Source organism: Boleophthalmus pectinirostris, unplaced genomic scaffold, assembly GCF_026225935.1.
Source record: "Boleophthalmus pectinirostris isolate CB_2022bp ecotype Guang Dong unplaced genomic scaffold, ASM2622593v1 HiC_scaffold_6, whole genome shotgun sequence".
Lineage (NCBI taxonomy): Eukaryota > Metazoa > Chordata > Actinopteri > Gobiiformes > Gobiidae > Boleophthalmus > Boleophthalmus pectinirostris.
In genome coordinates this window covers 29,626,046-29,698,134 of record NW_026571447.1, presented here as the reverse complement: position 1 = coordinate 29,698,134, position 72,089 = coordinate 29,626,046, and the positions used below count along the sequence as shown (strand labels likewise).

General features: G+C 38.8%; 1 protein-coding gene across 1 annotated transcript; it reads left to right on the top strand.

Annotated features, from left to right (window-relative positions):
* The first annotated feature begins 16,541 nt into the window (after positions 1 to 16,541).
* On the top strand, positions 16,542 to 47,800 carry pitpnc1b (phosphatidylinositol transfer protein cytoplasmic 1b). Its single transcript, XM_055164119.1, has 10 exons — positions 16,542 to 16,992; positions 21,684 to 21,832; positions 23,372 to 23,460; positions 24,048 to 24,055; positions 24,156 to 24,227; positions 29,320 to 29,412; positions 38,800 to 38,955; positions 42,594 to 42,657; positions 42,795 to 42,872; positions 47,034 to 47,800. Exons 1-10 carry the CDS (start codon positions 16,945 to 16,947, stop codon positions 47,186 to 47,188), a joined length of 912 nt encoding a protein of 303 aa, XP_055020094.1. The 5' UTR covers positions 16,542 to 16,944; the 3' UTR covers positions 47,189 to 47,800.
* Positions 47,801 to 72,089: the final 24,289 nt, after the last annotated feature.

Below are 72,089 nucleotides of genomic sequence, written 5' to 3'. Positions count from 1 at the left end.
TCATTCAGTAGTTGCCGATATGACACATACCTCGATAGATAGACCACGATACAATACATATCACAATACAGTGAGCTTTCATTTTGATATGACATATTTCAAATCGATTTGATACGGTTCAATAAAAAACAAAAGCTAAATCTTGGCTGTGACACAAAAAATCTTTGTTAAACCAGTTCTTGTGCAAAGTTCATATAAAACACAAACATTTTAATCATCAAAACAGTGAAAATGTCAAATGTGTTGCATAAACGAGTTTAATTCCACTGAACAAGCAACAAAGTTGTAGCGCTGTAACAAAATAATTTAGTAAAATATACCAAAAAATAATCTTGGCGATATGTTGATACAGCAGCCCACGATATCGATACTATATCATCACATTAAAAGAAACGATATATTGATGTTTCAATATTTTTGCACACGCCTAAACTTGACATGGTGGCATCACTTGCATGTCTCCAATAAGGACAGATACATTTAATGCCATACTGCGGAACAATTCTGAGAAAACTAACATCTTCATACAAACAAGCTGGTGGCAGGCCCTCTATCAGAAAAGTTACATAGTACACCTTTAAGATTTTCAGTTTTGTCAACATTGCCCATCCCTAGTCTCAGTATTTCAGATACAACATCCAGCCCTGTATTTAGATGAGCTTAATGCCATACTGCGGTAGCCTGATTCATCAGCCGGTTTCATTTCATGGAAACTGTCTTACCTCGCAGCATTAGAATTCGTTCGCTCGACAGTAGAGGGGTACTTTTTAATTTAACCAATCGCTGCTATTTGGTTGAGATGTATGTAATGTGCCAAATTCTGTATGAAGAAGGGCAATGACATCTTTCCCCTTGATAAAATTCACCAAACATTCTCTTTGTTCCCGCTTTAAATCCTCGATCTCAGGAATCGTTGGCAACACAGAATGCATGGCTTTGTCTAAATCCATCTCGACCGCTCGACCATCCCTAGTCTCACTACTTCACATACAACATCCAACCCTGCATTTAACAATTTCTTGCAGAAAACTGCTGACCAAACAATAAAATCTCAGTACAAACAAGCAAGTGGCAGACCTTCCACTTGAAAAGTTACATAGTACACCATTAAGATTTTCAGTTTTGTCAACATCATCTCTAGTCTTAAGATGATGGACCTTAGTACAACAACACAACCCACCATCCGTCCCTGTACTGGTGACATGGGATGCGTTTCTGATTGGCGTGGCCTGCCTCCAGTCTGCAGCCCCTAACGACGCCGCGTAAGACCCCCTCTGCCTCAGTGGTGCGCATGCGGAGGCTCCCAGCGGGACCTGTCTTGACAACACAAAGATTGGGATTGGATAAGGATAAGTGAGCACTCTGGTTTCATACAGTTCACGGGGGAAAACTTCCAACACAAGCAAAAGTAGCACACACATACACATACACACACATACACACACACACACGGGTCTACAGTACAGCATTTTTCTTCCTCGGTGGGCGGTCCTACTGTTGTATCAATTAAGCAGCTAATCAATGTCCTAGCACCAGCCTGATACGACGACTACAAGGAGATTAGGAGCAGGCTTACAACTTTACACAATCACACAATGTAGGAACCCACAACACGCCTCAGACTACAGAGGATCCTGGGTAAAGATCATTGGACATCAGCTCTAGTCGGCTGTAGTTACATGTGGCAGGGTGTGTGATTTAGACAGACTTTGAACACACAACAATGGTGCAATGTGTACTTTCTTCTCTCACTGATTGTTCCCTCCTCTTTACTGAGCTAAAGTCTGACCTAAATACTTCAGGGTTTCTATTATTGGCCAAAACAAAGATTAGAGGCGTCTTGTAACAATAGAAAAGCAGTCGTACATCAATGAAATACACTATTAGAGGAAGGCAGTTTATTTTTAGCGGTTTTATTCAAAGGAGGTTCTTATCAGTATTGTGCATGCAAAGTTAAATGTTGGTGAGTCTAATTGTTATGTTCTTAATATTTATCATGCATGGATTTTAGGGTGTCAAAAGTACTGAAAATCAGATACAAATAAATACTAAAAAGTAGAATCGAAACTGGATACTCATTTGAGAAAGTATCGATACTATAAAAGTCACACTGCTTTGCTTTTAAGCTTCCCTGAATGGCTATAGAATGATCTTGAACTGTATCAAAACAAGTATAAGACCACATAGACTAGTATACACCCGTGGATCATATGGAACCAACTCTGTGACTGAGGGATAACACAGATATGACCACATGGTAATATATAATAAAAGTACTATGTTGAAATTCTTTTTAATTATCAATGTGATAACAAGACCCTTTAATGCCTCATTCAATTAGTGGTTGACCACCACTGAAACCTTGTCTATATATCAGTGTGGTATTGGAATCGGTATCGAGTATCCAGACCAGTGTTTCCCAAACTTTTTTTCTGCGGACCCATATTTTAAAATTCACAAACCTCCGCGACCCAAGTCTATAGACATTATTCATAAATCACAAAATAAAGGTGGATTTGACCATTATTGAACATTAATGAGGATATTTTATTGTTGACTGAATGATCTTGTCTCTCTCAACAATTAGTATTAATCAAGTTTTAAACAACGAAAAACAGTAATTGAACCAGTAATAAAAGGATCCATAAGAAGCGTATTTTGACATTAAATGTAGCCCGTTTCTTTTTCGTTTCAACATTCAATGGAACCAGCAATACTGGAACAAAACCTACATGCAGATAGTGACAAGGTGACCCACAAAAAATCTCTTGCAACCCACCAGAGGGTCGCGACCCAGTCTTTGGGAAACAGTGATCCAGACTATTCCTTAGTATCAATATCAAGTCTGAAATTTTACAATTTTAACACGTGTCCCACATGTGTTAAAATAAAGCAGTATAAGAGCAGGTCTATGCAGTCTGATATCGTATCAGTGTTTTGCCCCTTGTGAATTCATGATTCATTATTTATTTATTTATAAAGGGATAGCACATACTAATGAACATTTTAAATGTAAATATGTAAAAATTATAGCCAATGTGGCTAATTTCCATTTTCAGTCCCTCAGTGGTTGATGTGAAATCATCTACATGACTGGAAAAGTACAGCAACATACATACAATTTATTTCAAACTTTTCATTTGGAGTTTGAAGTTGTAAGTTAAAGAGTTAAACAAACAACTCCTCAATATAAATAAATAAATACAATTTTAAAATGTAATTTGGTTAAAGATGACATATTTGACCATTGAATAACCATTGTTTTGAAGCTTTAGAAAATGCTGTCAGTGTTGAACGTTCTCGTATATATGAGCTGCACTGTGTTCCATGTTTGACCTGCTCGATAAGCAAGAGAGTTGTCCAAAAGCACTTTTTCCTAAACGGCACAGAGCAGTCACCTCTAGAGCTGCTCTTGTTGTCCGATTTGAGTTTCTTTTCACAAACTCTTAGAGGAAGTGGAACAAGATTATTAAAAACTTTGTATACAAAAACTAAATCTGAATATTTTATTGTGTTGTCACAATTAAGAAATGTGTTTTTGTCAAGAATTCTGCAATAGTTATAATTTCATACTATTTTTATAGATAGATAAATAGGGATTTTATAGATTAACATTTTGGTTTCATGTAACAACAACACTATTACTCAAAATGGAAATAAAGCTTTTTCTGATTTTCTGATTCTTATCCTCTTGAGACCCTGCGTCCTCACATGAGGACATTACATTTTTGCCTCTTAGCATCATGATACTCCATTTTTTTAAACTTTGACCTGTTAGCCACATGGTGTGGGCAGTGATATCTGGTGATATCACAACATTACACCAATTTCAGTGAAAGAAAAATGGCAGGAATATCAACAAAAATCTCCTACAGCAGCTCCCAAAACAAAAAACAGCAAGTTAAAGTTTATCCAGATTTTATGAATGAAACCAATGTATTTATGTACAATAATGTCTCTATCTTCATATGGTCTTAATATTTGACACACTTTAGAAATCGTAGCAGACTTGAGCATTGGTAAATGTCATGTCCTTGTTTGAGGACATTGGGACTATAATGTTGACCAGTCAGAGACCACAGAGTCCCGAGACCAGGACAAGACCAAGACCTCTGAGGGTCGAGACATAGACAAGACCGAGACAAGACCGAGACTTTTAAAGGCCAAAACCGAGACAAGACTGAGACCAAACACCATTAAGACAGAGACAAGACCGAGTCCAAATGTGCTCAAGTCCGAGACGAGACCAAGAGTGTAAAAAAGTGATCTTGAGGCTGGTCTCGAGACCAAGACCGGTTTATGACACTAGAGTTTGCAGTTGTAAATAGTTCATTTAAGTGGTACATTTGCTTGTGTCATACAGTAAGATCAACCCATTGTCCTCATATGAGGACATCATTTTTTGCAAAAACTACTTCCTGTATAAAACAAAGTTTAGATAAGATACTTATTAGATCTTACTTATCCCAGATATCAAGGAGAAATACAAAATGCACACCAGACAAAAGCTCAGGTCTCAAGAGGTTAAAGTAAACTGAAATCTTTACGGGAAATGTAAGTTGCATGTCTATTGTGTTCAATAATTACTGCTGGCAAATAAATAATAACCGGTTTCCAAAACACTTGAGCTTGTTGTAGTCAGGTTGTGTTCGGATAAAATATGTTCACATGAAGCCAAATCACTTGAGTGTGCTTAAATACATATTGGCATGGAGGATGTTTGAAACAGGTGTGTCCCACATGTGTCAAATAATAATTGCAGCAATCAAAATAAATCAGTGCATGAGTAGGCATATGCGGTCTGACATAGTTTCCCTTGTGAATTTAATATTTTAGTTTCATTTAGCTTGTTTTGTTTTTGACCTTATGGATGACCTTTCGAGATGATCTCATACTCCCAGATGGGGGGGGGGCGAGCGATTATATGATTATGGTTATGGTGATTATATGGCTTTCATTTTCATACCATATATGAAAATAGCTATGCCCCCTTAATAATAGTAATTTATATTAGTCAACAATATTTATCATCTTAAAGCCCCATCATGTAACTTTTTAGCCAAAAAATTAAAAGCATGTTTTCTCGTTTTAACTGTGGCAGCCTTAATAACATGACTCTTATTTGGCCCGAAGGAGGACCTCCTGCTGCTTGTTTCCATGGAAATGCTGTTCCTTTGGCTAATATTCCATAGTATGGTATTTAACTCGATGAAGAATGTTCTTAAGTATGGTTTCACTATCTATTTGGGCTAAGTCAGGGGTGTTAAACTCAAATTCACATAGGGCCAAAATTAAAACTAAGTTGTGGGCCAAACTAAATATTTATTGAAAAATTTCAGCAACATCTGCATGTTTTCTCTTCTTTCGACATATGTAATGTTAAACCTTTTCTTATTAAAATAAATGTTTAATAATAGTTTTGCTTAAACACTGAATCCAGAACAAGCAAAATATAAAATAATAACAAAATCTTAGTCTTTATAGCTCATTTCTACCCAGTGGACCAGCTCTAATACATATTTGACATGATTTCGCAGGCCAAATTTGGCCCCTGGGCCTGACTCTGATATGTTTGGGCTAAGTGAACATTTTACAACCAAATCCTGATCTCTGTAGACATGCAGTATGTTGTGAAATCCATCCGTTCAAACTCAGTGATGTTAAATTTGTAACTGTAGGCAAAAGAAAGATTTGATACAAGAATTGGATGAGTCTTTAACATAAGAGATCTTCAGCCAGAGAAATGAACGCCACAGCGGTCCCTTCTAAGCCTGTCCCATGCAGAAGGGTCCATCCGTCACCCCTCAGAGCAGATGCACCGGACCCTCTGACCTTGTCCATGTGACCGGACTCTGTGATTGGACGGGTACTAATGCAGCCATGGCAGCCCGCCCACCTGCTAATGATCCAAATGTATGTTTACTCAGACTAAAACAAACCAGGGGCTCACAAGGGACTGTAGGGTTGGGCAATGCAAGAATTTTTCATTTAACACTTTATTTTTTGCATTACTTTATTTTATCATAGTATATATAGTATAGTATATTTCACTATCACTATTCAGAGCATTTTGTGGCACCATATTGCCAAAGTAAGTTCCTAGGTTTGTGAATTTTGTTCACTGACAATAGCAATAAAATTTTCTGATTATGTTTTTTTCATCATGTAGAGCTTGGATGGAAAGTCTGAAAATCTTACCATGAATATCAGTCACGTTTCTGGCAGTACTGAATTAAGCAGGAAATCAAAAAATACATTTGATCTATGTTATCTAAAGTTGTTTCCTCATCAAAAACATAACTACAGTGTTTTGTTTGAACTTTAATTCACACGTTTGACACACAAACCCTGCATATCAAACAGAAACACTCCACTTTGCTATATCATGTGGTAATACAAGAAGTGCTCCATTGTGTTTTTAAATCCATACACCTTCAGTAGAATAATTTGGATAGTATCAGCCCAGGAATTTCATCTCTCCTGAGCTTCACGACATCACAAAGTAGAACAGAGTGGGTTTTTTTTGCGCTTTGGAGATGTAGACAGTAGGGATGGGCATGATTAGTCGATTAGTCGATAATTGTCATTAAGAATATCATCGATTACGTTAATTTTAATCGACAAACCGGTTGTTGTGCGTGTACATGTGTCTCTGCATCAGAAGGAGCGAGACACAAACAGTCGGTGAGCCTGCAACGTACTGAAGCATAAATGCGTATTTAACGATGACTTGTACAAGAAATTCCATGCTTTCCGTTGCGTCCGGGACAAGTGTGAGTCCATGTGCACAGTGTAAAAAGCAGCACATATGTTTCAGTGTCCAGAGGGAAAAAGTTTCGCCAGGTGAGAGTAGCTCAATGTCGATGACGAGTCCCCACCTCCCACCCCCCGTACGGTGTCCTGGTTTTGACCAACACAAATCTGGTCACACTAACCTGTATTCCACTGAGTCATGTATTAATTTAATTTAATTTTTAATTTAATTTAATCCAACAGAAATTGACCGCATCAGCGACACAAGAGCTGTAGTTTTATCTTCGCTTAGTTTATGCAAATTAGCGATGCGGTTTTAAGTTTCGTTTCTGTGAGAGTCACGCAAAACTGAATTAAACACATTATAATGTCAAACGGGCTGATGTGGCTCTAGAGTCGTTACAGTTTATATGTCATAAAGTTGAATTTATTTATGCAGATTAGTAGTGCAGATAGTAATAATAATGATGATCATTTTAATATAAAAACGTTAATGATTAATCGATAATGGATCGTTAATTCTTCCGACGATCGATTAAGTAAATTTCATCGAATGCCCATCCCTAGTAGACAGACTAATAGTAAAGGATTACTCAAACATGTGTGAAGGAAACAAAACATAACTCTGGGTATGTTTCTGATGAGACTGCAACATTATAACATGACTAAAACCTCACAAGAATCAATTTTGTGCCACATAGGACCTTTAACACAAAAAAATAGTTATCTGTCAATTAAAAAGATAATTAGAAATGACTGACAATGTTGATTAAGAGCACAGTCCAGGTGAAGCACAGTGCAGGCAGGAAACCCAGAGGTCACAAGTGAGGTAAGAGTATGTGCGCTCATTTTTCTTGTTATGATGTGAAACAATGTGAGAGGTGCACTCCAATCTGATTCACTCTGTATACACTGTCCAAGCCTTTGATAAGCAGGTCACGGGTTCAAGTTTGTCTCCACAATGTTATCATGGATTAGTGTTGTCATGATACTCATATTTCAGTCTTGGTTTCAGTGTCCCGATACAAGTTTCAGTTCAACAATCATTCCAAAAACATTACTTACAAAAGATATCAAAAAGAAAAGAAAAGGAAAGAAAAAACAATGTGGGAAAATAAGTATAAAATTGATTTGAAAAAAAAAAAAAAAAAAAGTGGTTGTGTATCAGACAATAAAAAAACACAATTTTCTGAACAAAATAAAAGAAATTTCAACACAAAATATAAGTCTCCTGTTAGATGTGACATTTTTTCACCATTAAGAAGATAATATTTTGTTTTAATTTGAAAATTACTAAAATAATGATGGACAAAATTTAATGAGAAAAGGTTCATACATAAAACTCCATTATCAATACTTGCTCAGAATGTAGTTACAGAGTCTAGTTTTAATATTAGTTAGTATCTAGGATTTAATACAGTTTCTCTGTCAATTAGGGGTGGGATGTGTTGACAAAAAACTCAATCTCAGTATAATAATCCAGTTTTATTATTTTGTGAACATCTGCTGGTAAATGTCTTTGTTGAGGTTGAAGTATCGTGCAAAACATGATTGTACAAATAACTATAAGTTCTGAAAACTTAGAGGAGATAAATATCACTTTATCTCCTTTAAGATTACACGGCACAGTGGTTTTATTTTTGTCCTGCTCTTTTTTGCAATATTTGCATATAGTTTTTATTATAGATGATACTTCTGACATTGTAATTTAGAATAACTCCAAAACAACAATTGCAATATAATCTATTCTTTGATATATCTCCCACCTCTTCCGTCTTATATGGAAGTTTTTCTTATTAGTTTATTAGGTTTTGTTTTTTTTTTGTTTTTTTGTTTTTTTATCATCTCTGCTCACTCTGCTCTCTATTATGCAAGACTTTTCAGAGCTTTTTACCATGTTATAGCAGTTTCCCCTTCTCATTTACCCTCTGGAATTTGTATTTGAAATGATTGATGCATGTTTGAACAATTTTGAATCGCTTATTTTGAAATATTGACGTTCAATTCCCATTTTCCCCGCCACCGGTACTCGCCCACTGCTCTGTACTTACCTCGTTCTCTAATTTTATTTTCTTAATCTGTGATATGCATACGCTTAAGGAGTGCTGTGTAGTAATTTTTGGAAGAATGAAAAAAACCCTGTTGCTGTGACCTGCAGCTATCCATAGGAGATGCTGACAACTTCACAGCTCTTTGTTGTGATGATGTTTACAGTGACGTTAACTCCTACTGGGCACCGGACTTTTTCTAATACATAAGTAAGCAGACTTTCTTTTATTTACTTTTCATAGATGAACACTGCAATTTAAAATGTACAAATTATAACAAAGATCCATTGATGTCAGAGATTTAACGTTATAGCAGACACAAGGACAATAGGTCTTATTTAAAATATTCAGTTCCTTCAAAACACCATCTTATCTTATTGCCCAGCTCTACAGCTATAAATACTATATATGTTAGGTAAAAAGGTGGATCAAAACTCTGTATGTAATGACAAACTGTCCATAGTCTAGGGTGTACCCACATTTACAGGGATCGGCTCGCAATAATGACCCATAGCTGTCACAGGAACAGTAAAACTAAATTACAAATGAGTAAATGATTGAAAACAACACTAAAACTTCTCCTTCGGTTATGGACCCAACAAGTCATAAAGGATCCATTGTCTCGGTGAGCACATTTCTGTCGCTTCATATATAGCAAGCGTACAGCACTCACAGCACTTTTTGCACCCTCCCACTAAATCCTAGCCACCTGTCAGCTCCCATTTTTATAGAACAAAATTTTTCACAAGAAAATACTTAAAGGGCAGATTTAAAGGTCCTATAATACACAAAATGTATGTGAGCTTTAAGTTAGTCTGTCTACATCTCCAAAGATCAAAATGCTTTTTTCCACCTTGTGATGTCATGACATGGTAGTTTTCAAGTTAACAGCTACTTTTTATGTTTAGTTTAGTAGAGATTTAGTAATTCTAGGGCTGAAATTATCCACAAGATTTGAGTGAAGGTGTATAGAGTTTAAAAACACAGAGGAGCACTTCTTGTATTACCATATGACATCACAAGGTGGAACAGTGTTTTCTGTTTGAGAGAAGAACTCGAAATATGCAGGATTTTTGTATTAAACATGTGTGAATGAAAAAAAAAACAACTCCAGGCATGTTTTTGATGAGGAAACAACATTGTAAAATAGATAAGAAAATAGTATAATATGGCCTCTTTAAGAGATCTGATTTTATTTTGCTTCTAGTTAAAGAAAACAACTTTTACTATATTATAATTAAAATAGGTTGACTCATATTACCTACACATTACAAAGACATTTTGTTGAATGAGAACTATCAGGGCCACTGCCAAGTACAGATAATGAATGAAAGACCTGGTCAGACAAAAACCATGTGGGAACAACAGCCCATCCCAGATAATTGTTTCTTTAATGCTCCATTGACAACACAAACTGCACTTGCACTTTGCACTATGTAACTTTTCTGGTTCTCTCAATGCAGATGTTATTGCTTTGCCTGGAGATTTCCACTGTATGGCATTAAAGTGACAGTCTAGAATTTTGGACATAGGACCTCATTTCCTAGTGAGCCAGAGTGTTGGAGACGTGTGGAGACACTTTTTTAAATATTCCATCCAGTCCTTGTATTTGCAGAGGTCGCTGGTGCTAGACTAGTGCATGTCAATGGCCATAGTTATCCTGCCACTAAAAACAGTCTTACCCACTCCACAAAACACCCGAAGCAAATCTATTATTACGCCAACCTGTTGTTGTAAATGTCTGTGTCGATAGAATAATCTTTGAAATAAAACTAACCTTGAATCGTCGCATGTTGAGGGATTATTTTCTCATATATCAATCCGCCACTGCCAAGCTTTCTATCAGGAAGTACAACTCCCTGCTGCTGCTCAGACATAAATCCTTCAAATGCAAGGATGGTTTTACTTCTAAAATTATTCTATCAACACAGACATTCACATCGACAGTCTGGCGTAATAATTGTTTTGTTTAGGGTGTTTTGTGGAGTGGGTAAGACTGTTTTTAGTGGCAGGATAACTATGGCCATTGACATGCACTAGTCTAGCACCAGTGACCTCTGCAAATACAAGGACTGGATGGAATATTTTAAAAAGTGTCTGCACACGTCTCCAACACTCTGGCTCACTAGGAAATGAGATCCTATGTCCAAAATTCCAGACTGTCCCTTTAACATTATCTGTGTTAAATTTATTCAGTTGGAAGTGTTTTTGTTCCTTAGTGGGCGGGGTTGCCTCTCCTCAGATCCGACCTGTAACTTGGCCTGTGGCGTTGCTTCAGTGTCTCCTGTAGAATAGTCCAGGCTTTGCAAATGGTGTCATCAACATTCCCTGGAGGTGTGACGCTAACTGTAGGCTCTGCTCTGTCTGAAGCTTTATTAGAATTTAATCTGTGCTTTATTTGAACACAATTTGACCATAAAGAACTGACTAACATTAGTAAAAGTTTTTCAGTTAGTCACTCTCACCATTTTTGTTGAAAATCAAACATTAAACAGGATCATGAACGCTCGTATTGATCATAGACTCCTGAAAATCCATTTTGTGTTTTTTCTTGAGTTTTCTTCCAACTTTTTTGACAATGTTTGCAAATGTGTGCATTGTGTCACCATGGCAACTCCTAAACATTCCACCATTAGCGATACATGTAGAACACCCCCAGCGTGGCGTCACTGCAAAGTATCAACAACACCTCAAAACACAGAGACAAGCAGATGGCGAACTCTCACCAGACAAAAGTACCATGGAGCACTTAACTTAGCAAATCGCCTTTTAAGTGAATTTCAACTTTCCTGAGCTACGAAGCAAAGCACCTGTCACGGCCCATCTTTCACCAAAGCAGAGAAATAAAGCCGTAAAGTAAACATCTGCTCCATCGATGAATCAATCCAGTGTGGGTGATTACAATCATCCACAAGTGCCCCATTCCTCAACGCCCATCGCCGGTATTCCCAAACAACATCCCAGCCACAATTAAATAATCAATCAAACTAATCAATGGCCCGATCAACAGCTGAGTAGACATCTTAAGTCATCCTTTACAGCGTGCATGTGTCCGTGTGCTGTAGCGTATACAGAGAGAGAGAGAGAGAGAGAGAGAGAGAGGAGGCAGAGTGGGCTTTGGCTCTGAAGTGGCTGGCTTCTCTAAACACTAATCGGATCAGATAGGAGGCGAGCCTTAGAGGGATGTGTTTTTCCAGACGGTTCTGTGCTGGTGTGCATGATGGAGGAGGAGCACCACTTGGCCTTGGTCTCCAGAGTGGATTCCACCAGAGAGTGTAGCATTCAAGGACAGAGAGGGAGTACGCCAGTCCACTTTATGGTCTCATTCTTGGGGCTTTTTCAGAATTGGAAACGCGTGACTGATGACCTGGGACTTGACTCAGACTAATGAGTGGCTGGGGGTACAGGAGGCATTTTATTCTATTATTTTTAAAGGGACAATGTAAATGTATTTAAAACTTTGAAACATATATTTAAATGTATACACCATGATGTCCCCATCTGCTTTAAGTTAGGCTACGTTTACACATAGCTGGGTATATTGAGAAACGAATATTTCCCTCCCTCCGTTTTCCAAAATAACATCGTACAGCATCGTTTTCAAAAAAGTTTTCGTTTACATCAACCCACATAAATACGCCACTGAGCACATTATAATAATTAGATTCAAACCTATAACATTTATTTCATTACAGTTGTAAGTATTACTCACAAATACCTTGAAAAACATGCATTACTGAGCGGGCTCGCCTCTCCACAGATCTGTTAAAGAAGTGGCAAAATCACTGACCTCCGAGACTCATTGTCATGGATATGATACATCAGCTGTGTGTGCAAATGCAAACACGTGAAAAGTGTTTGCACCAGAAGAAATGCAACTGCTGCTCTGAATGATTCATCATCATCATCACAGCAAAAGGGAAACATTGGTCGCACTTTTGTCGCGTCAGCTCCAAAAACTCCATTTATCTCACCGTAGTTTTCCAGAATCTCTACTCTAGCTGAAGTTTTTAGAAGCGAATTCGCCGTTTGCATGTAAAAGATGGGTACAAATGAAGGGAAATGTCTCCGTTTTAAAAAAATACCCATGTACATGTAAAAGGGGCCTTATCTGGATGACTATTAAACCATGAAAGGATAAAGTGGGTATTTAAAGGAACTGCATGTACAATTTTAATTTGAAATTTCATAAACTTGATCTGTGTCCTCAAATACAAGGTAAATATATTCAAATTATACAAATGTTCAAAATTCATCTTTTACTGAAGACAAGACAAATATCCAATCAGAAAACAGAATGAGCCTCATGAGACTCTTATTTGGGTTGCCAGTTTCGGTGCTGATATCCAGCTGGTTTAAACCTAAAAGAGCTCTCTGATCTGAATCCTCACTACCTAAACGCCAGTACCTGCAGCCAATCATTAATCAGTGAAACCTCTGGAGGTCCTGAGCTTCACATGAGCCACGGCTGGTCCATAAACTGAGAAAAACATGTACTATGTGTCCTCTACAAGCAGGTTTGAGCACTGGCAGCCTAGTTTATTTGTGATTGTAATACCTTTTTTAAAACAAAAACAAAAGCACATTACTTACTCCTCTAACTTGTACGCACAGTTCTCTCCCTTTGGCACATCGCTGCATTGGCATGCATTTTTTGGGGGGCACAGATAACACACACTCATCCCAAAATACAATTCTTTTTTCTTTTCAAGTGATATATAATGCTTTAGAGTTAGATGCAGATAGTCCATAGTGCTTTGATAACGTCACAAAGTGCTGCTTTTAGAGAAAAATATATATAGGGAAAATAAATGACTCATCTCTGACTAAGTCGGTATCCAGTTTTAAAACATGAGCTCTTAAATAATGTTTTTGGGTATAAAGCTGCCTTAAAACTATGAGTATTTCTGAGAGGCGTAATTGCGTGAGTAAGAGAATGGGAGGAGGGTTGGGGGGAGTGACGGAGACAGCACAATGAAAGTATCAGATAACCTGTAATCTGGTGTTTTGGTCCCTCCCAATTAAATAAACAAGAAGAAAGAAAACTCTTCTTAAATGAAACTCAGGAACAGATAATATATGATAATAACTGTATCATAGGCTACATTTATATGATGACGGTCTGAACAGAAGACGCAAAAGTAGCGTTGCATCTTCACTTTTTATTCCGTGTTTAGATGAGCATTTTTGGAAGGAAATCTGTGTCTGTACAGTGATGCAAAAGTGTGTGGAATTCGATTGGGTGTGCATGCCAGGCGGCTAAGTGGTGCTGTGATACACTATCACGTTACGTACGCTACGTGAGGAGATCTGACCAGAGTTTTGCATCTTGGGCAGTGTAGACGGAAAAGCCAGGGCAGAGCATATTCAACCTTTCCACTCTGGAGGGTGGTGTCAGATTTTTGTGTTTTTAAGCACTAAACAAAAGGCACTTCCAATAAAATATTTTAGTGTATCGTTTTATCGTTTGTCACCCATGAGCGTTTTTGTGTAAACAGGCCCAATAATTTTACTGCAGTATTGTCCGGTGTTTTTTTATACAGTGAGATGCTTTTATGTTACAGAGAAATGTATCCTATGAAAGACTAATAAAATAACTTAAATGAGGTGAAAATGTAACCTAGTATTTAATGCCTTGGACTACTAAGACACAAACAGACTAGTCTAACATGACTTGGAACTGGACTTTAACTTGTACAATGAAGGCTTAATTGGATTAAAGAAATAGTGACTTGACTTTTACACTGTCCCTCGTCTGTGATTAGTTTGACCCAGCACCCAAACAGCTGCTTCTCTTATGGGACACAGAGGCCACAATATGGTGAAGGCTGATCCTCTCTGCTTCCTCACACACACACACAAACACACACCATACACACACACACACACACACACACCATACACACATACACACACACACACACACTCACACACACACACTGACACAGGGGACAGCGCTGTGTAAACTCAAGGACAAACGCTGGAGTGAAATTATGACTTCGATTCTTCTGCTCATTGACTAAAGACGGATTCAATTAAAGTCCAGCGAAGGTCGTGAGCCAGTACAATGTAAGCAACACTGACACCTGGGCAAACACAACTTCTCTCAGCTTGGGCTTATTGTTTAAAGGTGAACTAACTAACTTTTATGATGCCTTTCTACATGGAAATATTGAGATATTACTTTGAGTACAGAATGTTACCCAGTATAGCATTAAAAATATATGATTTTCCATGGAGACATGCAGGTCAAGTTAGAGGTCGGATCTGTTGAGAGCTGACCCCGCTCACAGTGAAAATGCATGTTTGGAAAGATATTTTTGAGAAATAAAAATGTGGAATTGAATGAATAAAGATAGGTAAGTGTAAAGACATACTGTGGAACATTCTAACATCTATATCCTATTAGAAAAGTTACATAGTGCACAATTTATCTAAAGGTTAATTAATTTTTACACTGGTTTCCATGTGTTTTCTTTGATTGGGACAAAAAAAAGTAATATAGTTATATTATATTTATAAAGTTAATAAGTTATAGAGGTATATTACTATTTGACAAAACCACTGAACATTCATATTCAGTAAAAAACTAAAATATGTAAGTTAATGTCAAACTACCATGCATCTCATACATCTCAGATCATGTTTGTACAGGTCTCAACGCAGACGTGGAATGTACTCAGTTAAATTTTTTAAGACACTTTCAAAAAAACATTTCTGAGTAGTTTTCAGATACTATACTTCTACTTCTACTCGAGTACTCTTATTTAGGCTTCATATGTTTTTATTCACGTGTAAACAGATATAGATATGTCATCCAAACAACACATGTACACACACCTTTTTTTCATTTTTATGCAGCTAAAACAACTTATAAAGTTAACTAACAAAAACAAATCACTCAAGAAATACGAGTAGCATCATACAATATAATAAGAACAGAATTATAATAAATATACTACTATTATTAATAACAACAAATAATAAAATAATAATCATGAGTACTTCCCACAGATTAAGTCTTCAAGTGACAATAGATTTATGATTTAAACCTCAGATGCCTCAGATGATTTCTTTTTTCTAAATTTTCTAGTCTGTCCTTTGCAAATTCCAAATTTTCTCTGTGATTTACTGTTTTGTTATGACTTTTTGTTTACATTAGCATTATCAAAGTTACTCCAGTTGTGTAGTTTCCCCAAATACTACTTTCTCTTCCTCATTTCACAACATAATTATTTTGAACTACTTTCGGTATCCACTGGTTTCATAATGACAAAAATTTAACTGTTGCCAAAGCAATTAACATCTTAAAATAAAACATTATATTTCCTGAATTGTGAAAAGTCCTCGAAAGCTGAAACCCACATTACCCACCTGTTTTAACTATAGTGTTGACATTTTTGCACATACAAAAGGCATTCTTTCTTTTTATTGTTTGCCACAGACATTACATGACATAACAACGCAGGTGCTGTTGGACACCTTGTGAAATTTGCGTTGCATTTGCGAGTTAAAAATAGCTTTGTGTGGAAAACGGTGGGCAGATAAGGATCACAAGGAGGACATGAGGGGAGGGGAGGGGGGCGACGAAGGTGAGGAGGTAAAGAAGTACAGTGGGCGGGGTCAAAAGACTGATAAGGACGCAACTGTGGCCAAGGAATTTGTCGAAGGAACTGAAAGCAACAAGCGCACCGAGAGGGAGGAGCGATGGGTTCCACATGAGAAAACTCCACAGCCACGCTATAAAGCTCACAGCGCAAAGGGGCAAAGGAGCAGGTAGAGGGAGTAGGAAGAGGATATTTCAAGCGCGCCTTTTAGGAAGCAAAACAGAAAGTTGGAAAGAGCGTCTCAGGCAACCGAAAGTAGTCACGGTGCTTACAAGAGCTGCAGGAGATTAAATAAGGAAGAGAAAGTGGAAAGTTGGGAAACAAGTGAACAGTTAAGAGAAGGCGGAGTGTGTCTTATTTGTGTATCTGTGTGTGTATGTGTGTGTGTGGACGACTGACACAGGCAAAACAAAGAAAAAAGGAGGTCACAAGTCTAGCCTGTCTAAACCTGTCTCCATGCTATGCAACTAAAGCAGTGCTAGAGACACAAAGACACAGAGACACAGAGACAGAGCTGGCCACTTCACTTCAGCACCATGTTGATGAAAGAGTACAGAATATGCATGCCTCTCACAGTGGAGGAGGTGAGTACCACATGTTTACCTTTTTATCAAGGCTTGTCACAACTGTTTGCTGAGAAATTACTAGAAAACATGTGGTTTTAACTATTGAAAGTGCACAATTTGTAACAGAATCCACACTTCTGGCTTTAAGGATGTGTTAAAATGTAGTCTTTTAGGGTTAAAAATATATAATGAAAATGTAATTCAAACAATGTGGCTTGCAATTTTATTTCTAAATCAAGACTGCAAGTCCATACGGTTTTAAAGATGCATTATGTAAATTTCTGGTCTAGGGTACGGCTGCTCGATTATGGAAAAAATAATTATTCGTGATTTTTTTTTTATCAATACTGCAATCACGATTATTCAAACAATTTTTCTTTTAGTTACACGGTGCATTCATTCAGCATTTCTCTCTTAAAAAACACAAAGTTATTGATAATTTACGCAAACCTTTCAAACTGAAAATAATAAAGGCTACAAATATGTACCTTAAAAAACATAAAATTGATCAAATAAACTTGAGCATGAAATAAAGCATAGAAAAACATAAATGTATCTCTATATTTTAAGAAATGTAATAAATATACTTAAACTTATAAAATTTGTTAAGCTTTATAAATCGTTTCAACTAAATTTTATGATGTTGGAGATGATACACAAATCGAAATCGCAATCAAAATAGAATTAATTGCACAACCGTAGTCTAGGATCTGACACCCGCTTGTCTCCTTTGATGTTGTTGCTTTGCCAAGAATGTTCCACAGTACAGCATTAAACTTGTCTGCTTATTTTGAAAAGGTATGTTTTCTTAAGGTGTTTTCTGAAACGTAAAAACACCAGTATGACAGATGATGCTTGATAAACGTGGGACAAACCAGGTGCAGCAACAGCATCTCTGTGGCAGTTAGTCATGGTCAAGTCCAGGTTTAGTTTTGATTCTAGTTCCAGTTTGGTCACAATCTTGATGTGATTTGTGCAAGGCCAGATTAGGACAACAATTCAACTGGCTACTCTAGCTAGTGGGACTGAATAAGAGTTAATACAGGCCACAATGAAATACTACCATTAAAATATTACACTAGAATTAGACAAATAAAATAGTAATTAAATGCTCAATAATAATAGCTGCATATTATAATACAAATTAAATAATTATCTACAGTTAAAAGTGAACTATAACTTTGCTTTAGATACATCTACACGTCGCAAAGTGAATAAGATGATGTATTTTTGAGCAATAAAAACACCTATAGTTGAAAAATTTGCAAGATAGACGCATTTAATGTCACAATAGGGAACATCTAGGCAAAGTAATAAATCAACATGGAGACAGTAGGGAGCAACGAACTGATTACAAAAGTTGCATAGTCCATCTTTAATGACAATCACTGTTTTTCACTTTCACGCATACTCACACAGTCCAATCTTATGTTTCTAAATTAAAAGACTATTTTTTAAACACTTTCAAGTCTTGAAAATGTTAATTGGCAGAACATTCCAGACAACGTAATGATGGTGACGGTTGGTAGCGGCCCCTTGATTAGAAAAGTTACATAATCCACCTTTATTGTTAATCCCTGCCATTCACCATCACACTCGCTCTCACGGTCTGATCTCATGAAATCTGAAATGAAAGACTAAAGACTATTTTATGCGCGTAAGTGTTGTTTAGAGTTGTAATCTTCACAGGGTTCATGTGCGGAACATTCCAGGAAAAGTAATAAAACTATTGAGACAGTAAGCAGCAGCCGCCTCACTGGAAAAGTTACATAGTGAGCAGATTAAAGGTGGACTATCACAATCGCACATTCCTATTTTATTTGTTTAATTAAAAAACACAAAAACAATTATTTGTAAGTGTTCAGTGTCGAGGAAAAGTAATAAATCTCCATAGAGACGGCATAGTAGTAAAAACCTGCACCAGAAAAGTTACAGCCTACCTTTAATGATAAGATGTTCACTGTCATACTCACACAGTCTGAGCTTATGTCTCTAATTTGAAAGACAGCAGGTAGCAGACTCTACACTACAAAAGTTATGGCTCTAAATTTGAAAAACCGCAGACTGTTCTTCTAAGCATTGTTTCGAATTGTAATCTCCAAAATGTTAATGTGCGGAGCATTCCAGGTAACGTAATAAATCTCCATGGAGACAGCAGATAGCAGACCCTACGCCGCAAAACTTCCACAATCCACCTTTAATGTAACCTTACGCCTCTAAATTGAAAGAACACGCGCTATTTTTCTAAGCTTTGTTTCGAGTTGTAATTTTGAAAGTGTTAATGTACTGATAAGAGGAGTGCCACTGTGCTCACTGGGCTCCTGTGGCTGCGCGGTTGGAGTTGGCACGACGGGTGGCGAGCTATGTAGAGCCTCCGACGGGCACGGGCCAATCTAAGCTATGCCAACGCCAAACACCTGGACTGCCGCTCCGCATAGCCAAATTATCTCTCCATCTGTCCTCTCCGGCTCTCAGGCCAGCGTATAGACTCGAAAACTAGTCGGACTGGTTACTGGTGTTGTGTGGCGTTCTAGTGCAAACAAAAGTGCACGGCGGACTGCACATAAAAGAGAAATTGTGCAAACATAAAGCACATGATGTCCTTCAAAGTGGATTGTCCTCTTTTGCGATTAGATCCAAGGCCACCCCCAATTCTACCTGTTACTACAACAATGACAGTGATAAATGGGAGTCTGGAATAGGGTTTACAGTATTGGTGCGGAACACAGGGAAAAGAGCCAATTCCTGAATCTAATAGTCAGGTATAATGAGGTAGAATGTATTGTGTTGGGGCAGCTACATAATTGAAAGTCTTACCTTAGAGAGCACAGTGCAGGCCCTACTCCAAACTATTTAGAAGTTCATTATTTTACAAATTAAAAATAAAATCGCATATGAAGCTTTTCCAGCATCTATTTATATTGGCTTGGGACTGACAACAATACACAGCCATCAGGATTATTTCATTGCATGATCTGTTGTTTTGATTTCAGTAGATTTAGACTAGGTTGGAGTAGTACTTTTGCAGTATTTTTTCATAGTCTTAAATGAAGCATAGTTGCTCTATTGGCATTCTCTGCCACTGACTAGTATTTATTGTTGTCTGAGTGTAATTAGGTTTAATTTACAGCCTCTCTCTTTTATGATCTGTAGTATTGTACCTTATTGTAAATCGTAAGTACAGACTGCACTGTTGTAAATGTAAAACAAATCCCCTATGATGTAACAATATTGGATGTGAGTTGCTGGGACAAAGGTGTAAGATAATGTTCTGCTCTGAGAACCAGCGCTGGCAGTAATACTGATGCAGTTTCATTTCATATTTATAACTGGCATTGCTCCAGCACATTTCCTGTCAGGCCTATTTATGACTAATATGAATATGACTGGTTCATGTGAATCACGTGTAAAGTGTAAATAAGCTCAGAGTTCCTAATTTTTCTGTCTATATTTAAGTCAGGGGCATTTTCAAAGCTGGTCAAAGGAACAGCAGTTTGACAGTGTTCATGGACCTCGATTATTTAGAACAAATGTAATATTGACATTTTATTGTGACACAAGCCAGACACTGTGAAGTCCTATTTTGGGACGATCAGCTACGTTTTAGAGGCAGACAGTGGCTGAGGCCTCAGTGACACAGCAGCTTCAAGTTTCTGCTTTTAAGGTTTAATCATTGTAAAAATAGAAATGTCTTTGAAGCACTTTTCTGTTTTAATCAAACATCTTTCATTTGGCTGTCAGAGAGTGCTCCACCCACACGCACACACACTTAAAGAGACACACACGTGTCTGTAACAGCATCACTCCAGAGTCCAGGGCCTGGTTTAAAACTGCTCCTGTTCAGGTCCCTCAGTGTGAGGGAGCACCCGCTCGGCCAGGGACACGTGAAAGCGCCCTCTGTGATGATTCATTAAGGCCCATGAAGATCCCATCAGCAAACAGGGAATGTTGACATTCTGCAGTAATTGGAGGGAGAGGGAGTGTCCCGCGGATGTGCAGCGCCCAGTGAAAGATGGAAACTATCCTGCTACACTTCTCTGATCTGCTTTTAATAAGAAGAATGCTTTAGCCGCACGCTAATGTAGGTCAGCAAAATGAATTACAACATAATGGTGGCTGCACTCTATTTGTGCGAGACTTAATGGGGAAACACAGCTTCTTGGGGTTTAGCACAAAAGTGAACTTTATTGCAGTTGAACCAAAGTGGTAATGGTGGGTGCAGTATAGTAGCGTGAAGTGCAGCCCAAAGGCCTCTTTACAGAAGTGCTCATCAGCAGCAGCACAAACAGGACTGCAGCAGAGAACAAAGTCCCTCCCCTTCGTTTAGACCCGCACACTCCTCTCGCCCAAATTACATTTTCATGTCTGATTTAGTTACTCGAGGGAACCTCTTTCTATATACACCAAGAGACTATTTAAAAAATGAAGAGCAAATACCAGGCAGTGCCTAAGTAAGTGTCTGCTGACACAAACCCAGGACTCAGCAGAGTGAGCAGCCAGCCTCAGCGCCTGGTGTCACCACTCGCCATAAGAGCTCACTTTAATCCAATATGCCATGGAGTTATTGATGGAGCGTATTGGATTATCAAAAGTACTCTGGGTCTGAACTAAAGTGGTGCAGTGTGTTTGAGGCGTGTTTACATGTTGGACCAAACCTCAGCACCTCACAGTTTGTCAGTTGAACTATATCCTCTTGTCTCCTGCTGCAGTACCAGATCGGGCAGCTCTACATGATCAGTAAGCACTGCTGTGAGCAGAGTGGAGGAGGGGAGGGAGTGGAGGTGGTGAAGAATGAGCCTGAGGTGCACCCACAGTACGGCAACGGTCAGCTGACGGAGAAGAGGATCTACCTCAACAGGTAAAGCTCCACACGTGATTCTGCCTATCAACAGCATTTCTGCCCTCTCACTTCTGATTAGGCCTGTCACAATAATAGAATTGAAGTGACATATTGCTAAAGAAACAATAACAAACAATATACTGAAACTGATTTATGCCACTGACACAATAACCCTAAAGCAGGATTATCCCCCAAAACTATTCTCAGGCACAATATCATTTAAAAAACGAAACATGAGCTGCAATAAATAAATAGCAGAATGAAACACTTGTAATGAGTTTGTGTTTATAATGAGTCATAGAGGTCATTTATTCAACTATTTATTCAACCCTCTACAGCTCAAATCTTATGGTACAGAAGAATAAATGTTCATCACCAAAAATTATAGTTTCATATACCATTTTTTGAATGAGGAGTCAATATAGTAGCTAGACCTATAGGATCTGATGACTTTTGATCTTTGAGTTCTTATACGACTGACAGCCATAAACAGTTTCACCAGTAACACCCAGCTCAGTCCAAAGTCCAGTCCTCTGCCTGGGCACTTCCCAGCAGCAGCCACTCAACATGTGTGTTGTTGTTTTTTTAAGATAATTGGCAAAAAATAAAAAATAAAAAAACCTGCAGGAGCTTTGAGCATGTTCCTGAGTGTCAGGTGGGAAAAACATTGTTCCTCCTGTGGCTGCTGATTACAGAGTACAGTATGTGGGATGATGCTCCCCGCCAGTCTAAAGTATGCACTGTTCTCAAACTATACTTGAAACTCAAAAAAAAAAACATCAATTATAATACTTCTGGTTTAATGAACTCTCTGATATTTGTGGAGCAAATACTGGCATTGACACAAAGCTAACAAAGAAAAGATGATAGTCCTGTGCTAGTGCACAGAGAAATCTATTTTATAGTTTTGCCATTGGAACAATGAAAATAAATAAAAACACAACAACATTTGGAGGTAATTTGATCAAGTGCCGTTGTGGGTGTGGGGTTTCCCTGATATTCTCAGCTCTGTAGGGACTTCTATTACATTGGTATTAAACCTGTTTGGGCGGATTGTCAAAAAAAGGAAAAGGTTCATTTTCATGAGAAAGAATTATCCTAATAATAACCTTAACTGGAATTCAATAAGCTGCTAAAAACCCAAGGCCTAATCCTTAAATAAACTGTGCAGAAGTAAAGAAATGTCCCCACTGTGGAGGCTTGTCCTAATCTCTCATTGCTCTGGGACATTGGGCTCTCATTAGTAAAAATACATACGCACACACAAATACACACAACACACAAAAACACACAAATACACACAAAAACACAACCACACATTGAAGGGAAGTGAGAGCACAATGCATTTGCCTTCAATCATGTTCTGACATGTGACCTCCACGCTGCGCTAACAATTCATCACCACAGGTGTAATTGGGAATGAGTCATGCAGTCTGAGTGGCCTACAGGTAATCGAGCTATAAATGGCAGCAAAAGCACTTAGGACCTCTTTGTCAATGCTACTGTATAATCAGACATACTAACTGTAGCCGTACTAAGTGGGCCTCTCTGTTTCAGTAAACTGCCCGGATGGGCCAAAGCCTTTGTGCCGCGCTTCTTCTATGTGACAGAGAAGGCCTGGAACTTCTACCCCTACACAATCACAGGTACAACACACACATAACACACAATCACAGGTACAACACACACACACACACAACACACACACGTGTAACACACCACACAGGTACAACACACACATAACACACAATCACAGGTACAACACACACACACGTAGCACACCATCACAGGTACAACACACACGTGTAACACACCATCACAGGTATAACACACACACTCACACAAACCGCAGACAGTGTATTCGTCTAATGACTTGGTCAAATACATCAGAGTGAGACCGCTTTGCACACTTGACTGGGAGGCTGCTGCTTCAGGCTTGCATATTAACACTGCAGTACAGCGTAATTGATGCATTATGCAGTGTCAATAACACATGTCTCTGTGCATGTTTGTGCTTAACAGCCGCTGACGTTCACCTCATGCATGAGACACTGTACAACACCTGTTAGTGCAATCAAACATTTATCTGCATTCAGATGCCAGTCCCCAGTGTCCAAAGTGTGTTTGTAGTTTAGTAGAAGTCCTGTGTGCTCCTGCATGTGTGAGTAACTCCCTGTGTTTCTCCCTCTCCATATCGAACGCTCTGCTGCTGCTGCCGCTGCTGCTGCTGCAGAGTACTCGGTAAGTACCACACATCACTCACTGTACATGAATGCAGCCGTGCTATCAGTCAATCTAATCTGCCCTCAGCCCGCCGTTTAAACCCATTGTCACTCCTCAGGTATCATTCCTGCCCAAGTTCAGCATCCGCATTGAGACCCGATTTGAGAACAACAAAGGCGATAACCACAATGTGAGTATGACAGGACTGCTGCGTATAGTGACAGAGGAGCAGAGCAGAGAGGGAGGGGCCAGAGCACACGGGGACAAATCACAATTTTCTCTATGCTATGAAAAAGGGGAATGTTCATCAAGAGAAACAAGCAGAGAGCCAAATGTAGTATTGGCAAATCTATTAGGTAGACATGCAGCGTGCTGCTTACTGCTGCCACACCGCACTGAGCTGGGCCTGCCTCATTCAAAACAAGCATCACTGAGTGAGTGTCATCAAAACTCCTGTCCAAACATGTAACTGTGCTGAGGAAAATGTGGTCTGGCCTGTTTCATGTCAACAGATAACTCATGTTACATAAGTTTAGCCTAAAACAAGGCGCCATTATGAGGACTGATGACGTGTAGACAGCAGCATTCATACTCACAGCTGTGTGTGCAGGCAATGGACAATACAAACAACTGCTAGGTCACAACATTCTGCTGACCAATAATATTTAATACAGATGGGGGCAGCACATTTTTTCAATACTGTTAAAATGCAGATTTCTGCAGTAAAATAGTGAGATCTTTTCACTAATAGTCATGATCAGGTGCAATGAGAATACAATATAATCAATAGGTTGTGTTCATGTTCTAGTGAAGGGCAAGGCTCTATGGAACTCTAAGGAAGATTCACTGTTTTTGAGAGATTATAATATACTAATATAATATAACTTATGATCCACAAATGTTGAAACTTTTTATTTATTTGGGATTGGCACTGCAAAGTTGTCATATTAATCTTATGGCTTAAAGTCCTTTCAACTGACAACAGTGATGTCTTTGTGTTGAATAATGGCACCACATTCTGAGACTTGAACAATTATTTCACTTTTGTTTATTTATATTGACAGAAAAGACTTTGAACTTTGTGCCAGATCTTGTATAGGTTCAGTAATTACAGCAATATTAACCATAAAACACAGAAACAAATCAGCAATATGACAGCTAAATTCCACCATAAAACTCTAACCTGTCCTTCAGCGCCGTTCTAAACGATTGGCAGTCTGGGCTGTTGTGATGTTACGTGAACAGAACCTACTGGGAAATCAGGCTCTTGCCCCTCATCTGGGGCCACGACGTCATCACACTCAAGAATCTGAAAACCACCAATAGACTTACAATGATCTCTACCTCTTCTCCCTGACGTTTAATACTAGCAACTACTCAGAATATCTTGGTATATTTATCATAATTTTCCTATGTATTTGGCGTTATTTCTGCTTATACTGCATTTTTGTTCTTAAGGCAAAATGTATTCATGATAGCTTTGAGCCATGTTGGATCATTGTTACCTCATCAAAACATACCCGGAGTTTTGTTTTGCTTCATTTCTCATGTATGAGTAACCTTTTATTATTAGTCTGCCAACATTTCTGCTACACCTTGTGATGTCATGAAGCAGAACTTTTACTTTTTGTTCAGTAGAGATAGGAAATTCCGGGGCTGAAAGTACACAAATGATTCCAGTGAAGATGTACGGAGTTTAAAAACACTTTGGAGCCCTTACTGTATTATCACATGACATAACAAGGTGGAACAGTGTTTTTTCTGTTTAAGAGAACTTAAGTCTCTTTGCTTAAATTCATTGTTTTGGTGCAGCAATAGCTAAAAACTACATAGACCATGATCCTTCGCTCCATTACAGTGCAGACTACATGAAAAGTAATACAAATAATAAGAAAAATCATAACTTTTAAGCACATTTAAATCTTATTTCTTTGGTTTATTACAGAACAAGAGTCTTGTCAAGGAATTTTAAAAGGAAAAAGTTTTTTTTTCACAATTTTGTTAGAGTCTATAAAATATCGCAATAAAAATCGTACTGTGGGATGTATATGATGAAAAAAACGTATCGAGAGGTTTGAATATCGTTACATCCCTAATGATTTGTGTATTAAACATGTATAGGTATGTTTTTGAAGAAACAATATTAGAACATAGCCCGGAAAACAGTGTGATATGTGTCCTCATGTGAAACACTTTAGACAGCTGAAGTAGTTTAAAATGCATTATACAAATTAACATGAATTAAAATGAATAGAATGATCCAGACAGTAACAGCTCAGACGTTATTATTGTCCACATTGTAAAGAGCTAATGTAACATATTCGATAAGAGAGAGCAGGACCTTGGTGCAGTGAGAGACCGCCAGGTTATTTTCTCCCAGCCGCACTTTGTTAGTTTTCAATGAACCGTTGCAGCAGGGCATTACAACTAATACTAAACAAGGTCAAACAAAAGTGCTATGCTTGTGTGCCCTCCTCTCGCTCTCTCTCTCTCTACAGGAAAAGTGCAAACTACTCTTTTATTTCATAGTTTGGTTCATGCTTTAAAAGTGTATATAACACAGAGGCGTGTGGTCAGGGCAATCAAGGCAAGCAGTGGTTGACCAATAAAATCTAAAATCATCACGTGTCAAAAGTATAATTAAATAGTTTCAAATTATATCCAAATAATGTACCTTTTGTGTAGTAAGTGTGTTACATTAGAAATACATAGATAACAATAGTAATGAAAGCTCAGCTGTACAAATACGGTGAAGGAGTTGAAATAGCCCACAAACAGCCCTGTTTGTACAAAGAAAATGTCAAATATAGTCCAATACATACAAATATTAATAAACTATATGGACTAGGTCTCTTTAATTTGACTCCAAAATTGCTCAGTATACATGCAATTAATGGCAGTAAAATAAATATAATAATTTGCAATGTAGTTTTATGTAGTATGTTTTATGTTGCAATTATTATCAACTAAATATTGACATCCACCCCAAGCCCTATAAAAGTCAGCGCATGTTACTGATATAACAGGTTTTCATATTTTCTAATTACTTGTTTTGATGAGTCAGTTACTGTGGTAAATATTTATCATAGTTTTACACCAGTTAAGTGGCGGTTTGTAGAGTTTCAAAGAAAAGAACAATATGCAGGACTTCGCAGTGCGTTCTAAAATAGATCCCTCTAAGTCATTGGCTCTATCGGAATCTCCACTCTAGTCCCTAAAATCAATTACTGCACAGGCTACTCATTAGCGCCCTCTATAGTGCACTCATGATTCGGACACACAGCTCACTACTTTCAGGTCACGTGACTGGCATCTGAGTGAAAAAAGTCTGCTAAACTCCGATAAAAATTGATTTCTGTCATAAACAATGATCAGATTGGACTACATTATTTGCTCTGTGTCTGAAATGTGGAAATTATCGATCTATTAACAGCTGGAGCTAAGGTAAGCAGATAACCAGAACGCTTATAACGCTTTAATAATACCACAACGCTTTATTTAAGTGTTTTATTTCTAATCAGAATCAACAGAGCCATAAACCAGTGCTTTTATCTGCTTTTATTCAGTCGGGTTGTGTCCAGTTAAACACCTGTCGTTGTACTCCGTTGTTTTCCCGACTCTTGCAATGCATTGTGGTCTATATTGACTGGTCTACTTACCACCATGGATCAATGCCCAAAACTTTAAAAGATGCATTGTGGTAAATTTTGAGGGCACTACTTTTTCACCAACTGGACATTGGGACACCCCTAAAAATGACATGACCCCTAAATAGTGCACTAAGTAGGGAATAGTGTGGACAGTAGTTCGGACACAGCCCATTAACACCAAAAATTCCAACCAACCAAATACAAGGACAAATGCAAAGAAGGCATTTTTTCTGACACCGATTTAACAAAAAGGCATTGTCATCCATTTTTATTAGTCTCATAACTATAAAATTTAATTACTACTAAGTTAATAATCAGTAACTATAGGTTTTGGGCCTTGTTAGCGTTCTGGTTACAGTAACAGTAACAAATTACATGTTATTATGTTTTATTAATTACTGATGTATCTTGATATTTACCACATTTAAAGGGCCTATATTACACTATTTTTTTTTAAAATCTATATTATAATTAGGGGTGTAATGATTTCCAAGTCTCACGATACAATATTATCATGGTATGAACCTCACGGTACGATATTTATTGCGATATCGTGGGAAAGCTCACGAGTAGGGATGTAACAATATCAAAATTTCTTACAATATTTATGCTATATTTTCTCGATATACATCTCACGGTACGATATTTATTGCAATATTTTGTTGGAGGGTAACAAAACTGCTACTTTTTCCTCTTAAAACGCCTTGACAAGACTTGATCCAAAAAACTAAGACTTAAAAGTGCTTAGAACTGTTATTTCTTCTTGTAGTCTACATTGAAATGGAGCAAAGGATCATGGTCTATGTAGTTCCCTGCCTTTTTTTTTAGCTACTGCTGCACTGTAACTCTTCATTTAAGCAAAAAAACTTGTAATTCGATACACTGTGATGGTCCACGATATTATTGTGAGAACTTTGACCATAGGATATCACGATATTTTGTTTATTGTGACATCCATAATTATAATGTTATGTCCCAATCAAAAACATACCTGGAGTTGTGTTTTGTTTAACATATTTCGCACACGTTTAACAAGCAAATGCTGCATATTTAGGCTGCAGTGTGTTTTTAAACTCACCTTCACTAGAATCATTTGGATCATTTCAGTCCTGTAATTACTCATTTCTACTGAACAGATAAAATGTAGCTGTTAATTTTTAAGCTTAGGAAATGTAGACAGACTAATAATAAAGTGTTACGCAAACGTGTGAAGGAAACAAAACACAAATCCAGGTGTGTGTTTGAGGAGGTAACTTTCTAACATGGCTTAAAGCTCACAAGAGTAAATTTTGGGTAATATAGGAGCTTTAAAACAAAAAGCAATTCAAAAAGAAAGTAAAATGATAAACTTTAACGAATAAAAAATAGACAAAACAAGGCAAGTGTCTGAAATGAGCAGTAAAGCATCATATACACTATACTGCTACTATGTCCTTGTTGTCTCTCCTTTCTCTTCTCCTCTATGTGATTCGCTTGAGGGCCTGGGGGCGCGCTGTAGTCAGGATGTTATGGTGTGTGACCCCTCTTTCATACACAGTTACTCATCTTGTTGTGCTCCCCGTGAGTGACTGCAGAGTGTGAGGACTGTTTGCTCTGCTTGTACCGGCTGACCTACCTCCATCTGTGTTCTAGGTGTTTGGGGACAATCCCACCCCATCGGAGAACGTCGTTTTCCTGGACATCCTCAGCGACCCCATCCCCGACAGGCACTACAAAGAAGCAGAGGTAGGAATATACAGTACAGTGTTTTTTCCTCTTTTTTTTTTCTGCGCAAACACCACTTGGCTTGCCAGTGTTAACAAAAAGAAGTGTGTGCAGTAGTCATGTTAAGAGCCAAGGCAGTCTGTAGAATGAAAAATAAAAGGTCAGATATTAAGCTAAATTGACTCCTGTGAGCTTTAAATCATCATACCTGGAGTTGTGTTTCGTTTCATTCACATATTATTAGTCTTTCTACATCTCTAAAGCTCAAAATGCTCTGTTCCATCTTCTGTTTCCAACTTGAAAGCTACCACTACATGACAGCAGCTGCGTTTACCTTCAGTTCAGTAGAGACTGGTCTGAAATTGTCCAAATGATACTAGTGAAGGTGTGTGGAGTTTAAAAACACAGTGGAACACATCCTGTATTACAAGATAACATCATAAGGTGAAGTGTTTTCTGTTTGAGAGAAGAAAACAGCCTAAATATGCAGGATTTGTGTATTAAATGTGAGTGAATGAAACAAACAACATAATATTTAAAGGGCCAGTGTGGAATTTTGGACATAGGACCTCATTTCCTAGTGAGCCAGAGTGTTGGAGACGTGTGGATCCACTTTTTTTAAATATTCCATCCAGTCCTTGTATTTGCAGAGGTCGCTGGTGCTAGGCTAGTGCATGTCAATGGCCATAGTTATCCTGCTACTAAAAACTGTCTTACCCACTCCACAAAACACCCAAAGTAAATCTATTATCACGCCAGACTGTCGATGTAAATGTCTGTGTTGATAGAATACTGTTTGAAATAAAACTATCCTTGCATCGCATGAATCGTCGCATGTTGAGGAACTATTTTCTCAGCAGCAGTGGAATAAGATAGGAGCTAGGTGATATCAGTCTGGCAGTGCCAAGCTTTCTATCAGGAAGTACAACTCACTGCTGCTACTCAGATCATAAATCCTTCAAATGCAAGGTTGGTTTTATTTCTAACATTATTCTATCAACACAGACATTTACATCAACAGTCTGGCGTTGTAATTGTTTTGCTTCAGGTGTTTTGTGGAGTGGGTAAGACTGTTTTTAGTGGCAGGATAACTATGGCCATTGACATGCACCAGTGACCTCTGCAAATACAAGGACTGGATGAAATATTTTAAAAAATGTCTCCACACGTCTCCAACACTCTGGCTCACTAGGAAATGAGGTTCTATGTCCAAAATTCCGGACTGTCCCTTTAAGGAAACTGTTCATTATATTATTATTTCTCTATTTCAGTTTAATTCTGCAGCCTAATGATTAAACAGTATTTTCAAACAATCGATTAATCACCCGTAAGTGTTAAATAAGGGGGAAAAAAAGACTGCGTTCAGACTTGCACACACCTTACATAAAGATTTTGACTAATGCCTGGAGCAAATGTCTGGAACTACACCGGGACTAAACCAGGATTACCAGAACTAAAGCGAGACTACCATCAAGACTAAAGTGTGACCAAATCAGGACCAAAACAGGACCAGAGAGTAGCACAAGTGTCTGTTTACGGCACCTCCAGTAGAAATCCCTTGTTTGAAGCTCTCACATGAGGAGCAGAGGTGTCACCTGGATTTCACAGTACACACTTGTGGTTCTGCAGTTACTGTTTGCTTTAAGCGACGACACTGAGCAAGAGGCAGCATGTCCCCAAACAGCTCAAAGTTGTTTGCTTACGTATTTAAGACTATAAATCCATATTTGACTTTCACATTATCCAAAACTGTTTCATAAAAAGGATCTGCCCTTTGGCTATGGCGCTGTGAGAAAATATTGCAATTTTTTTATTTGATGATGCCGTTAAAGTCAGAAACAGTGTAGTTGCAATACTTAATTCTGGTTCAAAGTCCATTATGTCACTATATACATAAAAGATTAGTTGCGATTAACCAGTTTAAGCCCTAATTATAATTTTACAGCACATTTTAAATGATGTACAAATTGTGTGTACAGACTGAGCTCTATATATATGTACATTTGACATTTCTTACTTTTATTACTTGGTGATGTACATCTCATTAGTTTAGAGCAACATAAATAGATCATAAACTAAAGCCACTCGTCTGGCTGCCTCGTGTTTTTGCCTTAATAGTTTACCAATTACACAGTGACTGGACATATTTCTACACAGTACTCTAACTGTACTAGTGGAAGTAGAAGTAGTACTAGTTACTGTGGTCATAGTAGTAGTAGCAGCAGTAGCTGCTGTGTAGTAGTAGTTGCTGTAGTACTAGTAGAACTAGTTTGTGTAGTAGTACTTGCTGTAGTACTAATAGTAGTAGTAGCAGCAGTAGTAATAGTAGCTGCTGTAGTAGTAGTAGTAGTAGTTGCTGCTGTAGTAATATGAGTAGTAGTTGCTGCTGTAGTAGTAGTAGCTGCTGTGTAGTACTAGTTTGTGTAGTAGTAGTTCCTGTAGTACTAGTTTGTGTAGAGTAGTTGCTGTAAGTACGAGTAGAACTAGTTTGTGTAGTAATAGTTGCTGTAGTAGTAGTAGTAGTAGTTGCTGCTGTAGTAATAGTAGTAGTAGTTCCTGCTGTAGTAATAGTAGTAGTAGTTGCTGTGTAGTACTAGTTTGTGTAGTAGTACTAGTTTGTTAGTAGTAGTAGTAGTAGTAGTAGTAGTAGTAGTAGTAGTAGTAGTAGTAGTAGTAGTAGTAGTAGTAGTTGCTGTAGTAGTAGTAGTGGTTGCTTAGTAATATTAGTAATAGTAGTAGTAATATTAGTAGTAGTAGTAGCAGTAGCTGCTGTGTAGTAGTAGTAGTACTAGTTTGTGTAGTAGTAATTGCTGTAGTAGTAGTAGTTGCTGTAGTATTAGTAGTAGTTTTAAAACCCAAATAATTCAGATGTAGATCAAATCCATTCCAAAACTATTATATGTGATTTCCTTTTTCAGAATCAATATTTGTTCAAATCTGGTATTTTTCTAGCCGCACCAAGGACACAACAGTTTGCAGTGAAACAAAAGGCAAATAATTCTTAATGAGAGGGAAATCCCACGTGAAACACAGCCTTTTATTCCCATGACGTGCGGCAGTGAACGGCGCCTTATCTTCTGCTCAGAATTGAAAGCAAACAGACACTTTAATCTCAAGTAGCGCGATGATCAAATATGGAGTGAGAACCATTTGAGCGGTCACAGGATTGTACACACTGTAGTACTGCCGACTCAGCACCTCTGTAAATATGTATGTAGGCTGACCATCTCAAATAGTCATGCAAGCGAGACGGTTTGTGCTATGAGGTGAGCACTGTTACTTCAAAACTGTATTGCGTTATTTATTACTGTTACTGTCATTTCAAAGTAATTTGTTACATTACAATAATACTGCATTTCAAATTTAAGACATTACACGACTACTGCAGCGCTTTAACTTACTCTCACTAAAATAACTGTCGCTGATCGTCAAATAACAATCAAAAAGCAAAGATGCAGGACTTTCGGTATACGGACTAAACCAGTACAAAACCAGGACTGAACCGAGGACTGAACCGAGGACTGAACCGAGGACTGAACCAGAGCTGACCCGGGACTGAACCAGGACTGAACCAGGTCTGAACCAGTACAACAACAGGAATGAACTAGGACTGAACCGAGGACTAAGCCAGGTCAAACAAGGACTAAACCCGAGCTGAACCAGGTCTAAACCATAACTGAACCAGGACTAAACCAGAGCTGAACCAGGACTGAACCAGGACTAAACCAGAACTGAACCAGGACTGAACCAGGTCAAACCAGGACTAAATCAGAGCTGAACCAGGTCTAAACCATAACTGAACCAGGACTAAACCAGAGCTGAACCAGGACTGAACCAGAACTGAACCAGAACTGAACCAGGACTGAACCAGGACTAAACCAGGACTGAACCAGGACTGAACCAGGTCAAACCAGGACTAAATCAGAGCTGAACCAGGTCTAAACCATAACTGAACCAGGACTAAACCAGGACTAAACCAGATCTGAACCAGGACTAAACCAGGAGTAAACCAGGATTAAAACAGGCCTAAACCAGGCCTAAACCAAGACTAGACGAGGACCAAACCAGGACTAATCTTGGAGCAGGGTGTCCGCAAAGTGCGACTGGGCTGCAATTAGCCCCGTGCGGCATGGAGCTCTGAGTCGGTCCTTTCGCCTGCGGTCACCTGACGGTCTACATGGGCGCACCTCCGTGTCCGTCCCGACATTCAGAATCGTAACTTTGGCGTTTCACCACTGCTGATATTGTGGTGATTTTAGCGAATTTGTATGAAGAAAAACGAAAAACCCACCACTTCTATCCAGTTTGTACCGAGTAAAATATTATCTTTTATTCCCTGTAACGCCTTATTTTACTGCGTTACAGCAAAAAGCAATGTATTACAGTAATTTGTTACTTTTATAACTCATTACTCCCAACACTGAAAGTGAGACAGGCAAGAGAAATGTAATCTTCTAAATAAAGACTGCTATAGAATTGTAAGATTAATCGCAACTGAATCGAAATCACAATTTGAATGGACACAGAAGGCTGTAATTAATAATTTCCTCCACAAACAACAAAATATTCTGTCTTATTCTGCATAAAAACTCCTAACCCTGTGGTATTTTTTTATGTCTGTATAACTATGCCCTGAAATGTGATTCTTCTATTAGTTAATTTGAGGCATTTTGTTAATTCTTGTGGCTGTGTTTAAAATGTGAACTTTGAACACTGTCCTATTATAAAAACACAAATTCTAAATCTAATCTAGTCTAATTGCAACACTGCTCAGAAATCATAATTACACATTTTTCCCCAAATCATTCAGCCCTGGCTAAAACACAGTCTGGAATAGCAATAGGTCTCATGGGGGGAGCTGTTCCGAGAAGACGAATTCTGTTATATCCAGAAACTGATAAATATGATGAAGTTCTGTTCTATCCTATATTACAGTCAGTATACCCCAAAAGTGTTAATTATACATGAGGGAAAGTCAATTAAAGCCGCAAGCGGCGTCGAACGGCCCTCGCCCGCCGCGCCCGCGAACGCCGCGCCCGCGAACGCCGTGCCCGCAAATAGTGTGCCCCGCCAACACCATACCGTAAACGCCGTGTCCGCAAACTCTGTGCCTGCAAATGGCAAAATGACATAGTGCGCCTTTAGATGTTCTTTGCACCCCCTACTGGCCAACCTTGAAAAAATTCCCATGTCAGCAATATATGTTTTTTTCTTCTAGTCATTAATAGAATTTAATTCCCAAATTTGGTGCAGATCCGACAATGTTGATGTTTCATGTCTATGGTAGGGGGCGCTATAGTGTTTTTTTCATATGTTTTATAGTGTATTATATTCAGACTGAGATCACACATTAGTGATTCAAATTTCAACACGATCGGACTAAGTCTGTGCGAACAGGAGCAAATAATGTCACCTTGAAATTCGCCAAAACTTTGACCAAATTTTGCAGCTTCGCCGCACGTAAACCGTGACAGTTATCAAAAAAAATCAGCTAACTTTAGATGTTCCACTTCTCTAGATGATGTACGGTGATTTTCAGCCCTGTGGGTGAAGCGCCTTCAGAGGAGTTCGTTCAAACGCAACGTGAACGAAAATGCGGACTCAAATTTCAATCCAAGATGGCCGCCTTCTGGTTTGTCAGGGGGCGTGGCCATAATAACATTTTTTTGTTTGTCTTGACATGACGAATGTGTGTACCGAATTTCATGGCTCTATGACAAAGTTGACCGGGGACGTCTCCCATAGGCGCCAAATTTTTGAGTCTTTGCGCCCCTGCTGGCCAACAGTGAAAATGGTATCATGTCCATAATATAATTTTTTGCTCGTAATCATGCATAGAATTTAATTCCCAAATTTGGTGCAGATCTGACAATGTTGACGTTTCATGTCTATGGTAGGGGGCGCTATAGTGTTCACTTTTCATATGTTTTATAGTGTATTATATTCAGACTGAGATCACACATTAGTGATTCAAATTTCAACACGATCGGACTAAGTCTGTGAACAGGAGCAAATAATGTCACCTTGAAATTAGGCAAAATTTTGACCAAATTTTGCGGCTTCGCCGCACGTAAACCGTGACAGTTATCAAAAAAAATCAGCTAACTTTAGATGTTCCACTTGTCTAGATGATGTACGGTGATTTTCAGGCCTGTGGGTGAAGCGCCTTCAGAGGAGTTCGTTCAAACGCAACGTCAGCGAAAACGCGGACTCAAATTTCAATCCAAGATGGCCGCCTTCTGGTTTGTCAGGGGGCGTGGCCATAATAACATTTTTTGTTTGTCTTGACATGACGAATGTGTGTACCGAATTTCGTGGCTCTACGACAAAGTTGACGTCGGGACGTCTCCCATAGGCGCAATGTATTTTGACTTTTCGAGGTGGCGCTGTGTCGCCATTTTTTTATGCCCGTGCACGAAACCTATATTTTATCGAATTTTTCGCCACTTCTGAATTTTGGGCAAAGTTTGGTGAGTTTTTGAACGTGTTTAGGGGGTCAAATTAGGGTTTAAAGAGCATAATAAAAATAATAATAATAATTCGAGCAAAAACAATATATCCGAAAACATTAGAACAACATATTATACATTTTTTGAAAGCTCTCGACCTTCCCCACGTCACCGTGGGGTCATTGGTGAGTGACGGGCGCGTCTGGACCATCTCGTCGGGGTCACCCCCGCCTCCATTGACTTCCATTCATTTTAGCAGTAGTAAATATGAGCCAGGCCTTGGGCGTGGGTTACTGGGATACTGCTGTTCGTGCCGGGGGCGACCGTGGACATAGTTGCATGTCGTCTTGTCGCATTCGGACATGCGCACGTCCCTTCCCATTCGCTCCGCTGAGCGGAAGCAATAGGCCCTACGCCCTGTCGGGCTCGGGCCTAATGAACACTAAATTTTAAGAAGACTGGAAAAGAAAGTGGTTTGAAGACTGCAGTGCCGAGGAATGGATTCTCTCAATTAAGAGTATGAGGAGATTTTGATATTTGGTGTTACATTTTATAGTCACATATTTGTCATGAACCTCAACTAGGACAGTTACAGGCATGTTCGAGCACATTTATGATGGATTGCTATAATATTGTCATCAGGATAATTAAAAAATGTCCAGAGGAGATTGAGTGGATATTAATGAAGGAATGCCATCTTAATTGCTTTTATCAAGTATTTCATAATCGCTACTGTTCTATAACATATTTGTAACCAGGAAATAATTACTGTGTTTTTCAGACTATAAGTCACTCGGAGTGTAAGTCGTACCAGCCAAAAATGCATAATGAAGAAGAAATAAACATATATACGACGCACTTTTTGGGGGAAATTTATTTCATCTTGAAAGTCAAGTTAAAGCAAAAACAATAGAACAGAGAACAACAGGTTGAATAGGCGTCTGGTATGTTAACGTAACATATGAACAGTTCTTCAGAGAACTATAGCATAAACAACAGAACAGAACAAGTTTACCAAACTCTCCATCTCACTTCAAATCAGTAAATCCTTTGAATTCTTGATCTTCAGTGTCACTTCTGAGCAACTCCGCAACCTCCACCACTTCCTCTTCTGTGTAGCTGTCGTCCGACTCAGCATCACTTCCAGCTAGAATTATTCCGGCCTTTCTGAATTCCGACAGGATGGTTTCGGTTGTTACTGAAGTCCAGGATTTGTCAATCCATCCAGTGACTTGACAGAAAGTTGCAGGGTGCACCCTCCCAGTCGCCGTGAAGCTGTGTTTTCCATCGCCGCTTTCCACCAGTCCCTTACAAGTTTCTCACTCACTCCAAACTTTCTTTCTGCTGCTTGATTACCGATTTTTGGCTGAATATTTCACTACTTGCAGCAAGACAACGACTTTTTCTGCAGGAGACATGTACAGTAGATCCAAGTGACAGTGGTACAGGAGTAATAGGAGCAGCAGATACTGACACACCACCCTAGAGCGCTCTCTCGCGGCTGTCAGCATGAACATTTTCATATATAAGTCGCACCGGAGTATAAGTCGCAGGACCACCCAAACCATGAAAAAAAAGTGCGGTATGTTTTTTTCTAGATAAGACCATAGCTTCCATAGCGAGGTGACTAGGGATGTGCCAACTAGGGGTGGGCGATATATCGATATTTTAAATATATCGAGATAGTTTTTAAACTCGATATGAATTCTGACATATCGTATATATCGATATAATGCTTATATTCAATTCTGATTTCGTCGTTTCGCTTGTTTACCTTCTCTCTCGTCGCCCGCGCGCCCTCGCCTCCCTGATTTTGTTCGCTCGTGTCTCCTTCACTCCTCACTGTCGCCGTGAACGCTGAAAGTTGGTGCCAGTGAAAAGCTTCTAGCGCCACGAACCTTTTCCACCATTTACAGACAAAACCACCAGCAGCACATCCTCATAATCCACCGAGTCGCGTCCTTTAGCCCGAAAGAAGCTAAACGAGCTGAGCTGCATGAGAAGTGCGCTGTTTATGCAAATGAGCCATGTAAAATGTAAACACACGTGCGCAAAACTGCATTAAACACATTATTATCGCAAATGGGCTGATGTGGCTCTATAGTCATTATACTTTATATATTGTAAAGTTTAGCAATGTAAAGTTTATTTATGCAGAAGATTTTAATTAATAATCTGCTGCAGTGTAACTTGTACAATAGCGTTTGGAAACGTTTGATTTGATCTGCAGTGGATTGTGGGATTAAACCTCAGAGCTCCTTACTGCTGGATAGAAACATGGATCTATTGAAATAAGGAACATTATGAGCTTCTTCTCCTAAATGAGCTCATGGTTCTGGTTCTGGTCTGGATAACAGAGTTAATGCAAAGAAGAGCTTGTGTTGAGTTGTTTTATTTATGAATGAAAAGGAGGAAATATATATAATTTCTTTTATTTTCCAGTTAAATTATTATTTATGTAATTAGGGTTTTTTGTAATCTTAAATGTTCCTATATGAACTGCTGACCTCTTACACTTCAATTTAAAAAAAAAGACCTTGTGGAATTTGGCAGATTTGTTTTTGCAGTTTTCAGTTTTAGGGGGTTATTTTTTCTTGAACATATATCGAGATATATATCGTATATCGAGATATAGCAAAATATATCGAGATATATTTTTTGATCCAGCCCTAGCACCAATCCTGCTTTTTCAGTTCCGATACTGATTCCAATACTATAGCTTTAAATATCTGCAGGTACCTGATATTAAGAGATACCAAAACAGCATTTATTTCCTTTAAACATAAGACAAAACTGATCCAAATGTGTTACATAGCTGTTATTTATTTCTCAAATAACAACAGAACGGCTTTGGTTGCCATGGTATCCGCACGTAAAATAGGGGTTGCAGGGATTAAAAGGATATGATAATGATGATCTGATATTATTTACCTCATTGTGTTTGTGTTGTGGTGTGCAGGACTTGAGTCGGTGGCAGTCGAGTAAAACGGGCCGAGGTCCTCTGGAGAAGGGCTGGGTGGAGGAAAACCAGCCCATCATGTGCTCCTACAAACGGGTCCAATGCAGCTTCGAGGTCTACGGCTTCCAGACCAAGACGGAAGAGTTCATCCACAGAGTAAGGCCCAGCAACAACACTGCAAGAGACACAGCACATACACTACCGGTCAAAAGTTTTAGAACACCACATTTTTTTCAGTTTTTTACTGTTTACTGCTGACTAAAACGTTCTAAACTTTTGGTTGGCAGATATAACAGCTGAACAGACTCGTGGCATTTTTTTTTACAATAGAAATCAAATATTCTTCAGAAAGTTCTTCCCAAGTCTGTTGCAGAAGTTCCCATAAATGTTTAAATTTATGAGAACTTAAATTTAAATTTGACTCTTCTGTCCAGTTCATCCCAAACCATCTCGATGGGGTTTAAGTCTGGAGACTGGGCTGGACACTCCAAGTTTTCAAGCTCACCATCTTGTTCTTTTTCCTGAGGTAGTTTTGGCAGAGCTTGGACTTGTGTTTTGTTCTTTTATCTTTTTTCTTATCTTTTTTTTTTATCCTCTGGCTGTTCAGTTCTTACCTTTGTACCATTTCAAGCTCTTCATTGGGCTTGCACGACTTGAATTGCAATAAATAACTGGAAAAATTAGGGTGTTATAAAACTTTTGACCGGTAGTGTATATACAGTCACAAAATAAAACCTACACATACAAAAACGTTTGTTATGTCTCTTACATCTTTCCTCAGAGTCCTCAGAGTTAGTTTTTAGTTACTGGTTTCTGTTCTAGATCATGGTGTTAAAAGTGGGGCCGACGGGTCAAATTAAGCTCTACAGGGGGGCTATTTTAGCCCATGGGGGAGTGCAGAGATTTGTAAGTATCTATTTAGAGGAGATGACAGGGAGCCCATACCAGTTTATCTCTCTAAAAAGCACAATACGTGTGACACTTTGACACTTCTATTATAAATTTGGACCCACTGTTCTAGATACAAGAGCAAAAACAATAATTACACTGAATTTGAATGAGACACAAAAACATAAAATGGATTGATGCACTATGTAACTTTTAGGGTAGCTGTTATTGCTTTGCAGAGATGGGGACTTGCAAGTCGTGACTTGGACTCGAGTCAGACTTGAGTCACTATTTTTAGGACTTGAGACTTGACTTGATAAAATGGACTAAGACTTGGGACTTGACTCAGACTTGAGGTCTGTGACTTGAGAAGCACTTTTAAATCTGAATTCTCTCTGTTCTGACTGTAATGATTCTCACTAAGATCTTGTCAAGACATTTAAAAAGGTAAGATTTGCATTTCTACTACTCTATAAATACTCATATATAAATATACTATGATTATTTAAGTATAATTTTGTTTAAAATTCATACAAATTGCAAAAATCTACGTTATATTTGGTACTTTGGTTTAAAGACTCAAAATGATTTGAAGCTCAAAGCAGACAACTTATACTTGACTTATGGGCCAGTGACTCGAGACGCGACTTGAACTTCGCTGTATTTGACTTGAGACTTGATTTGGACTTGAGGTCAAAGACTTGAGACTTACTTGAGCCTTGCAAAACGACGACTTGGCCCCACCTCTGTTGCTTTGCCTGGAATGTTCCATAGTACAGCATTAAACTCGTCTATCTCTATGAAGACAAGCAGGTGACACAACCAGGCTTAGTGAAAGGTGAGATCTGGGAGAGGCGAGCCCGCACACACTGACAATGTATGATTTTCATGGTAATAAAAATGTATGTAATTTAAAAAAGCTTAAATATATATGCTTCATAGTATACTGTGAAACATTCCAGGCAAGACGATAACATCTTCATGGAGACAAGCAAGTGGTGTAAGAGTTACATAGTGCACCTTTAAAATGCACGCCTAACAGTCAAACTTGTAAGTGTGAAAATATTACATGGATTAGATCTAAAATGTATCAGCACTGAGAATTTTCAATAGGAAATCCTTTGTGCTTTGGTGAAACTTATCAGGGCTGTTTGGTTTTCCTTGGCCTGATAAAAAGCAGCGGCCTCACAGAACCTCTGCACCAGCGTTTACCTTCTCGTCTTACACCTTGAGCTGCGACGAGGAGACAGTCTGTTCTTTAGAAAACATCCACTGAGCACATCTGCAGAGACATGGCGCTCGGGCAGGTGCTGCAAAGCCTCCAGTCAAAGAACGAGATGATGAAAAACGAAAAGCACCAGAAGCAATCATCTTTCCGTTGCGCAATGTAGTAAACCTGGTTTGCTCTTGTGTGATACGTTATCAGCGCTTAAGTGTGTGAGTGTACTCTTATACATTTCACATAACCTCCTTTGGTTTGGTAATAGTGTGGGGAATAATAGAAAGCAATCTTTTATAAGACAGCAAGATTAATGATAATGAAATCACAATGAGAATTTGAATGGTCGCAAATCACAAGGGTTATTTAGGTAATGTCCTCTCCAGAGAAATGCATATTCAGTTACCAGGGATTCTTCTTATGCATTAAGGTTTTAAAAAATAATTACACGCAGAAACTAATCATTACTAAACAGAGTACTGAAACTAACACATAAATCTGCATAGTTTTAGTATAGTCTTGGTCTTCATAAGAACTAGAATGAGATTATGAGTTGAAAAGCACATTAGCTATTACTTAAAAATAGACACAACCACAGCTTCTTCAGAATTTGATACAATACATGATGAAGGGTGTGCAAAAATATCAGAATATCGCTATATCATATCGTTTAATGTGATAATACCGTATCAATATCAGGGACTGCTGTATCGATATATTGCCAAGGATATTATTTGGCATATTTTACTCCATAATTTTGTTACAGAGCTACAGTTTTGTTGCTTGTTTGGAGGAAGGAAACTCGTTTATGCAACACATTTGACCTTTTCACTGTTTTGATGAGTAAAATGGGTGTGTTTCATATTAATTTTGCACAAGCAGTGGTTTAACAAAGACTTTTAGTGTCACATTTAGCCATTATTTTTTATTGAACCATATGTAATCGATTTGAAATACATCATATTGAACCGAAAGTGCACTGTATCGAGAAATATATTGTATTATGGCCTATGTATTGAGGTATGTATCGTATCGGCAACTTCTTAATGATACCCTGCCTTATACACCAGTGGTCCCTAACCTTTTTTGCGCCATGGACCAGTTTTATATTAAGACAATGTTTCACAGACGGGAGGGGTTTGTGGGTGTATGGGAGAAGGTGCGGTGCGGAGTCTGGTGGTATAGTTAAGTCCTGGCTAAATCCTGTTTTAGTCCTGGTTTTAGACTTGTTTTAGACTTGTTTTAGACCTGTTTCAGATCTGTATTAGACCTGTATTAGACCTGGTTTAGACCTGGTTTAGACCTGGTTTAGTGGTGAAACCCGCGCAACATACAGGAGGGGTCACGGTCCGCGCTTTCACGCTTTTGGGGACCCCTGTTATACACGATACATGTCTCACGATACCATCACATTTTTAATAACCAAATACATTTTAACAACAATATTTCTTTTCTTTTTTTAACTAGTATGCATAGAAGCTGCTATGCCTGTAGTCTCTTCAAAAATCCTGAAATACATGGGATTCTTCTATTAGTTCAGCAGTTAAAGAATTTGTCTTTTTTTTATTGTTAATCTTCCTGGATGTTAAAAAATAAAAAAAAATTAAATAAAATATAAATGAAATTGCAAAAATGTTAAATATTTTAGTCCTACTTTTGTCAAACATATTTATTTTATTTATTTCAGAACATAAAGGACATTCTCTTGCTCGGACATCGACAAGCGGTGGCCTGGATCGACGAATGGCACGGTGCGTCTAAACTGTATACTGTATAATGAACATGGGTAAAAAACTATTGGAGGACAGTTTATTTAGAGGTTTACCCTTGATGCTATTGTTGCCATGTGTGAACAAACTCACATGTTTTGTTGCTGTCTTTCCCACAGGACTCACTCTGGAGCAGGTGCGGGAGTACGAGCGCATCATGCAAGAGAAGACCAACTGCAAAGTCAAAAGTAACACAGGTAAGGTGCGGCCATGTGAGCTGCGGGGAGGAGGGGGAAAAGGGGAAATTGGGGGCGGAGGGGAGCACTGCTGGATATGAAACGCTGAGAGCAGATAGAGCGAAAAGGTGGAGGTGAAACAGTTTGCAGTAATTATTCACACATTTAATTTTAGCATCTGCCAGAGAACACACGCGATTACAGAGAGAAAAACCTAATCCCACTCAAATCTTTCAATAATATCCCAAACGCAGATCCATTTTCTCCACCACTGTAGTGTTTGTATTAATAATGCCAACATGCACGAGGAGAGGCTGCTAACTACTCCCCGTGCCGTGCACTACAAGTACCCAGATGGCTGCTGTGCTTCTCAGAGAGGCGGAGCAGTCAGGAGGCTCTCAGCTCCAGAGCACAGGACACAGACTAAGGCTGCCTTCTCACTTGTAAATGGTTAATAAATGCTAAATGGTAACGTTTATATGGCCCCTATCTACCTCCAAGGCACTCAAAGCGTTTTATCACCTGAACCACTCACCCATTCAAGCACACACACACACCACTGTGCTCAGGCGCCAGGGTGAGGTGGGAAAAATGTCTTGCCCGACTACGCAACAACAGTAATCATCTGTTGGAGTTGGAATTGTACCTCCAGCCTGTGGGTGTGTGGAAATGACCGCTCTACTAACAAGGTTTATGACAAGAATGGGATTTGAACCACTGTCCTTCAGATCACAAGACAAGCATTCAAACTGAGATACTATTTTGTTTTAGTGCTACAGTTTAAGCCCATTTTACAATACAGGAAATGCTCCACTGTTTTTTGAAACTCCATACACTGAAATCATTTGGATAGCTTCAGGCTCTGGAATTGCCAATCTCTACTAAACAAAAGATAAAAGGCAGCTGTAACTTGAAAACAACCACTTAATTACAAGGTGGAAAGTATTTTGAGCTTTGGAGGTGTAAACAGACTAAAATAAACCAGGGTTACTCAAACATGTGTGAATGAAACAGCATTATAACATGTCTTAAAGCTCACAAGAGTCAATTTTGTGTTACGTTGGACCTTTAAGAAATTGGATTCTGTTCAGAGTAGTAGAGTTCACATTGTAAGCAACTAAGGATGTAATAATAGCCGATGTATTGTGATATTATATCGTTAAAAGTCTCACAATAATATCGTGGGCTGTCACAATATATCGAATTAGAAGTTCCTTTGCTTAAATGCATGGTTTTATAGTAGCAACAACTTATAAACATAGAGAACTACATATCCCATGATCCATTTTAGTGCAGACAACATGAAGAAATATGTTTTTACTTAAATTCTTGGGATTATGATGGAAATAATTCACACTAAAATCTTGCCAAGGTATTTTAAAGGCAAAAAAGTGTCCTATTTACATCCAAAATATCGCAATAAATATCGTACCGTGAGATGCATATCGTGATAATATCGTACTGATAGATTTGGATATCGTTACATCCCTATAGGTAACTACAAAAACATTTTCTCGTGCAGGTAGAACTACATTTTGACGGGGTACGTTGTTGTTTGCAGATGACATTCAATCATCTAAATAATTGTGCTCTTTGCTGTTTAGTAATAGCACCAATTCAAATGACAACTTCAATTTGATAGTGATATATCGACCAGCCTTAGAACAGAGCCAGAGGGACAGAGACAGATGGACAGACGGACAGATGCAGCAGTAGAAGAGAGTGTATACCGTCTCTGCAATGCTCTGATAAACTGGAGCTACCTGCTGAACTTCCCCATCTCCAGCCTCCTCTACATTAAGGAACAGCCATTGCAGCACTTAGCCGCAAATGTCAGCCCTAGTGGGGGTCTGAGAGGGGCATATGTAGGGGAAAGGGAGGAGGGGGGGTACTGTGTGTGCCTGTTTGGTCACCCTGCCCCCTGCTGGTTAGTCTGGTGAACCTCGGGTGGATGTAAGAGATATCAAAGGTACAATTCTGCGTTTGGCCTGTGCTCCCTCTCCCTCTGTGTGTGATGATGAGAGGCATCAGGCTGCAACAAATCTGCAGTCATTGCTCAACCTGCTGCTGCTCACTGCACCTCTGACCCCCTGCTGGACAAACTCTGACACTGCACGCACCGACACAGCCAGTAGAAAGGTTGTTTACTTGGCACAGTATGGAAGTACATGGATGGAGTACCTATAGAGAGGCCAATGGAGGACAAGTTTGTGATGGGAATAGCAACGTCAGTATTAAAGTGTATATGCCAGGTCTTCATGTTTTTTCTGATTATTACGTGGTTAGTAAAGAAAGTACCTGTGGTAAATACTACGGGTGTAACGATATCCAAGTCTCACGATACGATATTGTCACGCTATGAACTTCATGGTACGATATTTACTGTAATATCGTATGAAAGCTCACAATAAGGTTGGGAGGCTCGCGATATTATGATATTATGCATAATAACAAGACTGACATTATAAAATGCTTTGACCAGTCATTTGGTACAACATTTACTGTCATATTCTAGGGATGTAACAATATCCAAGTCTTACTGTACAATATTATCACGATATTCATATTTATTGTGATATTTTGAAGAGGCTAATAATTAAAGATGAGACACTTTTTTGCTTTTAAAATACCTTGACAAGATATTGGTTATTATTTATGGATATTATTTATGTTATAATCCCAAGAATTCAAGTAAAAAACATATTTATTCATGTTGTCTGCACTGAAATGAATCATGGGATATGTCGTTTTCTATGTTTATAAACTGTTGCTACTATAAAATCATGCATTTAAGCAAAGGAACTTGTGATTCGATATATTGTGCCAGCCCACGATATCATTGTGAGACTTTTAACAATACGATATCACCATATTTCGGTATCCCTAGTAAATACGTATCAGTTTTACAAAAACTGAGAACAAATTTACAAAAATACACAAAGTAGTGGTGAGTTCTAAAATGTAATATCTCTACCCATGTTATCATTCAACACAGGAAATTCATCCCAAATGCACAAAGAAGGCATTAGTTTGGCATTAGTCTGGCAGTTTAAACCTTCATTTAACAAAATAAAGATGCTGTCATTAATTTTTATGAGTCTAACCATAACTATTGGACCTTTTTAACGTTACGCTCGTTAAAAGTAATTGAACTACCTCTACGTGTGTCATATCTGCTGTCCATGTCCAACAAGGAAATAAAATAGTACATTTCGAAGATATATTTTTTAGCTAAAATCTTAACTATAAAAAGATGTTGTTGTTTTAGTGAAGTGAGTCATATAATTGGCCATAATATGCAGTTTAAAAGTAAATGTAAGTGCATGCTTCAGTGATCATGGGTATACCCTCATGGACAGAAAGCCAAACAGTGTAATCCCTGTGCTTTTCCACTCGGTGCCCCTCTCCCTTTTGTCCCTCCGTTACCTCTATTGGTTTGTTCTTTTATGTAGCATGTAATTCATCCAAACCTCATTGTCCTTCAAAGTCCATTTGCCTTCCTCTTGTGTCATGTGAAAGACATTTGTGTCAGAGAATGGGAAGGATGTCATTAGAGCTCAAAGGTAAAAGGTATCATCAAAGAAACATGTCTTTGTCATTGGATTCATGTCTTTATCTCTCTCTCTCCCCCTCCCGTACTCTTTCTCTTCCTCTATTTCTCTCTCTCCGCCTTTCCCTACCCCGCTGTCTCTCTGACCCTCTCCTTCTCTCTCTTCCCCTCCCTCTGTCACCCCCTGTGTGTCCCCATCTACCTCATCTCTCTCTCCTCTCTTTCTCTCCCTCTCCTGGTCCGCTACATCTCTCTACCTCTTTTCTATCTCTCTCTCAACCACCACCCCCACCCCCTTTCTCTCTCCCTGTCCTTCACTCTCTGCCCCCTTTCTCTCTGGTTACCCTGTTCTATTTCTCTCTGTCCCTGTTCCTTGCTCCCTTACTTTCTCTCCCTCTGTCTCACTTCCTCCCTCTCTCCCACATCCTTTCTCTGCCTCCCCCTTCTTCTCACTTCCTCTCTCTCTCTCACCCCCTCTTCCCTCTCTATCCCTCCACCCCCTCTCTCTCGCTCCATCACCCTCTCTGTTTCTGTCTCTCTCTTCCGCTACCCCCCTCTCTCTCCCATTATCCCCTTCTCTCCCCAATTACCCTCTCTCTTTCTCCCTCTACCCCGTCTCTAATCTCTCCCAGGCCCCCCGCAAGCCTCTCGCCCCACGTTCTCTCGCTCCATCTCAGTGACGGACGAGCTTTCACTGAAGAAGATGGGAGTGCCGACCGCAGTCATGCCTGACTCCGCCCCCTCAACGCCGCACGGCCACGGTCGCCTCAACTCTACACCTGAATGAGTCTCCTACAGCGCAAGGACACCTATAGAAGACACTGGACAATTCGATACTGTGACTATCTTGGTTTTCTACGCTAAAAATCTCTTCAAAAATGGTCACGTCAGTTACTTTTTCCCCATACACATATACACTGATACTGGTCAGCTAAAACTGCATACTTTTAGTACTTTTACAAGACAAATGGGTCTGGAATTTCAGATGGCCGTGATTGACAAACATGGCAGCAAACAAAAGGATGAGATGGATTTCAGCAGAATGAATAAGCAAAGCACTAAACTCTTATATATCTGAGGTTAAAGAGCTATTTATTTTGTTTTAAATTATGCAATATTTTTAAAGTTACCATCTGTAAGTTTATTTGTTTTGTTTTTACCCGTAGCTGGATGTTAAGCTCGGCTAATGGAGACTCTAATAATAAGCTAAACGAAACTCCGCCAATGCAGCCAGGTGTTTAATGGTCTCGAATTAGGGCAGAGGCTGGTGATGTCACAGGCCTCCTCAAATCTATTGGCCATTGGAAGCAGCACACACATAGATTTGGCCATTTCTGGACCACACATCTGCAAATGAACATAGTTAGCACTAAAATGGTAAAAAAAATAAAAATAATAACTCGAAACAGCAGACAATGCCATTAAAAACCCATAGAGTAGTAATGTTGATTTAGTGTTTAGTTGCACTTTAATTTGCCAACAAAATGATATTACGTTGAAACAAACATATCATTACCATTTTTGCCACATCATCCGCCTATATTCAAAATGGTATTAGGGATGGGCATTCGATTAAATTTTCTTAATCAATCGTTGGGAGAATTAACGATTGATTTTCAATTAATCATTAACGTTTTTATATTCAAAATTGTCATCATTATTACTACTATTACCAATCTGCATAAATAAACTCAACTTTACAACATATAAACCATAACCACTATAGAGCCACATCCGCCCATTTGAAATTATGATGTGTTAAATGCAGTTTTGTGCACATTTGTTTACAGAAACTAAACTTAAACCTCATGGCTAATTTGCATAAAATACGAGTGCTGATAAAAATAGCTCTCTCCCTGTGCGCTGATGCGGTCCAGCTTCTGTCTGACTAAAGGACACGACTCAGTGGAATATGAGTGTTCTTTCTGTTACAGAGGGATGATGATGTTGATGGTGAGTCTGTTCCGTGTGTGTGGGGGCAGGTTTAGCGCAGCTCTTTATTTAACAGTCATTTCCCTCACTTTTTTTATTTTGGCTACTGTTGTGATGAAAAGACTGAAAAGTGTTTGTTTTTCTGATGCATGGGCATTCAACTTTATGTGGTAGTAAACAGGATACTGCATTTACATGCACCATGACGAAACCGGAATACTCAAAAAAACCCGTTCATAACCGGGACACTCATGTGCATGTAAACGCACTCACTGAGTGGTACAGTGATCTCCAAGGAGGAGCTAGAGCTGAAACATGGCCACATCTCCAGTGTTTGCGCTGTCAGACGCAGCCTCGTCTCCTTACGCTAAGCGACGCACAGTAACCTACATTCAGTTTGTCGATTAAACATGAACATGATCGACAAAATTTTTAATGATAAATTATCGATTAGACGACTAATCATGCCCGTCCCTAAATGGTATGAATCATATTATTTTATTATTCTTATGTAAATGATCTAAACGCTGTTCATTGATTCAACTGTAACACATGTTAAGCTGTTGCCTTCAAAGAACCTCCCAGAGTCCTCAGTATTCACCCGTTTTGAACTCACTTTTGTTGTCAGCTCCGAGGTGACCACCAGCAGTGCTTCACAGCCCCCGAGCGAGCAGCATGCAGCCCCCTACAGACAGATGCATAAGGGGTTTAATAGAGTGGATCTAATGAGAGCGAGGGAAGAGGAGAGGAGAGGAGGGAGGGGGAGCAGTCGATGCCATAGATCTGCAGACCCTCTCCACCTCGGCCGATAGGTCAAAACCAGGTGTATTGACAAATCCCACTGAGGCGTTGTATTGGCTGCATGATCGTGGAGCTCAGAGACTCAAATGGGTCCGCCCTGGGCTAAACTTCAATTATTATTCAATGACACGACCATTATCTGCTAAACAGATGTAAATACTGTGTTTTTATACAGTGTGGAAATAGCAATGTAAATAGTGGAATAAATCAAATATGGTGGAAGCAGTTTTTTTTTTTTTTTTAGATTTTGTACAGTCTTTTCTAAGAGCAAAAATAAATATCTGTTTCAAATGAGCTTGCCTACTGTGTGATATGTGCGCAGATAAGCCAATAAAATGCCTCACACACATTATCAGCCTTGTTTGATCCGTATTGACCTGCGGAGAGTGACCAGCTGTTGGCACGCCACAGAGCTCGTGTAATCTACTCACCAATTTCACACTTGTGCCATTTGGAAAGACTCCGACCGACGGGCAGCGGACACTCAAAATCTGCACTATGTTATTTCAGCACAAGAATATCATAACAGATGTTAGCTACTGGTCGATTAGCTAATTAGTCAACCAAAATATGTAAGGTGTTGTATTATGTGAATGTCAACGAGATATATTGGATAGTAAGTATGTAGTAAAGCAGTAGTAAATGAACCACAGGTAAAAGGGGACGATGCAAGTTAGCTGCCATTTAGGAATCATTTTGTGTTGACCATTGTATTGTATTACTGTATTTATGTGGTCCTGTGAGTACATTTTGGGTCAGACAGCTTGCCAGATCTCTAATGAAAAAGTTAAATATTTTTTTGTCATTTGTTTCAAAAAGTCATATATATTATCCATACAGTATATTGTATAGACTCATGACAAGCCTTTGTTTCTTATAAAAGTGAAAAAATGCATAGTACACTCAGATGGCCGATGTCCAAAACCTTTTTTTCTTTTTAAATAATGTTTCGGCACAGTGCACTCTGGTCCAAAACAAGAAAAATATTTGAAGAAGGCTTGTGTTTTTCACTTTTATATTGCTGTTCCTTGCATTTGCACCTCTACAAGAACTTTGGTGTGTGTTTTCTGATTCATTTGAAGCCTTTATTTCTTAAAATTTTGATGATCATGGCTTGCAGATAATATTAAACCTTTTCATGATATTCTAATAATTGGAGCTAGACTGTACTCTACTTAAAATTCCAACTCAATTTAGGTCTTAAAAGAGTTCTGATCTAAAACTAATTGGGATTCTCCCTTTTTTCCAGGATCAATACTTATGCAAATGAGTGTCTCATTTTGACACAGTTTTCGTATTGATCAGTGTCTGGGTATGGATTTATTTGACAGCCTTTGAGGTATTTAGTAGTTTTTGGATCTCCTATCCAAACCACACTATTAGGGCTGTAGTCCTTCAGTCATTTACTCAATTAACAGGTCGATGGCATCTCAGTCAACCACATTTTTATTTTATTTGGCATATAAGAATTTACTAGTAAAGCAAGAGGAGAAAACATAGGGTAAGTTAGCTGGAATTTTGTTAGTGTCCTGACAGTTTAATTTGCCTTTTCAGTTGCTGTCTAGTACTTCTCTGTATATAGATTTTGCTTGAGATCCTAATAATTTTGAGAGCTTTTACCAGCACCACAGCATGCCCCCTTTTAGCCAATAATCCATATATAGGATTGTCTTAAGTCAACCAACCATACACACTAGAGCCCGACCGATATGGATTTTGCTGTGGCCGATATGAAACCGATATAATGGGAGTTGGCGCTGCCGATAGCCGATATAATCGCCGATATATTTAGTGATGTAAAAATTCACTGTAAATGTTGAATTGTTTAAAAAACTTAGGTTTGGCTCTGGTGGATTTTAAATTGGGTTTATTTAGGCAACATTTATTGTTATTCTGCCTCTTTACATCATATTTACAGACAGTAGGTTGGCTTAATGGCATTTTTGCATCACATTCTAGACACTAGTGATGGGTATTCCAGTTTCTTTTTAGAGAACCGGCTCTTTTGGCTCGGCTCACTAAAAGCTGCTGGTTCTTTTGGCTCCCAAGCGGCTCTTCAGATTGTTTTGTTGCAAGCAGGACTAAAGCAGGACTGAATCAGGACTGAACCAGGTCTAAACCAGGACTGAAAAAGGACTAAACCCGGGATTTATTTATTTTATGCTAAACTACAGCCAAATATGCTAGTTTTTTTGTTTTGTTTTTTAATCCTATGTACACGCAAATTTCTCAAAGTTTCGTTTTCAGCCGCTGTCAAACTACCACGAGTCTGCACGCGGCGTGACGACAAAAAAAAGTGAGAGAAAGAGAAAACACGGCTCCCAATAAGGATCAGTCTCCCGTCGTTCGCTTCAAAGAGCCGGATCTAAGAGTCATTTCGTTCGCGACGGACCCATAACTAGTAAAGAAAGTAGCGCTATTAGCCTTTAGCCGTAAATACGTGCGCGCCGCGGTAATTAATTATATGCGCAAATGTCATAATTCACACATCTATTCACAGCTCATTTACATATCAATGCAGGTCCAGTAGCAAATATACGGCCAATGTAGTCACTTTAGAACAGACCAATAGAAAACAGTCTGTTTATGTGCGGGAGCTACAGCAGCTAACCCATAACAAATCACCAAAACTAGCTTCAAAGTCGACATATTTCCAACACTCACCGCTCACACAGGCTCCTCCTCACATCACAAGTCTGCACTAATAAATGTCCTTTTAATCTAGACTCAAACCGATTGTTGAAGAATATAATCTCAATGTTTGGATCTGTGTATGCGGGTGTAAACAAACGCACGTGAGTGACACGACTCTGTGGTGTGTTCAGGGACAGTACGGACGCACACACAGACAAAAGACAAATTACTCCGTAGATAAATACTGATGTGGAGCCACATATTAGGACATTTATCTGTCTGTAAATTGGATTAAATGAACGTAATGTAGAGAATCTAAGATTTTTAAAGACGTATCACATGCCCACGCGAAATATCGGCCCCTATTTGCAAGCATATCGGCCGATAGCCAATATGCCTCCAGGTACCCATATCGGCCGATAATATCGGCCAACCGATATATCGGTCGGGCTCTAATACACACCACACCCCCTTTTAATTATCTAATCATTACACACGACATGTCTTTAGTACGGCTGTAGTCCTTTAGTCAATTAATCAGTTGATGGGGGTCTACCAAAATTTGTGTTAGTTAACCTATCCTTTTAATGAGATTATAATGATTTATATGGTACAAATGTCAAAATTGATTGGGTTAGGTTAAGACCTCCAATTTTAATCTGTCTTTATATGAATACATTGTTTCCTGGTACATTTTTCTGCATAAATAATTCTTTTTGCATTAACTCCTGTACAGTTGTAGTCTTGTGAGTGCACTTCAGGTCAGATACATAAAGATACATAGCCTAATCATTCTGAGAGCTTTTGCCATGCCCCCTTTTTAGATGTAGACAAAGTTTATTGATCCACAAGGGAAATTACTTGGACACAGTAGCTCACAGATTATACTATATTATAATAACAAAAAGTTAAAATGTAAATGGCAATAATAAATTCTAAGTAAGTAGCAAAAAATAAACAAATAAATAACAAGAGACTGGTGTCAAATAAGGCATAATTATATAAAATGTACGAATAAAAATAAAATAGAAATAAGTACCGTATTTTTTTTGGGACTATAAGTCGCTCCAGAGTATAAGTCGTGCCAGCCAAAACATGCATAATGAAGAAGAAAAAAACATAAATCACAACGGACTGTAAGCTGCACTTTGGGGGAAATTTATTTTATAAAATTAGAGACCAGGAACAGACATTTCATCTTGAAAGGCCAGTTATAGTAATAACAATAGAATCGAGAACAACAGGCTGTTAACGTAACACATTACCAAACTATTCATCTCACTCCAAATCACTAAATCCATTGAATTCTTCATCGTCTGTGTCACTTCTGAGCAACTCCACAACCTCCGCAAAGTGTTGACTTCGGTTGTCAATGAAGTCCGTGCTTTGGTCAATTCATCCAATGACTTCCAGGAAAGTAGCCCTAACCCTCCCAGTTGTCACAAGTTTCTCGCTCACTCCAGCCCTTCTTTCTGCTGCTCGATTACCATATTCAACTGCATATTTCACTACTTACAGCTTGTAATCTGCAAAATATCATTGTCTTTTTGGGGGGCATTTGTGTTCAGTCTTCGCAGGTGTCTTTATATTATTATTTGTATAAATTTTTCATTTTCAATGGTACAGAAGTAATGGTGCAATTGACTGACATGATACAGACAAGACAGCGACTCTTTCTGCAGGAGACATGTGCACTAGAGCCAAGTGACAGTGGTACAGGAATAAAAGGAGCAGCAGATACTGACACACAAGCCTAGAGCGCCCTCTCGTGGCTGTCAGTGTGAAAATTTTAATATATAAGTTGCACCGGAGTATAAGTCACAGGACCACCCGATCCATGAAAAAAGTTCAATTTATAGTTCATAAAAAAAGTAATAAAAATATCTCCGCTATACACAAGAGGTCATTAGGGAAACAGTCAACACTCCAAAGGTGATATGATGATTGACAGGACATAGGGTTATCTATTACATAAGGGTGAGTTGTTGCACATCTGTAGACTATGGTATGAATGTAGTCCTGTATCTTTCACTTTTGGAGAATGAGCTTCTCTGTCCCTCTATCGTCTGGTGCAGTGGGTGAGCAAGAGTGTTTTTAGTCGGCTAATTGATTATTAGGACATGTAGTTAATCGATTGTGAATTTCTCCAGTTGCCTACATTCTTAGTTCTTAGTTGTCCAAGAGTTTCCACAGTCCTGGAGAATGGAGCCTTCTGGAGCGTCGCAGACTTTTGGGCGTGTGGGTATGTGCCTGTCATCACTGCTATTGTTCCAGGCCTGTCACGTCAACACAAGAAAACACTTCTGATTGACAGTGCAGTGTTTTGATTGAATAATGCACTAAATATTGCACATTAAAGGGCTCATTATAGCGACTTATCCAAACAAATCAAAAGCCAGCGTGACAGTTTGTTATTAGTTTCGCGACAAAGGGCTGGCGACATGCAAACACAGAAATACATCCACATGTGTCTTACAGTAGCAGCAGGAGGCACATTTGAAAAAGCACAGCATCAGAGCCTCTGCACTAACATTACCCCAAATGCTCCACTCTTTTGTCTTTCCATTCGATTTCTCAGTTATACCAGCAGCTGCACTGTTCCCCCGCGCCACATTCCCAAGAGGAGGGAAATATATATTCTAGTACAAAATCATATTGAAATAGCGGCTTTGAAGCTATACAGAATTACAATATCGGATATTGCCTGTATAATAAATGGTATAAAAAAAAATCCAGTGTAGGGCTGTAGGCTGTTGTAAGGCGTTCAGTTGATTAATTGGATGATGGTGTCTTAGTTAAAGGTGCTTTGTTTATTTTTTCAAGTGAAGGGTCCGTCAAACGCTTTTGTCCATGGAGTTATTATTGCTTTGTCTGGTCACAGTATGATATTACATTTTTCTATCTTCATAAAGCTCAAACCAGATCCAAGTTACAGGTCAGATCTGTGGAGAGGCGACCCTACTCACAGTCAGAGGGAAGCAGTTGGAGGAGAGGAAGAGCCAATGTCCATCACAGCTCCTCCTCCAATGGGAATTAGGTAAACACAACAGGAAAAGCCTCATTCTTACTCTGTTGTTTCGGTTGGTGAAGAAATGGTTCATTCCCTCAAAGTGTTTTTTTCTAGAAAACCTTGGAGTATTTCCTATGAAGGTCTTCTGCCACATTTGCAATATGTTGTAAAAAACCTGTAGCACCTAAGTGTCCTTAGCTAGCCTCTTGTATAATCTTCAGGGATACAGGAACTGTTCATTTCACTCAGTCCAACAGCCCCTTATGTTCATTCTTTCAAAGTATTTCCTCTGAAGGTCTTCTGCCACATTTGGTGTAAAAAGCCAGTACCATGAATGTAGGAAAAACAGCTAATTTCACAAAATCCAATAGTCCCTTACTTGTGTCATTTGAACTGTACATGCTGTACATGTTCTTAGTTGGTTACTCCCATGATATGATGTAAAAAACTGATTTAAAAAAAAAAAAATGTTTGAAAAACTGCTCAATGTGTGAGCCAGGTAGCTACAAAACTACACTGTTCTGTCGCTGATTGGTCAGAATGATCGTGACAGGTCTAGTCAGCTAAAGATTCGGATGTGAAACCTGTGTGTGAACTGCCTTTTTACAAATAAATGCACATTTTTACATATAAATACAATGTTTCATAGTACACTGTTGTTTTTGCATGAACTCACATGCAGTTGTGCTTTTGTGAGTGCAGTTTGGGTCAGATTATAGAAATATTTACTTATCAATTAAAAGGGCATGTGTTTAGTCAACCAAGAATTTCTTTAGTCAGCTACAGCTCTAGGGAAGCGTAATCTTCAAACATGATATTTCTTCAAGCTGTGGTCCCTTGCTTTATTTTTGCACATGAGTAAAACTCATTCTTTCCCCCTACTGTAGAAGCAGCACTTTGCCACAAAATAAATAGCGTGATATGTCACTAAAATACACTTTGGGATGAGAGTGTGTGAGTGAGGAGTAGCTGTGTGAATGCTGTGTGAATACTAGCAATGTGCCAAAGAGTGCTGTAACAAGGTACATAGGTTTGAATAGCTACTTCCTCCTTCACGGTTCAAAATCAGGTACGCAGCTTTCAAGGTCCAATATTACACAAAATGAATTCATGTGCTCTTTAAGCCATGTTATAATGTTGTCACCTCATTAAAGCGTACCCGGAGTTGTGTTTTGTTTTATACACATGAGTAATCCTTTATTATTAGTCAGCTCTAAATGCTCTGTTCCACCTTGTGATGTCGTAGTTGTTTTCAAGTTAACAGCGACCCTTTACATTTAATTCAGTAAAGATGCACAATTCCAGGACTGAAATTATGAAAATAACGAGTGAGAGTATATAGAGTTTAAAAACACAGTGGAGCGCTTCCTGTATTACACATGACATCACAAGGTCTAACAGAGTGTTTTCTATTTGAGCAAAAAACGCAGCCTAAATTCGCAGGGTATATGTGTTAAAAATTAGTGAATGAAAACACAACTCTGGGTATGTGTTTGATGACAAAACAATATTATAATGGGGTGTGCAAAAATATCAAAATATCGATATATCATATTGTTTAATGTGATAATACAGTATCGATATCAGGGACTGCTGTACTATCACTATCAAGAGTAATTTTTTATGTATTTTACTCAATTATTTTGTTACAGCGCTACAGTTTTGTTGCTTGTTTAAAGGAAGGAAACTCATTTAGGCGACACATTTGACATTTTCCCTGTTTTGAGGATTAAAATGGATATGTTTCATATTAACTTTTAGTATCACAGCCATCATTTAGCCATTATTTTTTACTGAACTGTATCAAATTGATCTGAAATATATTGTATCAATTATCAAACCAAAAGTGCACTATATCGAGATATGTATCGTACTTCTTAATGATATCTAGACGTAATTATAATATAGATCAGAAAATAGTGTAATATCTATTTTAATTATACTCTCTTTTGTGCATTTCCAGACACATTTCTGATGAATAGCTGAAATATCCTCTGATTATCATTATCAGGAAACTCCAAAAATATCGAGATAATCTTCGTGTCATACAGCCCACCCACCCGTACTCCTCCGGTGCTGTCCCTGATCTGCTCTTCCTCCCTCCTTTTATCTGTGTCCTTATCACGGGTGCTCAAGAGGCCCTCTAAAGGAGATGTACTGTGTTCATTATATGGAAATGTTCCCTCAGGTGCCTTATCACGGATCCTGGCCCTGCGCAGCTGAATCACACTGTTATTCCCTGATCACCCGTCACTCGCCAAACAGCACAAGAGGAGAGAGAAGAGGAGAGGAGAGGAGAGAGGAGAGGAGACGTTGAGGAGAGGAGGAGGTGCTGCAGTGACATGTGAAGAGGCTGCTCCAGGACTGGGCTAGTTTAGTGCTGAACCATCAAAACCACACAGACCACTACAGGCCTGTCACAAAAGGAGCTGCAACAATTAATCTGCATAATCCAAACTAATCGACTATTTAGATAACAGATGACTATTTTAATCATTGTTGTCTGGACTATACAGACTCAAGACAAAATGTTTTATAAAGACATGTCTTATTAAATGCCAAAAAATAAATGTGTTTTATAATACATTTAGAATAACAGGTGAATTAGTGATTATGACAGGTTTACAAACAATAAGCGAAGGCGATAAGCAATTATAGGTGTCAGAAAATGAATCAGTAATCTTGCTCCATACTCAATACATAATATTTTTGAGTCAGTGTGAGATTTTTAGAGATGCTAATATGGGATCTAAAATTTTAAAATATGAGCAGTGCATTTCAAATTACTTTCTAAGTCAAATGTTGGTCATGCAGGAAAAGCATATTTGAAATCTAAATTCAGATAAAAACTGGTCACATTTCAACAACATTACAAATAGGGGTGTGCAAAAATATTGAAATATTGATATATCACATCGTTTAATGTGACGATACAGTATCGCTGTAGTACTATATATCGCCAAAAGTACTTTTTGGTGTATTTTACTCAATTATTTAGTTACAGTGCCATAATTTTGTTGCTTGTTTAGTGGAAGGAAACTCTTTTATGTGACACATTTGACATTTTCACTGTTTTGATGATTAAAATGTTTGTGTTTCATATGAACTTTGCACAAGAAGTGGTTTAACAAAGACTTTTAGTATCACAGCCACAACTTAGCCTTTATTTTTTATTGAACAGTATCGAATTGATTGGAAAAATATCATATTGAGCCAAAAGTGCACTGTAGCAAGATAGGAGTTTAAAAATACAGTGGAGCATTTCCTGTATTAGAACATGTGAACGAAACAAAACACAACTGCAGGTAGGGCTGGGCGATATGGATCAAAAAATATATCTCGATATATTTTGCTATATCTCGATATACGATATATATCTCGATATATTTTCAAGAAAAAATAACCCCCTAAAACTGAAAACTGCAAAAACAAATCTGCCAAATTCCACAAGGTCCTTTTTTTTTAAATTGAAGTGTAAGAGGTCGGCAGTTCATATAGGAACATTTAAGATTACAAAAAACCCTAATTACATAAATAATTTAACTGTAAAATAAAAGAAATAATACATATTTCCTTCTTTTCATTCATAAATGAAACAACTCAACTCAAGCTCATCTTTGCATTAACTCTGTTATCCAAACCAGAACCAGAACCATGAGCTCATTTAGCAGAAGAAGCTCAGGATGTTCCTTATTTCAACAGATCCATGTTCCTGTCCAGCAGTAAGGAGCTCTGAGGTTTAATCCCACAATCCACTGCAGATCAAACCCAACGTTTCCAAACACAATTGTACAAGTGACACTGCAGCAGATTATTAATTAAAAATATTCTGCATAAATAAACTTTACATTGCTAAAGTTTACAATATATAAAACATAACAACTCTAGAGCCACATCAGCCCGTTTGTGATAATAATGTGTTTAATGCAGTTTTGCGCACGTGTTTACATTTTACAAAAACGAAACTTAAGCGCATGGCTCATTTGCATAAACAGCGCACTTCTCATGCAGCTCAGCTCGTTCAGCTTCTTTCGGGCTAAAGGACGCGACTCGGTGGAATATGAGGATGTGTTGTTGATGGTCTTTTCTGTAAATGGTGGAAAAGGTTCGTGGTGCTTGAAGCTTTTCACTGGCACCAACTTTCGGCATTCACGGTGATAGTGAGAAGTGAAGGAGACACGAGCGAACAAAATCAGGGAGGCGGGGGCGCCCGGAGGCGACGAGAGAGAAGGTAAACAAGCGAAGCGGCGAAATCAGAATTGAATATAAGCATTATATCGATATTTACGATATGTCAGAATTCATATCGAGTTTAAAAACTATCTTGATATATTTAAAATATCGATATATCGCCCACCCCTAACTGCAGGTCTGTTTGTGCTGAGGAAACAACATTATTACACAGATCAGAAAACATGGGCTCTGTTCAAATGTGACAGTGTAACATGTATAAAAGGGGACACTGATTTGAATTGCAGCGCCTCTAACAGCAGGATGAGCCGAGCCATTATCCTGACAGAACAGTTGAGTTTGTCTGGACAGTTTCTCCTGAACCTTAATGGCATTTGGCCTAAGCACGCTGATGTACGAGCTCGTGCCCCAATCAATACATGCTCTCCATTCACCAGACAGACAGTAATGCAACGGCCTCATCTGTTCGGGAGTGTGCACGTGAACGAGTGTGCACATGAAGGAGTGTGCATGTGTGAATGTATTTACACTGCATGGACTAAAATCCATACACACCACACAGTACCTGACTCCTTTATGATGACAAAAATGAGGTCCAAAGTTGTATTTATTACATCAACAACATAGTTTAAATTTAAGTCAGTGGTTAAAATAGGTGAGGTTGGATTACACCAGATTTACACTAACTGCAAGGGTTACTTTCAGACTGCCTGCTACACCAACTACAACAAGCGCTGTGTGTATTTAACCCAAGCGACACAATTTCACTATAATAATTCAAGTAATGACCTGAAAACTGCTCCAGACCACTGCGACCACTGTGGTGTTCAGCATAAATAGACTTCCCTGTACGCACACTCGCATTCAAAGGTCGGGGTGGCAGGGGGCATTGGTTTTAATGACTTTCTAAGTCTTGTGGGACCCACACGAGTCCCGAACTGCACCGCCCTGGCAGTCAGTGTACACCGGCTGGTTGGGTTTGAGTTAAGGTTAGGTATGTCGTAACTCGCAAAGAAATTGCACTGCTGTGGTGTACTGAGGGCTCTCATGGTCAGCTCAGTCCTTGTAATCTTAGCATATGTCATCAGAGGTATAATGCTTCATACAATGGAAGCATAGCCAGGCTGGACTGCAGTAGACTGGCAAGAACAACACTCACATCATGTCTGAGAGCCTGTTACACGAGAACGCTTGCGGGTAAAAACGTTTTTGGGGCTTAAAAATGCAAAAATCTTAAACCATCCTCCAGAGTGGAAAAGTTGAAAACACTCCGCTCTACACTGCCCACGATGCAAAACTCAGGTCAGATCTGCTCACGACGCTTACTCGTTCATGTCACATAAATACAATATACAGAAACAAACATGTCGGATGGCACACATACCCAATCGAATTTCACACAGTTTTGCGTCGCTGTATGCATGCAGCTTTCCTCCTGAAAATGTTCGTTTAAATGCGGAAAAAAAAGTGAAGACGAGACGCCACTATTGTGTCTTGTGTTCAGACCATCGTCATATAAACATAGCCTGAAAAGTTCATGTCTTAAACACTTGGACTGCTACAATTTATTCAGTAACAGAAAGTATGGTTTGGGTTACGATATGCCTCCAGGATATTAATGCAAGTCAATAATGTCACCAAGAAACATGGATAACCAATGAACGAGTGTGCATGTGAGAGTATGCACGTGAGAGTGTGCACGTGAGAGTGTGCACGTGAGAGTGTGCACGTGATGTGTCTTTGAAAGCGGCGCACATTTCCAGGCCAAGCCACAGTATCCTTTGCGTCTTTGAAGCCAAGTGACCATTAAGCAACAGTGTTTAGCATGTCAGTAACCTAATCGCTTAGTCCACATGCCAACGTTGATTTAATAAGACTTTAATGTGTTGGTGAAAGAGAGGAAGGGACAGAGGGAGGAAGGGAAAAAGAGCGAGAAAGAGAAACAGAGAGAGAGGAAGGGTTGGAAAGAGAGTGGGAAATAGAGAGAGAGCAGAGAGAAAGAGAGAGGGTGGACAGAAAGAAAGAGTGAGAAATTGAGAGGAAGAGAGAGGGTGGATGGATGAGAGAAAGTAGAGGGAAGGACAGAGAGAGGAAGAGATGGAAAGAAACGTGTGGGGGGGCAGAGACAAAGAGGGGGGATGAAAGGAAAGAGGGTGGGTGAGACAGCACAAGAGAGAGAAAAAGAGAAAGAGGTAGAACAGGGGTGACAGAGAGGGAGGAATGAAGCGAAAAAGTAAGTGCGGGGACAAACACAGAGAGGGAGGGACAGAAAGGTAGTGCGAGGGTGAGATGGAGGAGGAGAGAGAGAGAGTGTGAAGTGAATGAAAGGTTGACTTGATGTTTGAAAAGGCGATAATGCACTGTGTAACTGTTTACCTCCTTTTGTACAACTATCAGCGCGGAAGTGGCAGCTGGGAGTGTGTCAGTGCATTTATGAATGAATTCCCCTGAGAACACCTCTCATATTAGACTAAACGCTGGGCCAGGACGCTTGTGTTTCCACATTACAGTTTTTAGCCCACTCAACCACATAAATGACTTCAAATCCTCGGCGAATTAAGCCGCTCCACTGGGAACCCAATTTGTAACCTCCGCCCAGTAATACGTTAACTGGACTTTATCAGCAGACAGGCAGGGTGTTAAATTCATACAGTATCACACGGGACTAATTGAACCAATTAACAATGTGAATGTGGACTTTAGTGGGCACAGCGCACACATGCCTCTGGAGTATGGGGCTCACTGTAGTCATTGTCACAGTAAATGGATGCTAATGCAGTGCTACAACACAACATCACTGGCACAATCTGTGCAGCTGCATTTAGACTAATGTAGGCCATTTTCGAGCTAATATCTGAGCTCTTTTTCTTGGCAGTAAATAATTATAGGGCTGATCCAACACTCAAAGCCGTAGGGGGTGGGCAAACGGGCAGTTTAATATCACGATTCTCTTGGAGCTAGACCATGATTTTAATTTGATCATAATTACACTTTTTTTTTTTATCTATTGCTTTTAATAGGCCAGTAACTCATTCCGCACAGAGGTTAGCGATACGAATACTTAACGAACCAATACCGATGCTGGTACTGAATCAGTTTTGGTCCATGAAAATTTGCTCCAAAATATCGGTTCTCCTGATATCCCGGTGGGCCCATAAATTGATGTAAAAAGACTATTTACTGGTCATAGAATCATGAGGTTTGAACTTTTAATGCAAAGTTGTTCAGGATAGTTACGTAAGAGAGAAATAAGAGCTACATAATACATTTTGTCATACAATAGATATATTTTTAGTTTAGTCTATTTTTAGTCACAGCACTGGTATCAGTTGATATCGAGTGTCGGCAGATATAAAGCCATAATATCAGCATTGATATTGGAACTGAAAAGGCTGAATCGGTGCAGCTCTAGTCAGACAAATGCATTACATGGTGAAATAGTAAATCACAATAGGATGATGTAAACAAAATGGCGAATCATCACAGGGATGAGATCAGAGTTAGATTTTTAACACCATATCACCTCACCAATACCAATATTTGCCACTATCAATATCGGAATTTTAAAACTCTATCAAAGCTCACAAACAGAGGTCAAATTGTAATTAAATTCACAAATTAAAGGTGTTCGTTCGCATGCATGGATATATTATTGCTTTATTTGGGATGATCCACAGTATAACACACAAGTTATCTATCCCCATGGAGACAAGCAAGTACCAGCACCAGGCAAACGTACAGGTCAGATCTGTGAAGAGGCAAACAAGCCCAAATTAAATATAAAACAGAAAAATAGATCGGATTATGGCATACTGTGGAACTTTCCCAGCAAAGCAATGACATCTTTATGGAGACAATCAGACGACAGACGCTCAACCAGAAAAGTTACATAGTGGACTAACTATTGTAAAAATAATTTAAATTTTTTACTGTATATTTAGGATGATTGTGTAAACATACAGCCACTCTTTACTAATTGTTCATCTATTTCCATTTTAACTCAAACACCACCAACATAATCTTTAATAACTTGCATAAGTTTGTACATAAAAGAAAAATAGTACAGGTGTTAAAATGCACACACACCAAAGCAAACTGAAGTAACACGAAATAACACACAAAGAAAGCTGCCGACGAGCTCAAGAACCACGACCATATTATGCATTTAAACATCTTAATCTGCAACGCATAAAGCCTTCTGATTTTAATTGCATCGCTATGACTATTAATTACAGAAGGATCGCAGGCGGTGTGCCCATATGTTTGCTAATAGGAAAGGACGGATTTGAGCAGTAAGTGGAATACAGAAGGAGACATTGTTTTTATTGATCCACAAAAGGTAGAACTGCATTTCGCCCGAAGGATGAACATTCAAATGGAAAAAGGAGAACTGTATAATAAAGACAAACAGGAGGCAATATTAAAACTAATGTGCATTCTGCTTAAGAGGCTGGGGTTGTCAAAAATATCAAAAATTGGATAGTAATCGATATTAAAACCAGCATTGAAACTACAGCTGGTGTGGTACAGGATTTTGGCCCCGCGGTGAGGTGACCCCAGGGTATTGTATGTATGGGGGTATGTTGACCCCCCCATAGAATATTGACCCCCCTACGAAAATGTATATTTTATTAATAAAGAACTTGAATTCTATAGAAAAACCTTCAATATTAATACTATATCGGCAAATTAAAACATACTGACAGATTTAAAAGTGTTTTTTGACAGATTTAAAAGTGTTTTTTGAAGACCTCAGACACATTTTATGTCGATTACAACTTTGAATGTTAAAAATTACTTAGTTGTTTAAACATATATTTTACTGAATATGAGATAAGTAGTTATTCATTACTTAGGTAATCAAAGTGATGTATAATGATTTGGAATGTTGTCAAAATAGACAGGGGTGATCAATTGAGTAGTTAAATAGGGGATATGAGAAGATTTGCTAAAGATCAATTCATCCACTGGTGGCACAGTGGCTGAGTGGCTAGCACTCATGCATCATAACAAGAAGGTTTTGGGTTCGATCCCCTGGGTCGCCCGGGCCTTTCTGTGTGGAGTTTGCATTTTTCTCCCTGTGTCGGGATGGGTTTCCTCCGGGTGCTCCGGTTTCCCCCATCAACCCAAAACACACTGCATAGGTCTCCATAAACAGTTCATAGTCATGGTCAGTTAAATACAATCAATTCAGTCATTGTGTCCTTAGGCAAGACGCTTCGCCCAATTTGCCTAGTATGAAAGTGTGTGTGTGTGTGAGTGATGGTGGTGGTCGGAGGGACCGATGGCGCCGAGTGGCATGGCAGCCGCGCTTTTGTCAGTGTGCCCCAGGGCAGCTGTGGCTACAATAGTAGCTTACCATCACCAGGGTATAGAGTGAATGAATAATGCTGTATGAATGAATGCAGAATGAATAATGCTGAATAAAGTGTAAAGCATCTTTGGGGACAGAAATGTCTGTGAAAGCGCTTTATAAAACTTACTTATCCATCAAAACATTCCTTAAAATACCTTAAATGAAAGTGAACATGTAGCAATATATAATAAAAGTAAATTACATGAGAAATAATGATCATATAATTAACTACTAAAAGAAAAAAGTAAGGGGAGTCAAAATCCTATGGGGGGGTCACTTTCCTATAGCGGTGTGTTGACCCCGGGGTCAATATACTATGGAGGTCAAAATACTATCTCACATTGATATCGATATTAAAAAACATCATATCAACAGGACAGAAACAAGCGCAATCAGAGATAGAAACCTGGTCCCCCATAAGGCGTTATGTGTGTGCCAACGTGTGTGATGATTGGGTGAATATTTTAGCCAGCAGATAGTTCAGAAATTGCCGAATTTGCCTATTCTTTATAATAGCGTGGCCTTTCAATTGACCTGTGTGACCTCAAATGACCTCGGATCGTCACCAAACATTTTTTTGCGGCATCGGGCACGGGGGCTTGACCCGCGTACCAAATTTGGTGACAATTGGTCCACAAATGGCGGAATTATAGAGGGTGGACAGACACACCCTCACGCAGACAGACAGGGTGAATACAAAACCTGGTCAACCCTTTGGGGACCAGGTAATGAACCTTCCCTGAAAAGCTTGAGAATGATCTTGGATAAGGCTACATAGGCTACGTTAACACTGCAGCCTGAAATGATCCAAATACAATTTGTATTTGATTTGTGATCAAATACAGGTCGCAAATACCTGCCATGCGACGTGTATTTGATCTTTTTCAATCTTTTTCTTCATTGTTTTTCAAATGCGACCCAGGCCACTTGGATATGTGCTCCTAAAACTGATACATATCCGATCTTTTGACATGCGACTTCAGTCTGAATGGCCAGGTCGCATTCATCCCACCTACACGTCACAAACGTTCTTCTTGTCAGATGAAAATTGTGTCTGAACTCCGTGTCAGTGAAGCAGTGAAGCACATATCAATCCCATCACTCCTGGCTGCGACTCCACTTTCTACGGACGTTACTGCCACTGCCCTACAAAACACCATGGCCAAAAACCTCGTCCTTCTCCTTCTCAATCTCCTCCTTAAAACAAATAAGCTGTACATGTTCTGGCTCCGGTACAACAGCGACTTTAAAATCTCCAGGTGCTCAATGCACGCGTCCGTGTTTAGGCGACTTCCACACTATTTGCACATGCAGGACACTTTTGGGACATTTCACAGTTCACACTGGAGATCACTTTCAAGTCACATTAAAGTGGAAATGTGAACCACCTCGCAAAAAAATCTGAACCGAACATTAAGCCCTGCAGTCTGAACATAGCCATAAACTAGTATACTCCCATGGACTACTATGGAACCTGGATGATTGAGGAAATATACAGATATTAGGCCACACAAGTAATATAAAAAAGGTACTATAATTTATTGTAAAGAGTTTTTTTTATTATTATTATTATTATTGTGATAATGGCATTGTTTTTGAGTATCCAGTTTATCCCTTGTATGGAAATCAAGTTTGAAATGTTAGTTTCAGGCCGAGGCCGAGGGGAACAAAACACACAGATTACAGGAGATGTTTGGCAGGGACTGAGAACAATGGGAGTTATTGATTCAAAGTGCAGCGCTGTGTTTGGCAGCAGCTGTGTGAACTCACTCAGGGAAAACTTATGGTCAAACGATCGGAGGAGAGAGGCTGTGATGGATGTAAGTCAAGCAGCCTGTTTCCTCAAATAGAACAATAATAACTCTGGAGTGCTATCCTCATAGGAAAAACTACTGCATATAAAGTACATGTTTAGATGTTCTTTAGTAGAGATATTTGCACTTTAGCGTAACAGCTATCGACTTAACAGCTCCAACAGAGGCTCATATTTTGTTTTGACCAACCAGCTGCCAAAAGAATAAGCATAAAGACTTATTTGAATATAGTACTTACGACCAAGAGGGTACAAAATGTGACTACACTGCTCTCTTAACTAGTCTACAGTAAAAAAAGGACATGGATTGCCTGGGATACAGAAGACATATTTCAAAACTTCATGAAAATGTACAGTAAATGGTCACTGGTGAATATCCTCTTTTTGGGAGTAATTGACAGGTAGATGAGCCAATCAGGGACAAGCATGATGAAAAAAGTCAGTACAGGGGGGCTGACAAACATTGCAGATTTATTTGTAGATGATATGTGACCAATGAGCTCCTTCATTTCACATGCATCACTGAAAAAAAGACAATCTGATTGCACAATCACATTTGATCGGAACTGAGACTCCACCAGACTGATATCAATCTGCATAAAAACACAGACAAACATCATTCTGGATGTCAGGCAAGGTCATGGATGAGTTTGTACTAAACTCAAATTAGATAAATGAGGGGAAATAATCGGATTGCACATCGGCCATTGGTTCCTCTGGATTTTGTATGTTTCTCTGTAGACAAGGTAAAACTATAATAGGTAACTAACTGTACATGCTCCTCCTGCACATGTCAGCGTATTGTACATATCACAGTTGAGGTAGTGCCTTGGGCAACTGTAGGGCCTCGGGCTGATGACTTCAGTATGAACAGGGCAAAGTGTCTCAGGTGAGAACCTATGGAAACTGTAGGTTCATTGCTCCTTCACATCGGTGTCTGGGTTGTAGAGCCCTTGGTCTCTGGAGCTAGTTAGTTTACGTACATACTGGTGGGGGTCATTACTTTTCCTGGACTGTTATACTTTACAAAGATATGTGGACTTATACTCCCCAAGGCACTATGGGTGTGACTGACCAGCAGTTTAACCAATCAGAGATGACAGAGAAACACACAGGGAATTACAAGTACAAAGAAGAGAAAAATAACAAAGAGAGTGAAAGAACACAGATTTCTGTGAAATCTGAATTCTGAATCGACGATCAAAATGCTAAATAATGTAAATATGAGGTATATTATGAGCTCTGAATGACATATGGGTATTTAAAACAGATGTGCTACATGTGCTGGAAATAAGCAGCTATGTTTACCAAAAACATGATGGTTGTTTGATTTCACTGTGTGTCATGGTTCCAGCTGATCCTGCATTCAAATAGTAAATAAATCAAAAGTAGTAGTAAATAAAAAAGTAGGAGGCTCCCTAGGCTAGTTTGTAATTAATTTAGCTGCAATTACTATTAAACTAGACTACCCTATTAATGATATAAAGTAAGGACAATATATGATATGAGCATAAAAGAAATATACACCAGACAGCATGAGGATATAGCATAGAGGTCTAAGCTATATTAGGTCAGTGTGAAATGCAAACACTTTGGTGTTCACTGAAACAGGCGTCACACTTTGTTAAGAAGATTGCAGACCTCTGGCTACACGGATACTTCAGGTTTTTTTTAGAATGTGATGAGCTGCCTCTGTCAGAAGGGAAGTATCCAAAAGGAATATACACACATGTTGTAACTAATCATTTTTATATTGGTGAAAATATGGTCTGTAATCTGGACCCTCATCAGCATGTGCGTGTGTGTCCTGTATCCATTTGTCTATTGTTTATTGTTTTTACTGTATTTATGTGGACAATGTCTGTGAAAAAGAATTTCCTCTTGGTGACAATGAAGGTCTATGTATCTAAATGACTTGGCCAAATATTGCCAAATCCAAATATTGCACTATTAGGGTGACCGGGTGTCCCTATTTATCCGAGAGGGACAGTCCCAGTTTTGAAACCTGTGTCCCCTGTCCCAGCAGATTTATCCAAAACCAGTGATTTGTCCCAGTTTTATACAAGTAATGTCCCTGATGAGATGTCCCTATTTTTGACCAATCCGATCCCTGTCAACAGTAAAGAGAGGCATAAATTGTCACTTGTTTAGGTAAAATACAGAAAAGCTGCTTAAAAATGGCCAAAACACAAAGAAAATGTGACTATAATGACTCATATTAGGGCCCAGTGCATAATAATTTTCCTTAATTATGCATTAATTCCACAATTTTATTATTACCAACCAACCCAAACCGGGAGTGTCCCAGTTTTTATTTTGAAAATTTGGTCACCCTATACTAGGGGTGTGCAAAAATATCGAAATATCAATATATCAGATTGTTTAATGTAATAATACAGTATCAATATCATGGGTTAATGTATAGATATATTGCCAAGAGTATTTTCTGGTATATTTTACTAAATTATTTTGTTACAGTTTTGTTGCTTATACAGAGGAACGAAACTTGTTTATGCAACACATTTGGTATTTTCACTGGTTTGAGGATTAAAATGGGTGTGTTTCATATTCACTTCACACAAAAAGTGGTTTAACAAAGACTTTTAGTATTACAGGAACAATTATTTTTTATTGAACTGTATCAAATAGAATTGAAATGTATCATATCGAATCGAAAGCTCACTGTATTGGGATAAGTATTGTATTGTACCCTATTTATCGAGGTATGTATCGTATCGGCAACTTCATAATGATACCCAGCCCTACCCTATACTATCCCAGACCTGGGCATTGCCACATACGGCCCTTGTGTTGACTCTGACCGGTCCCTTTAAGTTCATTTGGAATTACAAAATAAACATATTTTATAATTTTACCTCATGCATGGACTAAAGCTGCATTGCTTTTATTTTATAGGTGTTTTTTCATTGCTTAGTTATAACATAAACTCTTACCAGCTTGTCAAAACAATGCTATTTACTGCTTTTTACAAAGAAATGCAATTAATATTATGCAGAATTGAGTTTAGCATTTTGGCCTGGCCCTGTTTCTCATGTGTCCCCATGGAAAAAATAATTGCCCACCCCTGCACCATCCATTCGCCTGCCCTGGCCTTCATCACACTCCAGCACCAAAGGCCTTTATCCTGTTGAGATCTGAAACCCTGTGCTCATTCATACTCATCACATGTAAATACAGAGTCAGGAAACAGCAGCTCTGGTGTTTGCACGTGGCCCTACCTGCACGGAGCATGTTGACAGCTGGCGGTGCCCTACAGTGGGACGCGGGCGCAGACTCATCCCCGGCAGGTGATTGGCTCCTCGGTGACACTTCACGATGACAGTAAGTCAATGTGACGGTGGATTATAAGTCTCCTCTCATTTCTCCCGGCTCGCTTGTCACTTTGTCACAGCTGGAGTCCCGAGCAGCGGGGAGGAAGAGCCGAAGGCGCGCAGACACGAGCGCGGCACCGGGTTTGTTAATGCAAATGTAGCCGCCAGCAGCTCCCGCACTGACACGGAGCCGCACAGGTGAGGCCGACGCACATGGCACGCACGCACGCACATGGCACGCACAGGCACGCACATGGCACGCACAGGCACGCACATGGCACGCGTGAGGCACAAAGCTCAACAAATGACAGGTGAATGTTGATAGGTTAGGTTACAATAAATAGACCGTGTTATAAGGGGCTAGTTACATACATACATTAGGTCTAGTACCAAATACTCCCTATCCCATCGTGCAACGCAAAAATAGGCGCGAACTGTGAAACTCTCGCGATAAAACACAGGTTAAATTAGGCCCATGCCAGTCAAATAAAGCAGAAAAAGTGAATTGATTTTTTTAATCTTTGCAAAATATGCCTAGCCTACATTTTACACTAAATTATTATTATATATTATAGACTATTATGCACTCAAAGAAGCAAGAAAACAACTGAAATACTCTTTCTTGATAACATGGTAACTGTTATTTACATTTTGTCCTAAGTGTAAAGTGTAATACTGTGTGTACATACAAATGTAACCAGAATTGCAGTAATTTTTCCTCATTGCTGCCCTAACTGTTGTCACTCTACTGTACATTTGATTATTATTTGAACAATACAGACATTTGATAATAAGTTGAAAATACCAGAGGGTGTTTCCATTTCACTTGTACATTGTGTACTTGACATTTACATAAATGTAGGCCCAGCATGTTTATTTTACTTTAATTTCACAAGGCTCAGATCATTGCTTCTGACTTCTTTCAAACCATTACCCATGCTTCAAAATGTTTACATTTATTGGACTAAAAGGGAGACTTAACTAGAAATTTCGTTTGACTGATTCTTAGGGAAGTTATGATTATACTTACAGTAGTGATGATGGTTATTAGGCATCCACTGAATTGTGTCTATTGCTTTACTCGGCTAAACACTTGGCCGCTCTGTCAGGTGTCCATGCCGCTCCCGTGTGTTGTCAACAGGTCAGTGATTGTACAGACTAACAGTTTCTAGATTGAATTCAACCAAATCTGTAATTTCTTCCACATTCCATGTTTAAAAACCAAAAAATCCATCTTAAAACGTGCTTGTTTATGCTTCTTAGTACACAGCTCATCTTTTGCCTGTGTTTTAGCCCCGCCCCAGAGAAAACAGCACAATGTTCACAAACTTTGATCTGTGGTCTATAGCAGTGTTTCCCAAACTTTTTTTCTGAGGACCTATATTTTCAAAGTCACAAATCTTCGCAAGCCAAGTCAAGAGACATTATTCATAAATCACAAAGTAAATCTGTGACCAATATTGAACATTAATAAGGATGTTTTATTATTGGCTGAGTGATCATGTCTCTCTGAACAATTAGTATTACTCAAATTTTAAACAATGAAAAACATTGAACCACAACCGTCATTGAACCAGCAATAAAAGCTCTGCATAAGTTGCCTGTTTGGACCTACATGCAGATCGTGACAAGGCGACCCAAAAAAATTTCTTGCCCACCTTAGAGTCGTGACCGAGTCTTTGGGAGACACTGGTCCATAGGCTTTACTTGGGGCTACATAAAGTTCATATCACAGTAGCTTTTATAACATTAAAATATAGCAGCTTATTAAACATTTGATGATTTTTCTCTTTATGTTAGCTAATTAATCTGAATAACCGTGACTGTTATTAAAATAATCATAATCATATTTCGATTATTTCTTGTTTTCTAGACTACAGACTTTAAAACTCATGCCAAAAAAGCTTTTATAACAAAGACTACAGGGTAATTAAATAATGTAAACATAAACAATTACAGATTTTCAATATTAAATCAACAATGTACTTTATTTGTGCATATTCTCTATCTAGAGGCCGTATTTTAACCTAAATTTGGTTAAAATTGATTATACAACAAAAATAATTGCTGACTAGTCCACTAAAATAATTGTTAGTACAGTCCTAGCCTACAACAAAATTCCTCCCCACAACTGTGCATACTTTTTATTAGGCTTAAGCAAAGTGAATTAAGGGAAAACAGCCTTGGATATGTTATAATATAATTGAAAGGTTAGTTCATATTCCAGTGCCATCTGAATTTGAATTTAAATGGACTTTCTGGAGCTGTTCACCTCCTAAATCAGCTTTTGTGTGCTTTAACAGAGCTCGGGTTTGCCACGTTTTATCTACGTCTGTGATAGGGGGTTCATAACGGCTCCAGTTATTTGGAAATGCAATTTGAGCAGCGCTGTGTGTGGAAAGGCCCAGACAGTAGAATAATGACTTACTGCCTCTTAATTCCATATAAACGCCCACATGCTTTTTATTCTCCTGCTGCTCACATAACATCTATTACAACTTTCTATAGCTCCAGGCCACGGTTTTCCCTGACGATTCCGCCATTTGTGCAGTTCAGTGTCGTCTGTGCTCTTGATTTTACTTCCAAATCAAAGTGGTGTGAAGGTTTATGACACCGAAG

Bases quoted from the DNA above. Each gene is read 5' to 3' on its own strand.
- pitpnc1b (XM_055164119.1), top strand. From the start codon at position 16,945: ATGTTGATGAAAGAGTACAGAATATGCATGCCTCTCACAGTGGAGGAG. The intron at 16,993-21,683 runs GTGAGTACCACA...CTCCTGCTGCAG, and splicing joins TGCCTCTCACAGTGGAGGAG to TACCAGATCGGGCAGCTCTA. The intron at 42,658-42,794 runs GTGCGTCTAAAC...TCTTTCCCACAG, and splicing joins CTGGATCGACGAATGGCACG to GACTCACTCTGGAGCAGGTG.